The sequence below is a fragment of the Propithecus coquereli genome, unplaced genomic scaffold (assembly GCF_000956105.1).
Source record: "Propithecus coquereli isolate 6110/MARCELLA unplaced genomic scaffold, Pcoq_1.0 Scaffold224, whole genome shotgun sequence".
Classification (NCBI taxonomy): Eukaryota; Metazoa; Chordata; class Mammalia; order Primates; family Indriidae; genus Propithecus; species Propithecus coquereli.
Window position 1 is genome coordinate 4,922,733 of NW_012147634.1, and position 71,333 is coordinate 4,994,065.

General features: G+C 46.6%; 1 protein-coding gene across 17 annotated transcripts; it reads right to left on the bottom strand.

Moving 5' to 3' along the window:
* Nucleotides 1-8,401: 8,401 nt before the first annotated feature.
* TPM1 (tropomyosin 1 (alpha)) lies at nucleotides 8,402-36,621 on the bottom strand. Of its 17 annotated transcripts, none has more exons than XM_012645063.1 (10): nucleotides 36,317-36,512; nucleotides 35,435-35,560; nucleotides 35,115-35,240; nucleotides 23,112-23,245; nucleotides 20,622-20,739; nucleotides 19,334-19,404; nucleotides 18,471-18,546; nucleotides 17,962-18,024; nucleotides 17,585-17,654; nucleotides 8,402-9,192 (listed from the first exon to the last, which is right to left on the bottom strand). In XM_012645063.1, the coding sequence occupies exons 1-10, from the start codon at nucleotides 36,428-36,430 to the stop codon at nucleotides 9,110-9,112; spliced, it is 981 nt and encodes a 326-aa protein (XP_012500517.1). In that variant the 5' UTR covers nucleotides 36,431-36,512; the 3' UTR covers nucleotides 8,402-9,109. The 17 variants fall into 17 exon arrangements, with proteins under 17 accessions (XP_012500517.1, XP_012500505.1, XP_012500503.1 ...); XM_012645050.1 differs by lacking the exons at nucleotides 8,402-9,192; nucleotides 35,435-35,560 and adding exons at nucleotides 13,803-13,998; nucleotides 16,104-16,182 and having other exon boundaries at nucleotides 36,317-36,621; XM_012645053.1 differs by lacking the exons at nucleotides 8,402-9,192; nucleotides 35,115-35,240 and adding exons at nucleotides 13,803-13,998; nucleotides 16,104-16,182 and having other exon boundaries at nucleotides 36,317-36,615.
* Between the last annotated feature and the right edge of the window lie 34,712 nt (nucleotides 36,622-71,333).

Genomic DNA, 71,333 nt, shown 5'->3' on the forward strand with positions numbered 1-71,333 from the left:
TTGTCGATGCACTCAGTGCAAACCCCTGTGGGACACTCCAGCTCTGATGAGTGGTGAACTGACCTCCTGCCCCCTTTTAGTCCCAGATCTGAGGCCTAGGGATCTTGCCCAGCTAGTTAGAGGTGGCGGCGACCCCCCTACCTGGAAGAGCAGCAGTGCGCCCGTCGTTAGGGAGGCAGGCAGGCTGAACACTCATGTAATCACTTCTCTAAGGATTTCTGGAGTGCCCGCTATCCCCATTCCTGGGCTCTCGGTCAAGAATGTAATTGAAGCCTCAGGACAATAGAGTGTGAAAGGAAAGATGTTCCCTGGTGTCAGATACCCTGGCCAACCAGACCCAAAAGTATGGAGCAGATGCTTGGCTTTTATTCCTGGTGCTGGCTGGGTCCCTGTGTCCTGCCCTACACCCGAAATCCTCTCGAGGCAGAAGCCACAGCTGAGAACTTTGAGCTCCTGCTTCCTCCAGCGTATCCAAGACCTGCTCTGACTGAGAGCAGCCTGCTTCCTCCGGCAGACCCCCTGGGTTAAAGGCTAAAGATACCAAGGCGGCAGCCACCAGCCCAAGAGGGAAGCACAACGCAGCATCTTAGATGCCAAGGACTTCACCAGTGGAGGACTAGGACATTATTATTGTCTGAAGCGGACTTTCAAGTGCCGTAGGTAACCTTCTAGTGTCTGAGAGTAAGATCAACAAGCAGGTGACCTAGGCTTTCATAGTGTCATTGAGAAGTTCCAGGAAACCTAACCCCAGAGGCAAACCCTGATCATGCCCGGGGGAGACACAGGACTTGGGCACTTTCTTCTGGATGCTGCAGGGGGAGGCCTCCCTGGAGAGCTGGTGATAGTTGGTCCTTGGGGTCTACTCAGGCCCCTCCTCTCCAGCTCGGATAGGGGCTATTCTTCCTGTTTAGCCATGCGGGGTTTTAGTCCTGCAGGGTGATGAAGCCTGCTTCCATGGGATTTCAGGGGGAAAAGCCTGGGCTATCAGGCTAACTGGCCACAGGCTCAGAGCCATCCTAATGAATCATCCTGGTGCAGTGAACAGCAGACGCAGCCTTGAAGGAGAAAAAGACAGCACAACATGGCAGCCTAACAGGTGAGGAGGGAAAAGGCGAGGCGCTGCCTTGGCTTTGAGTCCTGGGGAGGGTGACTCTGAGGGCTGACTGCAGGGATCCAAGACTCAGTGTGTTTAAATAACACAGCAACAGAAGTTGTTCATTGCTGAGAGTCTGCTGCATCAGGCACTGTCCTAAAAACTTCACATGCAATACCTTAGGTATTCCTGTCCTGAGCTTTATGATGCAGGTACTAGTATTATCATCCCCGTTTTGCAGCTGGGGAAACAATCACAGAGAAGTTAACTAACTTACTTTAAGTCACATAACCAGTAAGTGACAGAGGTGGCTTTCAAATTCTGTCATTTCAAAGTCTGGGATCTCAGCCACTCTCTAGGCTGCCTTCCTAGCAGCACAGTGTAAGTTTCTTTCATGGCTGCTTCCTCCCCCATCATTATTCATCATCCAGTAATTAAGGGTCTTCCCCAAACCGAGGCCCTGGGCAGTGCCTCTAAGCCCACACACACATCATTCACTTTTATCAACTCTGGGTTTAGACGAGGGGTGCAGGAAAGAGTGGGTGGCTACAGTGAACGAATGTCTTAAAGTTTAATTTTGTGTGTTGTTGGGGAGTGGAGGAGACGAGGGAAGGGGTGAAAGAGATAACGTGTGTGGAGTCAGATTTCTCAAAGGCCCCTACCCCAACTAGTTTGCAAAAGTGTTTTGTGTTGTTTCTTTTTTAGGAACCAAAAGCCTGGAAATCAAATAAGAGCTGTTTAATCCAGGCCAGAGCAGGAAACACTACGTAGTTAAAAATCAGCTTAACACTATTTTTAGGGTATTTCTATACTTAGACAGTTTTTTTTTTTTAAATAAAGTGTGTGTTTTCATTTCCTAGAAGTCAGAAAATATCCACATTACAAAGAATCTCTTATCAATCCTGGTTATGAGAGCAAAAAATTAGAAAAACCCAAATGATCAAAAATAGAAGAAATCATGGCACATTAACCAGACAGAATATTACAAAATGATACCATGAAGATTGGGTTAGCAACACAGGAAGATGCTTATGCAAATTTTTTGAATAAAAAATAAAGTTTTGAATAAAAAGCCCTACATACACCCACAAGCAAAACGTATGGAAAATAAAAGTGTCTTTTTCTTTTAATGGTGGTGAGATTATGGGTGACCTTTTTTTCTTTATAGATTTTCTCTACTATTTTTATAATGCTTTGCGACAAATAAAAAACTCAAAATGTATGCAATTATATGGTGGCTTTTACCTTGTACATTTTGCTTATTTACCTTGCAACTCTGTATCCAAATGTGGCAAGTGGCTTTTCATTGGAACTTGCAAATTGCTGCATGAAATTTACATATTCCTTTAAATACACAACGCACACCTATTGCTGTTATACAAATTGGAATCCTTCATTCTTCAGTTCAAGTCTTTTCCATCTAGATGTAATTATCCATGTTTATCAGTATTATTTTACATTTCTTGGGTAGGTACCAAAACTAGCAAGGCAAAAGGAGAGCTCACAGCCTCCTGCAGTTCATACTAACACGGTGGTGAAACCCAGTTCTCTCTTGCACCCCATCCCACTATTCATCTTTCTTGAAAGGCTGGAAAATGGATTATCTGGAGATGCCCTGGGCTCCTAACCCTTCAGGGAGGCTCTGAAATTGGCTACATTTCCGAAGTCTGGCAACTCAAGCAGATCAGGTCACTGTCTGCTCTAATGACTACAAGAAACAGCACTGGGGAGTCTTCCCAAGCACAAAGTGAATGTTAGTGGCGATTCTCATCCATGTGCTTTTCCAGAAATCAAAAGCTTCTTTTAGACCTCCCTAGTGAAGCGGAAAGCTGATTTTATAGTCTCTAAGAGTTTATGTAATTATTTATTTATATTCTTTCTTCCAAAGATTAAGACATAAAAGCAAACATATGGTCAGACAAAAAATTAAAGAGAAAATTAAATGGCATAAAGCAAGGAATGGGTAGGAGGAGAGAATTTTTAATGAGAGTCTGGCAGAAAAAAGCTACAATAATGAACAAAAAAATGTGGTGGTCGAATAGTAAAATCAAAGCCTTTATAAACCAGCAGAGCTCTTGTTTCTAAGATTTGAGAGGTGAGGGTGAGTGGTGAACTACCTGTGGCTGGAGTACCCATGAGAAAGGCCTACGAGAGCCTTTTCTATTGGTTTTAAGTGGTTAAAAATCTTCCTGGGCGAGGTGGCTCACACCTGTAATCCCAGCATTTTCAGAGGCCAAGGTGGGAGGATCACTTGAGGCCAGGAGTTTGAGACTAGCCTGGACAATATAGCAAGACCCTGTCCCTAGAAAATAAAAGTTAGCCAGGTGTAGTGGTGCATGCCTATAGTCCTAGCTACTCTGGAAGATGAGGCAGGGGGATCTCTTGAGCCCAAGGGTTCAAGGTTGCAGTGAGCTATGATTGCACCACTACACTCTAGCCTGGGCAACAGAGTGAGACCCTGTGTCTAAAAAAAAAAAAATCTCCAAGGAAGGAGGCATGCTGTTTTCCATGTACTCTTGTATCATTTAGTCTCAATCTGAAACATAATCATATACTGTTATTATTTTTTAGTGTGTGTGCATATATTCAGTAGCTTTCTTTATAGACTCCTTGAGGGCAAGAAGTCTGTTTTATACTTTTTCTGTATTTTCCTACAAGCACGAACCTATATTCCCTAAAATAATGTAAACAACTCTTAAATGGAAATGGAATTTCTTTGTCCTTTAGGCCAAATTGTGAATCTTAATTTTCATATATTCTCTCGTCAGTGAAAGACAACACAGAAGCCGTTCCTGTGTCGGAGAGAAAGCGAACGAAAGCCAGAAACAGGAGGAATTCCAGGTGGGAGTTTTCAAGTAGAGGGTTAGCAATTGACGAGAGGTGAGCAGTTTTGCCAGGATTTGAGACTAGAAACAATTCACTGAGGCACATTTTCTTTACATTCCTATTCCTGGACAAATTATTCTGCCTTGTTCCTTTTTAGTTTCTTGGGCAGGTGCTAGGCAGACAGTCCTGGAGTGTTCTGGAAAGGAGTGCTTTGTGTAAATATAGCAGGAAAACACAACACGGGAATGTCAGGCTTCAAGCTGAATAAACCAGCAATTAATCACTTCCCGGCTGGCTGCGGTCCCGCGGTGCAGATATGCCAGCCGTCCCCATGAAGCCAGCATCCTCCTTAAAAACAAAGCCCCCATTGCCTGGGCGCGGGTTCCCGTTTCTAATATGCAGATCGCTGCACTTTTAGCAACAATACTTAATCCTTTTGGGAGTAGTGATGGGGCTCGCTTCAGATAATTGTGTCTTTGACCACAGCATGATTCATGTCGTTCCTTGGCAACTGTTTTATTGTGAGGTGCGGGTTTCACGGAGGAAGTGGGCTTTGGGATGGGTGGGGAGAGTGGGGTGCTGCTGCAGGATGGGCTCAGCCGTCAAAATCCAGCTCACTGAAAGGTTGAAGTGTTATGTTATTCCAGTGCAGGTACCGGGGAGTTTAATATTTGATTTATGAGCCCAAACAAGAGTTCCTCTGGAAAGGCGGAACTCCGAATCCTGAGTACCGCCTGAGTTGAAAACAGACCAGGACTCGCCATCACAAAGTGCTTTGGACCCTGTCCCCCAGCCCCACGCAGCGTCCACTAAGAGGAGCTGGCCCTTTGTTCCTGCAGCCTGCCCACCCGGCCCCTAGGGGGCACAGCGAGAACCGCTCCTCTGCCGCACGTACGAAGCACTTTTCACCTTTCCAGTCATCAGCCTTCCTCTGCAGACGGCGGATTCCACGGCGGTCCTGCCTAGCGGCTCCTCAGAAACACGTGAGGCCTGAGCTGCGTCCTTTGCATCCGCGGCCAGGCCTGCGCGCAGCGTTCCGACTGCATCCAAAGGCAGCTTCAGAACGGAGTAACGGGAGCTTACTTTTAAGGACCAGCGTTTTGCATAAGAGTGAGATTTGAATCGACTGCATTGACACGTTCTTCGCCTCCTGTGCACAGGTGATCAGCAACTTCCAGACTGTCACCTGTGCTTTGTTTCTGGGCCATTTGTCCCATCAACAAGTGTATTTTGTGTTCCATGTGTGGGTACTGTGGTCACGCAATCGATGCCCTCCAGGGCAGTAGTACCAGGGATTTTCATTCCAAAAGAAGAAAGTTACTTTCAGTTTCCCTAAGGACCCTATGCTGGGGGAAAATGTCTTGGGGCTTAGGAACAGAAAAGGCACTGGAGGGGTGGCCATCGACAGGCGTCAGCTCATCCAGTGCTCAGCCCGGAGGAAGGGCACGAGCATGGGAAGAGGCTAGATCAGCTCCTTTAGGGATGAGGACATCGCTGTCCACTCGGTGACATTAACTCAGGGTCACATTGTGAGCACGGAGCGGAATGCAGACCTGGCCTCTCTGGTTTCCAGGTCCCGCTCTGCGCTGCCTGCCCCGATGGGAGCTGAACTCAACTAGCTGAATGACCTTGAGCAAGCCACTTAATCTCTCTACATTTCATTTTCCTCCGACGTCGATCATCTTAAGGCTCCTTCCGGTTCTGAGTCAGCATTTAAGTCCAGGACGTCAGCCTTGGCAGGCCCTGATAAGCCTTGACTGACTCTTTGTTCTCCATGGCCTTGGTAACAAATGGAAATAAACTCTCACAGGCATCAGAAACCAGCCTTATCCTCTGGGTCCATGCCCATTTGTCAAAAACTTGGCAAAAGTTACATTCTTACTAGTGAACTCTCAACATAGCTTCATTCATTGTTTGACACACAAAATTTATGACATCTGTTGGAGGAATGTAGCTCTGAAAACGCTCAATGTCAAAAAGTATATATAATGGGAGGAACACTTCTTGCACTGCCTGACATTTCTAATTTCTTTCCAAACCCTTGTCTCCAATTCTAGGAATGATGGCTCCCTGAACACCCGCCTGCTTTTTCATTGGAGGATTTAGATTTTTTTCCTCTATGTATATCTGACCACATTTTTTTGAAAAATCACATCTACAAGTAGTGTTGACAAGTTGAAAAAGTGGTTAACACACAACTATTTGTTCAAGTAAAAGATATATATTTTTTTCCTGGAGAAAAAAATCAGGTCCCAAGTATTGAACTCCAGAGGAGACATAGCAGCATTTGCAAAAATTAGATGTTTCTGTTAACAACATCTCTAGGAGCAACAAGTAGGGGAATTGTTCTCTTCAATGCCAGTCTCAAAAAGTTCAGAATGTATCCACAAAGCGCTTTTTTTTTTTCTGTAAAGAGATTGTAGAAATCTCATCACAAATTTATATTTTTTGAAGATGCTTATATTCCTACCCTGTACCCTTTTTCTGTGGAGTTCCACAATGTTTAACTCTGAACAAGGCAACTGTTCCAGCTGTTCTTTCTGAAACCTGGGCCCGTGAAGTTTCAGCAACAGCATTTACAGAGTATGAATCTTGAATTCTCTCTCTCCAATTCATAATTCTGTAAACAGCGACCATATGGGCTTCCAGCCCTGGCCTCTCCATACTGAAGAGTCCCAACTAATCTCTTTGGCCTGACCTCACAGCGCACCATGTTCAGGGGTTATCACACTGGGTCAGACCGTAGGCATGTACCATATGGAAAGAGGTAATCATTCTTTGAATTGGCATGATGCTTCATAATTATCTCATCTGATTCCTGGAACCCAGAGAGAAATTAGGTGTTAATCTACTCACTCATGGTCCTATCAGCTTCTAAACGGTAGATTAAGGCTACATCTTTCTAGCCTCCTCCTAACTATACCTGCCGCTTCATGTTTTCACCTTTCTCTAGTAGCTGTTTTTCTTCTGCTGTAAAATGTCTGAAACAAGCAGAAGAATCTACTTCTTCCCTGTGTGACACGGCCTTGGGGTCACACAGGCCAGAGTTTGAAGCCTGACCCCGCTACTCAGGGGCTATGGGACTACGAGTCTGAGCCTGTTAGTAAAATGAACGCTGATGTGAAGCTGAAATGAAATAACCCCTGTACGGTGAGTGCAGGTTCTAGGATACCTGAATAGTATCTGAGAATACTACTGACCGTCTTCATCACTTGGGGTATAGTTCGCACAGATGGTTATTAAGCATCATTTGTGGTGGTCTCTGGAGCGCACGTGGCAAGTCGAGGATGGCGGCATTTAGCATTTATGGAGGGTGCCCAAGTGCCCAGCACTGTGCTGTGCATTTTGCTCAGCTGGACATTCAACTCCCACGGGAACAAGCCATGAGCGAGGTGCTAATCTCACCTCCATTTCACAGAGGGAGCAACTCAAATTTAGGGACTTGGCAGGTTAGGCGGCTAGTAAAGGTGGAGTCCTGGTGTGAAGCCAGACCTGGCTCCCAAAGTGAAAGAGGGCTGGCTCCGGGAAAGGCCTCCACGACTACAGTGAAGCACAGAGACTTTTTCTGCCCCCTTCTCCTCCCAGCTGAGGACTGGCAGGGGAGAGCCTTGGGGCGGCAAAACTGGGAAGGTTGAGACTCAGAGCATTCATTTGTCTTGAGCAGGGGGACAGGGTGGCTTTTTGGCAGCGAGATCTAGAAGCCAAGCCTCCAGACTCCTCTTTGGGTCCTTTGCCTTACAGCTTTTGCCTGTTTGCAGAGAGGAGACACCTGATTAAGGGGCACAAAGAACAGCCACAGAGATACTCAACACTTCCGAATGAAAATGTATCTGCATCCAAATGAGTCTTTATTTATTTTGTTCTACTGCATTTGCTTGTGGTGAGAACATCTTTTATTCTCCCTGCAGCACAACTTAAGCCAACTAATAATGTTTGTGATCTATTTTTGTTTGCTTGAAGTCTTCAAGAGCTAGAGAAATGACTGATATTTTCAGTTTCCAAGTCTGAGAAACTGAAGATGTACTGGAATTTAGAACTCACATGAGTTAGAGAGCAGAAAAGTGTGAAGACTCATTAAGGCAGTACTTTTAAGCAGAATCACACTGCTGGGGGACAACAGATTTGGAACATTAGCCCACTACCTGTTTATGTGTGGCTATGTCACTGCTGACCACTTAGCTAATATCTGAGGGGAAAAACCTCCAAACCAGTAAAACCGCTGCAAAAGGCCTAAACATAGGTGCAAACATACACCAATGACATGAAGAAGGACTTTTGGAAAGGGCCTTTCCTGCCTGGTTGTAACTGTAACAGACCGAAATGATGCTGCCTTTAGTGTTTCTGAGACGTAACACAGGAGACCCAGTTCTCTCCCTGGACCCTGGGATATCATTTTAGGAAAACCATTTGTGAGGAAGGCAGGTCAATCACACGATCTAAAGTTCACAAAGCAAAGACCATACAAATGACAGGACCACCAAATTTAGAAAATGTCCTACAATGTGCATTTTATTCCATATCATTATACAATGTTTACATATAGTTTTAACTCTTAAGAAAATGCTCTTTACCAATTCATGTAGTGCCTAAATCTTTCACTTTGACATGGAGACATGAAGAGTGGAAATCCACATCGACTGTTACCCTATGGAGCTGCAGTGAGCTGCAAGTGTGCCAATGAGAAGGGAATGGAAGTCTTAAAAGAGCAGCGTGGCTTACAGACCCTTGGCTTTAGTGAATTCAGGCATGCGGGATCCATAGTCTCATCGCAAAACTCAAGACAAAATAAATTAGTGTTGGACAGAGTTCTAAATTGTACAATATTGAGCAAAAGACCACAGGGGACCTTTTGTTTAAAGTAGCACCAATCCACACCTGATTGTGTTTCCAACATTAATCTTCCTGTTCCCTCCATTGTTGGCACTTCGCATGGAAATCTGTCTGCTTTAGTGAGGACTCCTACACTGACTAAGCATACTGTATTGCTAAACTCTCTACAAAGTGTGGCAACATCAACCTGGGAAATGGCACATTTAAACCATCATCACCCTGACATGGTACTTTGCAGATGTTTCTGTGACAGTGGTAAAAGTAAATAAAAATGCATTTAAGAGGTTTCATGGTAAGCAGGTTTTAAAAAACAAAACAAAACAACAAAACAAAAGAATGTGGTCGCAGCTAAGGAGGTTTTCACATGTTGTTTAACTCCAGTAAAGTCTGATCCAGCATCTGATGCATACTAAGGTTTTCTTCTTTGGCATGAGCCACTTTCTCTGCGGTGGGATTAGAAAATTAAGTCATGAATAGCCGCACTTTGGACACAACGGTGGTTTGTACATTTAAGCAGGCAAACATCAATCACAAACACAGGATGAGATGATTAGAACTAGGCATGCTTGTAAGACATCGCTTGTTTCCAGACAAAGACCTAAGAAGGGGGAAGATGTCTTCGACCCAAAGGAACCACAGGCACAGTCTCAGAGTGGTCAGATGCACCTTCACCAACAGTCTACTCGGAGAATAAAATGCAGGGGGGCTTTGGTGAAGGCTCACTGATCGTGTGCCGTGGGATTAGGGAGAGGTAAAAACCAAATACAGCTTGCAGCACTGCTACACAAACGGGAGAAGTTAATAACAACAGACATTTCTGAGTTACAGGCAGTTAAAAGGTCTGGGAATTGTGCCGTAACACAATCTCACAGAAAACAGATGCCAGGAATAGGTTTTCTGACAACTTTTAAAATGATTTATTTCTATTGCTCATAAAAAATTATCAATGTATTTCATGCACACTCCATTAGGATATTGCCTGAACATTTTTACAGTGTTCTATTTATCATTAGCACGACATTCTCACCAGATTCCAACAACACCATTAGGCTGAATAAAGCATACCTTGCAGACAACCGGGGACTTCTGACATGAGCTCCTGTTTTCAAAAGCTATTTTGCCCAAGCACAGGTACATTTAATCATATTTCAAACACTATATCAGATATTAAGAACTTAGGAATATGAGTATGTAAGTAAAGCAGGATGCACAGTCGTCTGCGGGAAATAGAAAACACTCCTTTCTTTTGGTCCTCATTATGTATCAGTTCAAACAAGAGGACCAGCTCTTACAAAGAGGAGTGCTAAAGTGATTGTTATACATATTTTACCATAAAAGCTGTTTTGGGATTAAAGAGAATTTAATTATTCCTACTATATAGAGAAAAATGCAGGCAAAGCCAGCCTTTCAGCAGATTCCTTTCATTTGCATTTTTGCAGAAAGCAACTGCTTTCAACCCTAGCTGAAGGGAGGACAGTCTTACACTTCCTGCACATGGGCTCCATGCCTAGAATTCAGCCCAAGTTTGTTCACACTTAACTTTAATCCTCATTCAGGGCCAGCTTTAGTTCATTAGTTAGGCGGCGGTTTTGCTCAAGTTGCTGGTAGAGTTGATCTGTACAGGTCAGCAAGCAGGTTAGCAGAAAAGAAGAGGCAGAAGGAAGAGAGGTTAGCCAGACCTGGTGAGAGGCAGTCAACAGAGAACACAGAGATACCTCAGGCAGGACAGCAACTGGTTCCTAGCTGAGCAGTTTACCCCCACCCCCATGGTCATCTGTCCTGTGCCCAGGAAGAGTGGGTGGTAAAGGGCTTGACAGACTTAGGAGGACCAGAATTTCTCCCTTGGTGGAGTGAGAAGAGGCAGGGAGACAAAGGGAAGGGAGGGGAAGGAGCAACAGGATAAGAGGAGGACGAAGTGGGAATGTTCCTTCACTAAACCACCTTGTGAACTGAGCCACAGTTTCTGGCAACAGATTTGGGAACTGAGGCCTGGCTGCAGGCGAGCCCAGAACATCATGCACCCCTGCTAGGAGGCTCAGTGGGGGGACTTAGAGAAACCTCGACCCGCCCATTTCTGCCCACCTCTTGCGGAAGCCCTTTCCTCTCTGCTCACAGGGAAGGCTTTCCCCTCAGGTAATAACCAGCAGGGGCTACTGCTTCTGCTGCATTAACACTTTCTGAAATGCAGAACTAAGTCCCTGTCCTTCCCCCAGTCACCATGATACAGGGTACAAATTCTCAACTCTTGTCCAACTTTGATAGTGTGTTGCCCTGTTCAAATAGCAAAGAACAAGCATTATCTCCACTCATCACCGATTAAGAATTTACCTGCTTACCATTTGCCATCAAGAGGATGGCATTCGTGTTTGGTGCTAATGGATGTGTATAAAATGAATAAAATCTGGAACACCTACATGATGGCCAATGTGATATACTCTTTACATATTGACAAGCAACCTGCTCACGTGGCTAGGGAGCAAACCCCAAGAGTTAGTATGTATCTGATGATCCAGGGGACACCCAAACAATGACAGGCAAGAGCCTGGCACCCACCAGGAAAACCTGGAAGATGCATGGTAGCTTTGAATGATGGTGACAACCTGGACCTAGAAACACTTTGTAATCTTGAAAAGCTAACAAACCTACTCCTGGGGAAAATGTGCCATCAGCCCCCAGGTCTACTGGGAAATTGAGCAATTCTCACATTGACAGTCTCTCATGAACAGTAGGAGATGGGAAGATGCTATGCTCATGTTTGCTAGCTTGGAATACCTGGTGCCTTGTCCTCTTTGCTAATCCAAATTTTCTGAATATTCAAAACCCGGGTCAAATGTGACCTCCCCCGTCAGAATTATTCTTTTCCTTGCTAGCTCTAAATGCACAATACCTATTGGTTCAGACTTGCTTCACTATTTATGTTCCCACAAGATGGCCAGCTGGTCGAGGGCAAAGAACATTTCCGGCTCATCTCTTTACCACACCCCCACTACCTCCCACAGTGCCTTGCCGGTGGCATATGATTGGGGGCTGCAAAACATAAACCCCCCTACTGCATCCACACAATTGACACAGGGCTCTGTCACCATGGGTAGGAAGTCTTGGTTTGCTGAGCCCAAATGTTTGGCCAAGCTGGAATGAAAGGACTTTGGAGAAACCCTAGAGAATCCAGATGGTCAACGTGAATCCAGCTAAAAGGACAGTGGTCCCTCCCACAGCCTCCTCTGGACCTTCTCCCCTTTAGCTGCCATGGAGCTGGGGTGCATGGGTGGCCCAAGGGCAGGGACCAGACACATTTGTACCCTTGGAAGTGTTTTCTCCTCCTTTTCTGTGGAGACTCTCAGATGTCTGAGGCCTCTGGTGCCCAGACTCAGTGATGCATTTGGTTTGGTCCTCTTGCAGCAGCTGCAGCTACAGCCTGGCCCTCTGAACTAGAAGCCTGGGCCCCAACAACTTTTCGATAAACTCAACTTGCTGTTTGTCCTCTTGTGTACACACACCTCCTTGGGCTACTCCAGACCTGCCTTGCCAAGCCATCAGTTCCCCACTTCCCCTGGTAGAGAGTGTACTTATAAAAAGCATGCAAGTCTCCAGAAGGGTTCCCAGAAACAGATGCACCTCCGGAATTAACTGAACATCTGCTCGGCAGAACTTGCAGACTTGTCATTTTGTCTCTGGCAGGAAGCAGGATTACTCAGAGAAGGGTATGCTTATGTTACCCTGAATTTAAAAAAGAACAAGGCAGGACTCATGGTCAGAAGCAGGCCCAAGGAGCCTTAGGAAAAGACATGACATTATAGAAGTCCTTATATCTCAAGGGAGAGACATCGTCCAGATTCTAAATTTTAAAGCCTACCATACTACTCTAAAACACTTTTAATTCACAGCTCTCTTTAAAAAGAGTATTTCCTCTCTTCTCTGAAGTCTTTGTAGAGTGACTGACACTATTTTCAGAGTTTGTTCAAATTTATTTGAGTATAGTAGTCATATCAGTCCTCTTGGGCTAACAAAACTATAAATAAAACATGAGGATCACCTACATTTAAAAACAGGAGAAATACAGCCAGATTGCTGAGGGAGGAAAAATATTGAGAATTAAGAAATACTGGGAATTAAGAAACTAAAGTCCATGTTATGTAAAGTTCTAATTTTGTGATGTATTAAAAAAATCACTTAATTGCTGTTTGTGAATTGAAATAGTGAAGCCCAAATAAAATAAAACAGTATTCTGAACAATTTCCACCAACTAGTTTTTTGGCTATATTTTTTAAATGTCCACAAATGAAAAAAAAAACAGCTATTAAACACAAAGATGATGTACAACCCCTCCTAAAGACTACACGATACACTTAAAAGCATAAAAATAAATTACAACTGAACTTAGCGATCGTATTTAGAAAACCCAATGTTATTTTCATGATCAAAATGAAGGTGGCTGAGTAACGAATATACTTTTAAAGAGCTTGAACTCTTCTTTGTGCTGTAAAGGATGATCAAAAATAACCACAACTTACGTTGTCTGGATTCAAGTTATTTTTCGCCTTTCCCAGTGTGTAAATTCCTAGCAATTGTGGAACAGCCATGGAGCCACTCATCATGAGCCTCGCGTGAGTTAGCCACATCTTCCCAAGCAGGGCTAAATACCAACACAGAGGGGTCGCCACATGCCAGACTAAGCCTCTGGCAGAGGAAGACACTGATCAAGCCACACGACCCGATTCCCAACAAGCAATGACCCCGTGCAGAGGTTCTCAACCCCCACCGCACTCCAGAACCGTCACAATTTCCAAAAAACCCCACGGATGCCCAGGCCTCCCTCTGGCCTTTGGAGACAAAAACTCAGAGGGATGCAGGCTTGGGTATTTTTCTAAAAGTTCCACAAGGAACTACTACTTTAGAAACTCCTGATATTAAAGTATAACGTTCAGAATAAAAAAGAAAAAAAAAAAAGCAGCAGCCAAAAACTAACTCTCGTACGTGTGAAGCAGATTTGTAGTTTTATTCAGTGTTGAAACTAAAATGTCAATAAATAAGTAAAAAGAATAGCAAACAGAAATAGCTTACACAGTGTTTATTTTACACTGAAACGAAGAGCTTCTGTACAATAGAAAGCAGTGTGTGCCTGGCTCTAAGGCAGGATGCTAAGAGAAAGAACCAGGCTCGGCTGGAGAACAGATAGATGCAGAGCTCAGAGAGGTGGGACATCCAGCTCGATGAAGGAGTCTTGGGAGAACCGAAGCAAAGAAACTTATCTGCGTGAAGATAAAAGGTGGGAGAAAAAGAAAAAGTGGCACAATGGAAAAAAGGAAAACCAAACTAACATGAGGACAGCACTTGCCACGCAGACAAGCAGACATGCAAACCCCTGCCTTGGGAGGGTCTCCATCCTTGCCCGCCAGGTCTGCACCTGAGGCCACTATGGGCCCCTCTGGGTAAGGGTCCATGTTAAGAAGACCCATAAACAGAATTTAAAAACAAATTTTAAGTTAAAACCACCTTTCAGAATATTTAATCATGCTTGACACTGAAAGTTTTTCCATAGAATCGCCATATTTTAGCACTGGAAAAGACCTTAGAGACAGATGATCTGATCCACCCCCTCATTTGCAAGTGAGGAAAGAGAAGATGGAATTCTCTCTCGTTTCCATGGTGACAGTCATGTCTCTAAGGGCCTTTTTGTTGAGTGGAGATTCTATAACCTCTAAGGCAGCAGGCACATGCCACACTCTTCACGCTATTGTTTTTCTGTATGGCTGAAGGAATGACAGGCAGGCCTGGAAAGTAACAGTTCCAGCTTCAGTGGAATCCAGTGTGATATTAGAATGAAGAACCCTTTGTGAAAGATTCCAGGTTAGAATTTAAAGAGGTAGAAAAAGCTTAACACTTTCAAGTTTGGTTAGTAATATGTAAATTAACTATGTAAGCTCGAGGTTCTTCTCATGAAAACACAACTCCCTACTCTAACATTGCCTCACAGTAAAATCTGGGCCATTAACTCCCAACTGACATTGTGCAATCTGTGTTTTATTTCCCATTTCTTTGACACAGGTGGTGGTAAATATTTATTGTGGGTTATTTAATTCTTTTTATATAAACAGAAAATTTGAGGGTTGATTCCTCAGCAGAGGATTCATTTTACTCTAGAATTCTATTTTTTTTTTTTTTTTTTTTTGAGACAGGGTCTCACTCTGTTGCCTGGGCAGAGTGCAGTGGCATCATCATAGCTCACTGCAACCGCAAACTCCTGGGCTCAAGTGATCCTCCTGCCTCAGCCTCCCGAGTACTGGGACTACAGGAGCATGCCACCGTGTCTGGCTAATTTTTCTATTTTTTGTAGAGATGGGGTCTCGCTCTTGCTCAGGCTGGTCTTGAACTCCTGGCCTCAAGCGATTCTCCCACCTCAGCCTCCCAGAGTGCTAGGATTACAGGCGTGAGCCACCACGCCTGGGCTACTCTAGAATTCTTTTTTTTTTTTTTTTTGAGACAGAGTCTCACTCTGTTGCCCTGGCTCGAATGAGTGCCGTGGCATTAGCCTAGCTCACAGCAACCTCAAACTTCCTGGGCTCAAGTGATCCTACTGCCTCAGCCTCCCGAGTAGCTGGGACTACAGGCATGCGCCACCATGCCCAGCTAATTTTTTCTATATATTTTTAGTTGTCCAGATAATTTCTTTCTATTTTTTAGTAGAGACGGGGTCTCGCTCTTGCTCAGGCTGGTCTTGAACTCCTGAGCTCCAACAATCCGCCCGCCTCGGCCTCCCAGAGTGCTAGGATTACAGGCGTGAGCCACTGCGCCCGGCCTCTACGCTAGAGTTCTTAAAAGTGAAGAAGAGATGATCTCTTATAGCACCATTCTTTAGTCTGTATTGGACTTGCCAATTTCCTTTTCTTTAGATCCTTAATAACCTGACACTTCAGAGTTTCCTTAAACTTATATTTCTTTTATGGAAATGATCATATTGTACTTAACTGAATCTCAGGAAACCAATTTTTGGTATTTCTTGAGAAGTTCCTTCACAATTGCATGGCCTTCTAGTTTTACTTGCGTCTAGTTTAATCCCTTAAAAGGATGGTGCTCGAGGTCATTCCTATTCTAGTTCATTGCTCAGTGGGCACAATCTAGTTCAGCGTTTACAAAATAAAAGGGTTTTGAAAGGAAAATGGTTTGTACAGACAAACTTCACCTACTTGGCTTTTGTATTAGTAGGAAATGAGAAAACAGTGACTATTCTAGTTATACGAAGGAGTGAACAGAGGGTGCAAAGACAGAGATCAAGCAGCAGAGAAGGGAGCGGTGGTGAGTTTGTCCCGTTAGCATGAGGGCATGGGTGTGAACAGGCAGGTGGATGGACATTTACATGGAAGTCATATCGTTGAGAGCGTGGTCCAGCTCCTCGCTGATGGCTTTGTACTTCAGTTTCTGAGCGTACAGCTCGTCTATGACCAGGAAGTGGAAGGCAGAGGTGCAAGGACATGGAGAGTGATCAAGAGATGGAGGGTGAGCGAGGGTGGCGCGGGCGCCATCCCGACACAGCAGCAAGGAAAGGCAATGCATGAAGGGGTTGGTGCCGCAGCAGGTGGCCAATGCAGGAGGCGTGCGTTTTGTTTTTAAATAAATTGAAACAAAAACAGAGAGAACAAAACCCATTAGAAAATAAAATGAGAAAGACTCAATATGAAAATCATAACAAATATGGTAGGTATATCAGTAAACCATGTTAAATGCTAAAAAAAAAACCCCACAGAAGGCTGTCTCCTGGGTGGGTAATGGAACATCTTTTTTTTTTTTTTTTTTTACAGAGCTATATTTTAACTACACTGGAGTAGTCAGCCACTTGCAGCTATAAACAGTGGAAAAAAACACCCAAGGGCAGTGTTTTGGAAGAACAATTTGCGACGATAGCTTGTAATATCTGGCTCCACCTTCAAACCACTGACTTCCTGACCAAACTAGACCACTGGGATATTGATTTCTCAGTGTCATTTAAACTACTCCTGTGGTCTTCCCACTCAGGCCGCCTGTTACTGGTCCAGGAGACTTGAAAAGCAAAGAGAGCCACGCTTCTTACGGTACTGTTGTGGCAAGTGTGCAATTTAGTTTTTGAAACGATGAAGGTTGCAGACTTTGCTGCACTTTGGCAGATTGTTGTGCAACCATTTGTCATTCTGTTTTCTCCACTATCTTGGTTATTATCTACACCACGCTCTAGTCCTTCCTCTAACCCTTCTGTGACGTATATGTATTTTTTCTTTTTCACAGCTGACCCTTCACAAGCCTCAGAGATGAACATTTAGGATTTCTGTGAGATAAAGTGGGTATTACTAAAATAAAACCTAATTGCCTTAGGGGAGAAATGCTTAAGTCTTCAGTATAATCTCCAAATGCCATGCTCTATTGATTTCCCCCTCTTTCAGGATATAGAATGTTTTACTAAGATAACAAATGGCTTAAAAAAAAACACCCCAAACCCATGCATTGAATTAACATGGAAGAAGATAGATTGTGTTCAAAAACAAAGATACCAAATATACTAGAGTATATAAGCACCTATAAGCACTTCACTCACAATGAAAAATGAACCTGTCGCACTTCTGATGAGCATGAAGTAGAGCTAGATGGCATTTGCCATTACAGCTGGTGGCTCAATGTCACCTCATGCGCAGAGGACTCAGGTCCAAGAGTTTAAGAACCACAGATGAAAACCCCAGAGGACAGACAGGAAGAATTTGCAAGAGCAAAGAAGTATATCAAGGTGGATGCCTTCGGAATGGAAAATCATTCTACCAGGTCAGTATTCAACCGTAAGGATTATATTAAAACTGACACTTAAGATCTTACCTTCTAAGTCGTCAATGCTTTTCTCCAATTTAGTTACTGACCTCTCCGCAAACTCAGCCCGAGTCTCAGCCTGTAATGATTTAATTTATTTGAGTCAAAGTTGGGAAGTTTTACGTTTCCAGTAGCTACAAATATAGGGAAGACTAGAGGACGAAAATGAAGCACATCACCCGGAAAATGGGCCTGAAACTACCTGTCCGTTTCAGTCACTACCATGAGAGATGGCAGCTAGCACAACAAATACGCTCCGAGACCACCCTTGCATATTCCTGACTTGGATCATTATTAACTTTAAAATGAAAAAGCCCTGACGAGCTCCATGAAAACAAACTCATTTAAAATCCAGTTGGCTTTATCCAAAACTCTCATAATATTACCTCCTTCAGTTTGTCAGAAAGGACCTTGATCTCTTCTTCATATTTGTCTTCCTTCTGTGAGTACTGTAATTAGAAAGAGCATTCCAGATGTCAGGCTGCAGCTCACTCTACTCATGCCTCCTAATGCAAAGAACGTGCCAGCCCAGCCAACAGATGTTAAAGATCTCTCAGGAGGTAACACAACCTCTGATATCCAATGGCATACTACAATACATTCTCTGCTTTCTTGCCTATTGTTTTACATGGGATAAGAACAAGATAACTTATCCATTTGGCACTTGGTTGAAATTAAATTGATGACTCACATACCTAACATAAATTCTCTATTTAAAAAAAAAAAAGAATCTGCTATCCAATAACCATCAGGACATAATCTCACAATGTCGCCACGTACTAAAATGCCTGCTGTACTGTCGCTTTCATCAGCAGGCCTCAGAAGAGAAAAAGTTCGCCTCTTTTGTGTAGCTCTTAAAAGATGCCTTTTCCCCCACACCATGCTCCTGGCCTACCTTCTCGGCCTGAGCCTCCAGTGACTTCAAGTTGTTCGTCACAGTTTTCAATTCTTCTTCAAGCTCGGCACATTTGCTAATGTTTTCGATCAGAGGCAGAAAGGGTGGGAGACAAGCCAAAGGAAGGAGGAGAGAAAAAGGAGAGGGATGGGAAAAAATGAAAACCGAGTCCTAGAGATGAAGGGCTGCCTTAAAGTAGCCAAGTCATCAGGTATTAAGATGGTCAATATTGAGATGTTGCCATGGACACTGCCTCCCCAACCTCGCAACAGCAGAAAGGCAAGGTGACAAACCCCAGCAACTTTGGAGTGTGATAATTTGGCTTCTTTTTTGGCTGCCCAAAGAAGCATTTATGAAGGGAAAAACAAAGGAGCATAAAGGACCAAGGGAAAGCACTTAAAGCAAGATATAAATAGCAGAGGGTGTAGTGAAGGTGCAGTCGTTATACCAAACCAACCAGTAGGCATTGGAAGCTGAAAGGCATCTGGGTTGCAGTTAAACCTAAAAACCACACATGAGCCATCAGTACCTTATCCTCTGCAGCCATTAATGCTTTCAAGGTCTGATCCATTATTCTTAATTGTTCTTCCAGCTGTCGAACTTGGCTGTTAGTGGACACAGGAAATGCACAAGGCCATTCACAAAATCAGTGTGCAGGTAAGGCATGCAGTGATACACGCATTCATACATAGACACCCCACAAGAGTCCTCCATGTTCCATACTCGTGGCTCATCCACATCAAATGAGCACAAAAGGAGCCCGGAGCTGAAACAGGTAAATGTGCAGCTGCCAGAAGGTCATGCTGTTTAGTCACCGCTCTGCAGCACCCCACACGTGGCCTCCTGGCGCCGGGCCCGCTTACCTTTCTGAGAGCTCAGCCCGCTCCTCTGCGCGTTCCAGGTCACTCTCAATGATGACTAGCTTGCGGGCCACCTGCAGCAGGAAAACACAGTACACACATACACCATGGGGCTTGCAAGCTTTGTGTAGGAGGGCGTGGGGGTGGGGAACAGATCCCATCAGCCCCTAAGGGCTCTTGTCTACAAACTCGAGGATCCTCTTTCCAGTAGACTGGAGAGCAGCAGCTCTCTGCTAGCAGTGCCAATAGGGAGGAGACCAGAGGCTTCTGCTCACAAAGGCCCAGAATGGTTAGTTACGATTGGGCAGTCTCAGCTGGAAGTCTGGGCCAGGTGTGTGTATAATTACACAGCGGCAAGACCAGAATGTAGAAGGAGGGAGAAATACAAATCCACAATCTCAAAAATAGCAGTAGCATGAGACGTGATGCATTTTATACTGAAAAGGTGGGGGGCTGCCAGGAAGACACTGAAAATCAACCTCAGAACGCCATCAATTTAGACCTCTGTACATCAACCTCCTTTTTGTGGAGGAAGAAGGCAAGAGGAGCTAACATGAGTAAGCTGGTGAAATGATTAACAAAGCCAAATCTGTATTCAGTGGAGAACCTGAGAAGAAAAAGGATACTCTGATGCAGTTCAAGATTAGCGAGCACAGTGTTATCTGAAGATAATAATAATAAAAAAGGAGGGTCAATGCTGTTTCATGGCCATGTGATACAATAAGGAAAAAACTAAAACATTAATAGCAATGTTGGCTCCATTACCACAGGAAATTGTTTTCATGAGGACATGAGCAGGAGCTGAAAACCTATGTTGATAAAGGGTTCCTACCACCCTGGAGGAGAGAGGCCTCCATGAATCTCCTTCAAGCCAGTGCATGGTCCGTGGTCGCTAAGCTGCTTGAACAGGACGTGCTAGGTAAATCACACTGGCAAGAACTGCTTACACCGTGACAGCCTGAGAGTCTCCTTTCACAAGACACAAGTGGTCCAACTCTCCCTTCTCCTGGCTGAAGAAAGATCTTTTGTCCTGGTCTTTGGGGGTGGGGGAGAGGAGTTGTGGTCCTTCTTCCCAGTGCTATGGACTGGCGTCATGATAAAGCCTAGGATCCCCTAGCAGGATCAAAACAAGAGCCGTTTTCTGGAGACAAAGGAACTTTGCTTCTCAAAACCACCCATTTCTGCCAAGGAAGCAGACTGCTTCGCTCAGGAATCAAGGCTGTACACTGCTCCCTGGCCTCCTGAAGGCCACTGCTGGGAGCCCACGAGGCTCTGGGCCTCAGGATCTGACCTCTTCATACTTGCGGTCGGCATCTTCAGCGATGTGCTTGGCCTCTTTCAGTTGGATCTCCTGAATTTCCATTTTTTCTTCATCCTTTTGGGCTCGACTCTCAATGACCTTCATTCCTCTGAAAAGAAAGAGAAGCAGGAAAACCCAAGAGTTAGAGCTGACCTCCCCAAATGCACACTGCACTGCTACGGTCTGTGAGGCTTAGCGTAAATGGCAGACCAAAATAGAACACAGAGCTACTTTTATATTCCAAACCATGACACGAGACTTTCCAGAGCTAAAGGCAGAAAAAAGACGCACATTTCTCTCTGTTCACTGTGAATGAAATCTCAGATTTTGGGTACTGGTGAAACTCTCCAGGCATCTAATGTTAAATGAAAAGTACTATGTCAGGATCCTGTTTGAATCTGGGAGGCATGGAAACAGAAAAAGCCAACATGCTTTACTTATTAAATATATAATGGGATTTCTTCCCTTTCCTGTGGGAAGCCTCGGCTTGCAAACAGACCATAGCTAGAACAAAAGCAAATTTATCTTCAAGTACCTCTTTCTGCACAGAACCTTCTTACCCTATCAACCACAGGTGAAAATATTAGGCTGGTCCACATGAAACTGCTGATATTGGACCATTTCAGACTAGGAAAAAATGGCAATTTCAGATGGTTCAACTGAATACTTTAGATAAGTTTTGCCTGTTATGAAATCCTTTCATGATAGGGGTATTGGGAGACAGGCCTGACACCATCTTCTATGCTGATGAGTATTATCAGGGACCTATAACATGGTGTTATGTTTCAGAAAAGGTTAATTGATCTATGATATTTTACAGATATGGAATAAAAAAAATCATGTTAAAATGGGATTCATTTACCCAAATTTAAGTAGGCAGTAAGCTAAGTAAACCACTATTTTTTGATGAAGCATTAGAATCTATTTGAGCAGGCTGGGTGTAATCTCGCCTCCCAGTGCTTTGGGAGGCCAATGCAGGAGATCACTTGAGGAAAGAATTTGAGACCAGCCTGGGCAACATAGTGAGATCCCATCTCTACAAAATATAAAAAAATTAGCGTGGTGGTACACTCCTCTGGTCCACGTACTCAGGAGGCTGAGGCGGGAGGATAGCTGAAGCCCTGGAGTTTGAGGATGCAGCAAGCTATGATGGTGCCGCTGCACTCCAGTCTGGGTGACAGAGAGAGACCCTGTCTCACAAAAAGAAAAAGAATCTATTTGAGGAGACTTGAGACCCAGTCTTGGCTTAGCTACAAATATGCTGTGAGCCTTGGGACAGGGTACATCAGTCTCTGAGCCCTAGTTTTCTCATATGTAAAACCAAAGGACTATAGTAAATGATCTCTAAGTCCCTTTTACTCCAAAGTCTAACATTAACAGATTGCCTTTAAGGTTCACTGACAAGTATATTTCAGAAAGAAGTAAGCCACAAAATCACTGTTAGGTGTACACTGTAAGAGATGACTAGTTGTCTTAAAGAATTCCAAAACTCTTGGTTAGTGAAGGGACACTAAGCAACAATGAATAACAAGCTTAAAACTTTAGCTAAAAAACTTCTTTAATTCTAAAGTGTGAAATCACTCTTTATACCTGGTGGCAGGGTCGTTCAAAGATGGAGAAATGGACAAGATGATTGATTTCATTCACCTGCCCAGGTCACGCAGAGATACATTTTCAGCGTTCTGAGCCCCATACTGCCACGCCATCCCTTAAGCAGCAGAATGCTCTCACCTCACGAAGTCTTTCTTGGAGTGCTTCTACGCAACGTGGCAAACACATTAACTTGAACAACTAACTGAGCATAACCAAAATGCTTTCTAGAACATCTGAGGTTGTGCTGGTCTATATGAACAATGTTTTCCCTTTACTACCAAAAGGCTGAATCTTGGAGTAATAAGTCAGGTAGAGCCAGGTTAGCATGGAGGTGGGCTCAGAACATGAGCACCTGCCTATCTGTTTGTGTGTACATGTCTTATCTGTATTAAGCCCAAAATAATTTCCTTTTGCAGATCACATTTCTGTTTTATCTGTGCTTTTCTTCCACCTATTTGTTAGGTTATTTGACACATGACATCCCACAGTTCCTTTATCTAGGCCTAAGCATCCTTGGTATATTTCAAAATAAAGTTACATTTTTTAAAAAAAATGCACAATTGCTCTGTGGTTAGTAGGAATGAAAGAACCAACACGTATCCGTTGAAATTTCTCATTTACTTGTCTGTCTCCCTCACTGGATGGGGAGCTCTGTGGGGGCAGGAACAAGATCTTTTTCTTCTTTGTAACTCTGGGGCTTAGAAGAGTACTTTGCACACAGTAGGTATTCCACTAAGGTTAAATGAACAAAACCAGCCAAGTTATACCTGGGATCAACGGAGGAGGGACTGTAAAACTCTTAAACCTCAGACACCAGAGAAGCCTTCCTGTTTATTCCACTGGGAGGAAGGGCTCATGCTAAAAGGTGGCTGGATGAGGCGTTCTCACCTCTCACTCTCATCTGCCGCCTTCTCGGCCTCCTCCAGCTTCTGCAAAGCTGTTGCCAGACGCTCCTGGGCCCGATCCAACTCTTCCTCAACCAGCTGGATGCGTCTGTTCAGAGAAGCTACATCGGCTTCCGCCTAGGCAGAGAGAGTGAGAAGCATTCCAGAGTTAGAGGGAAAGTGAGGGTGGTACCTTCAGGAAATGGCCGGGACTGAAATGCCGACTTCAGACAGGAAGCCTTTGTGGTGAGCTACCTTTGAGTGCATTACAAGCCCTGGTCAACTCTGGAGTTCTCAGATACATTTTTTACATTGATTTATACGATGAACATCCATGTTTGTGTATATACAAACCTATACACACAATTCTCACCGGACAGATGGACCATTAGCAAACACTCTCCCACGCGGTTCCTTTCTTCTGTAGATTGCCAAGCCCTGGCTTTCTTTCCCTATTAAAGGAGAGCTTCATTGCAGCCACCTCACTGGGGGCCTGAGGTGTATACAGAGACACCAAGACACCCAGGTTTGGCCACATAAGACAATAGCAGTATAGTCAGAAATGGGACCCAGGAGTTTCACTCAACTCTCCTTTCTCCTGGCTACTTTCTCAAAAGAACCTTATAAAGGAATATAAATATTCTATAAATATTTTAGAATATTTTAAAATTCACTGGTTCTAAAATACTCACCATATGAAGTCCCAACTCATTCCAGTAACTCACCCCACCCCCTCCCCTTTCAGCAAACCCCTTTAGAATAACTGCTCATGCTGGAACAGAGCCAAGAAAATTTTTGACATAAGCCTATGAAATTTCTTACAAGTCAAGAAAAGTATCAAACCCCTAAGGAAAAAAGCAACACAGACACTGTTTTCACTTGGTATCTATCTCTGAAATGTTTCTTTCTTTCTTGTGGAGCCAATGATCACCTCCTGTCATAAGAAATTGTTACAATTATGAACTTATAGTTCCCTGCGCAGAGTATGGGCTCAATAAAATGAGTAAAACCAACCTAATTTAAACAAAAGCAACTTTCTTAGCTCATGGATCTATGATACACAGATTTGGAAACGCACATATAGTTAGAGACTGTGGTCATGGCCTTGAATCAAAGGAATATGAGAATATTCAGCTCTTTGCTTGTCTAGATTCACAAGATTTTAAATTTTCTCTGGGAAGAGGTGAGTAGGGCCTCACCAATCATGGTGAGGGACTCTATAAAAACATTTCAATACACCTTCAACTGGACAAAAATGTAGTAACTGGTTGACAGAGACAGGGAGCAGAGCAAATGTGAAATGAATCCGAGGAGGAGGGTTTACAACAGTGTTTGCTAGAAAGTAAATCATTATCAGTGCACAGCTAGTAACTGGGCCCAGCTAGCAGTGACTGATCCATGACTATTGTTTCTGCTTTTGCTTTGAGGAAGGGTGAAGGTATAACAAATTTCTTTTAAAAATCATTATCCCTATTTTTTAAAAAATTGGGAGGATGTATATATTAGGGGTATACTTTTGGGTCTTCACTTTTCTGTATTTTCCATTTCCAGTAAAATTTTATGCCTTTTATGAGCAAAAGGGAAAATAAGCAAGGAACTGTGAAAGTTGAAGCAACAATAAGAGCAAAACAAAAACAAAACAGCAAAACCACACACACACACACACACACACAAACCCCCATACCACCACCAAAAAACTCTGTAGAGTATCTAGGTCATGTACTCAAAAGTACTGTATGTTTTCTTTTCTTTTCCCTTCTTTCTTATTACTATTATTTTTAATACGAAGGCAAATATCTCCATTACAGATGCTGTGGCCTATCAGTGAAACGTTACAAACATTTTTGTAGCCACCAAGCTCTAGGTTCTCTACTGCGCTTCAGATCTGGGCCCGAACCTCAAGGACTGTACTCACAGAAAGAAGACTGTTTATGCTTTGGGGAAACAGCCTTCTGTGTGATAGCTGGGTCTGTCCCCAGCTCCCCACACAGCTGGGTCACAGCTACTGTCACTGGAAGGAGACAGGACCTTGTATTTGTGCCAGCTTCTGCACACGAGATTTCCCTGAAAGGTTCCCACCAATCAATCCGTATCATCCCTTTTATTCTCCCCACCCCCAGCCATTCTTCCCCTTAGCTCTTGGCACTGTGTTCAGCAAAATGCTGTTGTATAAATGTCACTCATGCTTTCCCCCCAGGAACATTCTATAGAACCTTAGACTCCTTGACATTAGGGCATACGTCCTACAGGAATATCAGCTGACAGGGCCTCACACAGGGCATCAGGCTTGACTGAGAATGGACATCTGTTTCTAGGAGCCAGTTTGCTACACAAAGGCAAGACTGGTGCGCACACACAGAGCAGACCCGCAGGTGGCTGGCCCTTCCTAAGGAAGTCTGAAAAATGGAGCTGGAAGGGTTCTCAGGCACCATCCAAATCAGCAATTCCCACAACTGGTTGGGTGTCAGAATCAACGAGGAGATGAGTATAAAAAACACAAACTTCCAGGTCCCATCCCTAGAAATTCTGATTCAGGAGGTTGGTGTGGGGCGGGAAGCAGGAATCTGCACTATAAATAAGCAACCCCCTCCATTCCTCCTCCACCACCCAAACAAGCTGGAAAATTCTGCGGGAGCTGCTCATCTAGCTCTTCATTAAAAAGAGGGGGAGGGAGAGAACTTTGAGCCAGAGTGCTGAAGATGCTTGGGCCATACAGCCATCAGCAGGAGATACGCCTAAAATCCAAGTCCCTTGGCTCCCCATGTGCTGGCTCTCCACTTGTCACGTCTCTTCCTGGCCTCCTGAAACATCATGGGAACTTTGGAATTGGCAGTTCTCACCCCTGAAGTCTTTCTCTTTTCTGACATCAGATTGGGAAGTTCTCTGCCACCAACCCCCAACCCCAATTCCCTAAGAAAGGCCTTAAGGAACGGACCCCAACTAGGACTAGGGAATAGTTACTGTTATGAAAATCATCTACTGAACAAGTCATCTCAATCCTTTTTGAAATAAAGTAGGGTATAAAATAGAAAACTTCATAAAATAACACTAATAGGTAATAGACAGCTCACATATGGACATAGAGCATTTGCTCTGTAGCCCAGAAGTCAATGTCTACTGCCCCAGAGGTTGCAGAGGGGTAAAGGCAGAGGTGCTTTTAGGTTAAAGTCAGGACTCGGGAGTAGTGTCTGAAGCACATCTATTTTCATGGGGAAACCCTGGACTCTTGACAGGCTCTGCAGGTCCTGTTATACTGGGCTAATCAAAAATTTTGGTTCCTTAGAATTCAAGATATGTTTTATTTTATAATTTAAGTAGGGGCAATTCTTTCTCTTTCTTATTTTTACTTTTTTTTTTTCCCCCCCCAGATTTATTATGCTCTATACCCAAGAAGCCTCATACCTCTCACCTTCATTAGCTTTTATTTCTGGTATATTTTTCCTAAGTTTTGAGGCTTACTTAGATATTTTCTAAGGTTCTTTTCATCACAGCACCTGGGTAATCTTAAGGACCTGCTGTTGCTTCTGTTGGTACAAGCCCATAGCCACTCGACCATCTGTTATTTAAAAGCAGATACAAATAGCAAGGCATTCGGGGAGGGTCAAGACCCCAGACATAAATTATTTCCAGGCATGTAAATCACCCTTAGTGTACTGGCTTAGCTTTCTTCTAACAATGGCCCATGTGTTGACTGCCAGTGAAGTCAATCCCAACTTCAGTTTGGGATGCTGGTTTCTTTTATTTCAAAAGTGCTATTGTGTCCCAACATGTAATGAGCTGCTCAAAAAAGAGACTGCTATATTAATAAAGGCTACCAATGTGTTTGCAGATCTGTTGTTAAACAACCTCCTAGTGCTCTGCACTCGTGAGGTGCCTTAGAATTGCACATGGCCCTCCCCTGAAGTAATAGCTACCTATACAGAAAACAAGGGCATGCACACTATTCCCCGGCCCCCAATAAGATACTATATAGAAGTGAAGGTCATGCCCATTCCAACATAGCAAAATATTACTCCAAATCAGACTGGGGGGGGGCAGGGAACCACACATACAAACTTTTACAAGGCCTAGATTTTCATGAAATCTGGATGTTTTAGCCAATACAACAACAAAAATTAAAAATAGCAATGACTTTTACTTTTTTAAAAAAAAGTATTCCAGTTAAGGCTATTAAGAAGAAATACTGGGAGAGTATCACATCCTAAAAAAAAAAAAAAAAAAAGTCAATCTTCTGGAATATGTTTCCAAAGTCCTGCCTGAACCAGAGTGGAACATGGGATGATCAAAGGTCAGATCTTTTTATTTCATGCAAACTGTAGTTATACAGAGAAGATTTCACTCAACTTGCTGTGTAAGACCAAGTGACCACAGCCAAGCTAAACTTCTGCCCTTATATGGTAAGAAAGAGGAGGAAAAAAAAACTACTGATGACATTAAGGGGCACTCCCATGGATAATAGATAAACACAACCTCCTCTTTCTGTGCCAAGGCCCACAATTTATGAGGCTTATTTGTATAATGAGGGAGAACAGACATGAACAAGGCATTGTAGTGCCTTCGCCTTGCCTATATATGAAAGCAGAAATCGAGAGTATACATTCCAGTTACAGCCACCCTGGGAGTGCCAATGCAAGCACAAAATGAACTCTCCGTTTCCTTGTCCCAGAAATATTTACCAACTCTGAAGAGGAAACGGGCTGGGAATTTTTGTAAATTGGTTGTTTCCCATGATTCAATAAAGTTACTGATTAAGAACCTACTGGCTACAACTGTAAGTCTCCTCGTTTGCTGGGTACTACCCAGAAAGGAGGAAAGAGATCAGCTCCTTCTTGCTTTTTTTTTTAATAATGACGAAAAACAAACAAAACCCTGGTAAGTCACAAGACCTAGAGGCAATCATTAAATCAAGCAAAGTCCCCTCACTCCAACATTTTGAAGGGCCCACACACCTTGGAAAAACAAACTAGGAGGAAATAAGGGATGGCTGCTTTTACCAAGGTAAGTGTTGGATTAACAGGACCTATTAACTCCAGCCTGTCTGAACCTTTGAGTATTTGAATTTAGGCCAACTTTCCAGTCAAATATTTTTTGCAGTGGTTCATGGCTTAGTCACTAAACCTTTATCTTTACTTCCAGGAGAAACTGTTATTGCTAGTTTAACTTACAGCCCAAACTGTGTCTAACAACTACCTAAATTAGCTATGTTTGAGTTCCAGTTTCAGAAGTTAGTAATAATTTCCAACCTGAAAGTCTTCAATGGTTTGACCCAGTCCTCAAATTGTTGTCTTAGAAGGTTCTGTGTCCCATCACCCAGGTAGACTGTTTTCAAAAATTACTTAAAAAAAAAACTTGACACTATTTAAATCACTGTTGATATAAGGCCTTGAAAAGAATGAAAGCATCGTCTTTAGCCAACTGGCACATGAAGAGTTCTGTTATGAAAACAATGCACAAAATAGAAGGTAAATATAAAAGTAATACTGTGCCCTTCATAAAATTTAGCTTTTGTGTCTAACACTAATCACCAGGCCAGGAGTCAATACAAGGCCCTTCTGTATAGGATCACACATACCACTTCTTAGCAGAGTAAGGGGAGTTCTGATTTCCACCACGAATGCCACTTCAACCCACCAAACGTTCCTTCCAGTCTGCCCTCTTCCTCTCTCAAGTTCCAAAAAAAAAAAAAAAAAAAAAATTGTTGATTACAAGCATTAAATGGTGTGTTTTATGAAGTCATGTAATGAGCAGGCCATTTTTAAGACCCCTTGCTAGGTGGTGAACTGAAGGAGATGCCATGCTGTGCAGTTTAGTAACAGCTGACACACAGCACTTACTCTGTTGTGCCAAACACCACTGTGATGTCTTTCCATATAACTGCTCTAAGCAACAGGTAGGTGCTATTATTATCCACATTTTACACCTAGGCAAGCAAGGCACTGAACGATTAAGTAGCTTGCCCGCAGCTATTGAGCAGTGGAGCCAGGATTCAAATCCTAGCAATCTAGGTCCAGAGTTCTTATTCTTATCCATCATGTTCTATTAGTTCTAATGTTCAAGGATAGCAGCTAGCCAGTCAGAGGAAGTTGAAATTAATTTATCCCCCAGCCAAGTTCAGAGACACCCACAGGACTTTTGCTGACTTATTTTCTAAAGCCAATACTGAAAATTATCTTTTGCCTTTTGATTTCCTTATTCCTGTCTGTATTTTATCTGAAACTTCCTCTAGTTAGGCTTTCCTCTGAAGAGGAATTTCTTGGTATTTTATACAAAACTGGTTTTGAAGTTTCTGCAGCCGGCCATACAGGCATTACAAACCCTTAACCATAACCATTTACTCAACTCAGAATAGCCTCGTATATTAAGCACAGCTGGACATCATATTATGGCTTGTCATAAAATTCCCAAGGTGTTTGAGTATCTTGATTTAAAACACACACACTCAAAATCAACAACTATCAAATACCTAAACTACCTCTGAAATCCTCTTCCTGTTTGTTGGATACATTTGCCTTAGGAGAAAGGAAGGAAGCCAGGTATTGCATTCAACAGGGGGGACGGGAAGCCGGCAAGAGAATACACCCAATAATCGTTGACATTTAGCCAACTTTTCTCGAGACTCGGTAACAAAGGACTATCTATCTAAGAGAGCTTGGGAGGAGGAATGGTGAAGAAAGGGAAGGATAAAAGGCCTGCATACGACATAAGCTATCGCTGCTAAGCTGTCAGTGTCTCAATCAACAGAGGAACAGGCTTCCAGGAAACCACAGGGTCGACGGGGTCGGCACAGTTTAGCATCCCCAGGCCCCCAAATCCAGCAGTGCCTCACACCCTTGACCTGTCAACGTCCCTTCCCAAAGGAACGGATCTCCACAGGACGGACCTCCTCCCTCGCCACTCTCAGAGTAAATAATGTCAGCAGCGTAAAGTGCACATCCCGGGGACCTGCGGGACCGGACCGACGGCCACCATCTGAGAAATGAAGCCCCTTTCTGGGAAAGTGCTGCTTCCAGAACCTTCTCAAAACCACCCCTGCTTCCCCTCGGAGCTTTTACTATAGACCAGCAAGACGACAAGGAAAGGCAAAGGAGACGGGCAGGGCAGCTCCGGAGAGCCGGCGCCAGCTGGCCCAGGTGCGCCAGGTGCGCCCCGGAGGCGTGGGGGCGGGGGTTGGTGGGGTGATGGGTGGGCCCCTTACGGTTTCCCTCAGCTTCCTCTCGTAGTCCAGCTCGCGCTGCAGGCTGCCAGCGCGGTCCTCCGCGGCGTCCGCCTGCTCCTGCAGGCTCCGGATCTTCCTCCGCACCGCCTCCAGCGAGCTGCTCCCCGCCATCGCGCGGGGCGGCGGGCAGGCTGCGGTGGAGAGCCCGGCTGCTGCTCTGCTGCCGCCGAACGCCGGTCCGCCCCGCCCAGGTCGCTCCGCGCGACTGCGGCGCCCCCTGCGGCCCACTAGCAGCCCGGAAGTCGCGGCCTCAGGGGCAGCACAGACGAACCGCAGGCGGGTGCGCGAGCGCCGGGGGCAAGCACGCGCGGGCGGGGCGTGCGACGCCGATCCCGGGAATTTGTGACCCGCCGGAGGCACTGCGCATGCTCGCGGCGGCGGGCGTGGCGGGCGCGCGGGGTTCGCTGCGGGGATACCTGGCCGGCTGGGCCCTGCTGGCAGGGAGGCCACTGTGCAAGGTCTTTTATTTCAACGCTCAGCGCTCCTCCCCGGTGACCTGGGGTAACGGACTTGACTGCTAAGGGCGATAGCGGCTCCTGCTGGCCGCGGGAGCGCTCCGATCCAGAGTCCTGATTCCCACGCCCAGGAGGGCGAGAAGCTGAGAGAGGGGTTTGGAGCCTGAACGTGCCCGCAGGGGACTGTTTCCTCGTTGTAAAGAACCCCAGAACACAGGATCCTAACCACAACACCCTCCCTCTCCCCCCAAAAAACTTAACAAAGTGAAAACCACTAACATATAGAGCATAGTGCTTAGACCTTATGTTCTAAGAGCAGTTTTCCGGCCGGGCGCGGTGGCTCACGCCTGTAATCCTAGCACTCTGGGAGGCCGAGGCGGGTGAATCGCTCAAGGTCAGGAGTTCGAGGACCAGCCTGAGCAAGAGCGAGACCCCCGTCTCTACTAAAAATAGAAAGAAATGATCTGGACAACTAAAAAAATATATAGAGAAAAAATTAGCCGGGCATAGTGGCACATGCCTGTAGTCCCAGCTACTAGGAAGGCTGAGGCAGCAGGATCACTTGAGCCCAGGAGTGTGAGGTTGCTGTGAGCTAGGCTGAAGCCATGGCACTCTAGCCTAGGCAACAGAGTGAGACTCTGTCTAAAAAAAAAAAAAAAAAGCAGTTTTCCTGCGTTGAATCGGGTTCCTGGTTCCCTGCTGTGTGACTTTGGGTAAATAACTTGACTTCACTGGGCTTCATCTGTAAAAGTGGAGATAACAGAACTTTCCCCATAGGGCTGCTATGAGAATTATGAAATAAGAAAGCGCTTAGCACAATACATAGTTAAGAACTCAAATGTAGGTATAATTAATAAATACGCAGGCACCGTTTTAAGAGTCAGGCTGGGGCCCATAATCAGTCGTGTGATCTCAAGCCAGCTTCACCGAGGCTCACTTTCAGTAAAAACAATCCTCTCAAGGGTCGCTTCTCCTTACAACTTTCGCTGGTGTTAGACCAGCCTGTGAGATCTCAGAATCTGACCTATTCTAGCCTGGACTCGGATGCCTTTAAAAGGCACTCCAGGGAGGGCCACAGAACCTATGAGAGAGCCTCTGGCTATAGCTGGGTAAATCCACCATGAACACAATCTCTGGGAACTGGAGTCCCCCCTTGGGCTGCGTTTATAAATGCCTTCTAAGTCTCGGGGCTTTTTTCCCCTCACCTTTGTCACAGGGGGCTCTTAAAGTCAGTTCCTGATGTGTTTAAGAGTGAGAATAATGAAGAAAAAGAAAACATGCCTGACAACCCCCGCCTCCTCCAAGCCCTAACAAGGAACCTTTGCGCTTTCCCGACTCAATTTCTGGGGAGTTTCTCACAGCCACTGCAGAGACTCTCACAAACCCCAGCTCGGGCCCTCACATCCTGTAGGTGGAGCCTCTTGCTTTGTTTCCATCCCGTTCATCTGGTCAGGCGGGGAGGCTACAGCTCCTCCCCTAAGCACACAGGCCGCTGGCCTCCAACACTGAGGATCGTGGTAGCCAGCGTCTGGAAACCTTCAGAAACAGCCAGTTAAACTGCTGGACACTTACAAGTGCTCTAAGCAGCCAACTAGTGACTTAATGTCCTGGTTTTCAAACACCTGAGGAGGTTAGTTTCAGGTGAGTTCATTTTCATGCTGATATCATTATACAAGAGTTTAGGGCAGTTGTTCTCATCCTTGGCTTTGGGTGGAATCACTTGGGTGCCAATTGGGTTCCACACCCAGAGATTCTGATTTAATTGCCTGGGGTACAGCCTGACTTTGGGTTTTAAAACTTCCCTAGGTGGTTATGTTTAGAAAGGTTGAGAATTACTAATTTAGGAAGTAAAGACCTACAGGGAATAAAGACCCACATACTGCAAATAGATATATCACAATTATTGGAGAAAGGGTTGGCGCCAGAAAAAAATGGAGCCCTCGATCCCCTTCAGCCTCATTTTCCACTTAGGTGGAAAGACAACAAAAAATTCAAAGCAAAACCATCAGGGATGCTACCTCCTGAATGACGACCTTTTGAGCTAGGAAGAGCCCACTTCTGGAATAGGAAATTTGATTCTACCTATTCTATCTCCCACTTTCCTCTTTCTCTAGTGACATCTGTCTTTTCCTCCTCAAGTCTTGACTATTTCTGCTAGTTCAGAAATCACTCTACATACAGTCATGCAACACAATGTTTGGTCAACGATGGACAGTGTATATGACAGTCGTCCCACAAGATTATAACGGAGCTGAAAAATTCCTATCACCTAGTGATTTGCGTCACAATCGCTTACAGTATTCTGTACAGTAACACGCTGTACAGGCTTGTAGACTAGGGACAATGGGCTATACCACATAGCATAGGTGTACAGTAGGCTACACCATCTAGGTTCGTGTAAGTACTGTACACGCTGATGTTCGCACAATGATGAAATCACCTAATGACACAGCTCTCAGAATGTATCCTCTTTGATTAAGTTACTCATGACAGTATAGCATTTCTTCACAAACTTCTTCAACATCCCTACAGGTTCCAAACAACCTAAAATGTCTTAAAGGGGAAGAAGACCAATACACTATCAAAAACAGTATACCATATTTAGGGACAGTTTTCCAGTGGGAAAAAAGAACCAAAACACCACTCAAGAACCTCCCTCCCCTGCTGGCCCCGCCTCCCAGCTGACTTTAAATAGCTTCTTTTCCATTTCTGCCTCACCCCATTTTAAAGACTTTTCAATAAAGACATGATTAGCGCTACCTAGTTACAATAATTATTATCTTTTTTTCCTTAAGAATTGTGGTGACATTTTCTTTCTCTTGCTTTTAGTCTTACTGGGCTATTTTCAAATTCTCTGCATTCTTTTCCTTATAAGGAATATCTCTCCTTGATCTATCAGCGGCTCTTTTGAAAAAGCTAAGTAAACGTCCTGCTGGAGAATTTGGGGGAGAAAGGCATCTTCCATTTAGCCATATATGGAGCAAACATCTGATCTGCATTATACAAAGCAGGCTCAGAGTTATATATTTTTTGTTTCTTTTTCTAAAGCCAGGTAGTTTATAACTTAAAATGTTTTAGCTAAATCAGTGTTTCCCCCAAACCCCCTTTCCAGGAACCTTGATTTCCACTGAAAATTTCTTTTTGTCAGATTCTAAATGTCCTGTGTCTGGATTTCTCATTTACAAAGCACACCTGGAGATATGTTTCGAGCCTTTCATGCAACAAAAAGCCTTTACTGATTTCAAGAACTGAGACCTTTTAGTAATTTGCAATTTATCCTCATACAAAAAATCCTGCCATTGCACTTGACGGTTCAACTTCTGGCATAGCTTTCCCTGGTACGCACACATTCTTGGAATTGTTACCAACTTCCCAAGGAATTCTTTTCTAATTGGGCCTCTAGGCTTAATTAGCTTCCAGAATGAAACCCAATGGTGTGAAAAGAAGTCGGTCCTTTGGAAATCTAATGCTTGGCCTGACTTTCTGAGGCAGGAGAGGCAAGCTCTTCAATTAAAAAGATTCCAGAGGGCAGCGGACAAAGTGCTAGCAGAGCTTTAGCCTGTGTGCATCACCCCTGAAACTATGTGGTGGTTGTCAGAAGGCTGACAGGTGGGGGTGGGGTGAGCAGGAGGCGGCAGGGGGCAGCTAGTTCACTATACCATATAAAGCACGGAGCTATATATAACTCCCAGCTTACTTTCTGGATCTAGTGCCCTTAGACTGCAGACTCAAGCAAGTATCATCTTCCCAGGCAGATCTTAAGGGCTGGATTAAGGCTTTGCTAGTGTGAAAGGAAGCTTCAGTGTCTCTATGTCCCATCATGAAGCTCTGCCTTCTAAGTAAGAGTACCACTATGTCATTTCTTTGATTTAGAGGCCAGGCCTTCTGTACCCTGCCTAGACCCACTACACCAAAATCCAGAACTTCCCACCCACTGGAGATGGCAAAAGGAAAGAAAGTGAAGAAAACTAGGCATTCTCTGTTTGCACAAACCTTGGCGATGACACCTCAGGGGTTTTCTGCCACCAGGGAGGAAAAGTTCACCTCCAGAGTCCAATTTCAGCTGCTCTATTCTCCTAGCTTCTCACCCACCCACCTTTACCCTTAGGAGGGTAAAGAAAAGGAGAAAAAGAGAGAGAGAGGAATGGATGAAATATAAATGCAGGTGTGCAGTAGCAGTCAGAGGCCGCATCCGCTGCTCCAGGCCATGGCAGGGCTGTGCACAGGTGTTCAGCAGGAGGAGGTAACCCTCCTCCATTGCTCTCCAGCCCCTGTGGTGACCCCAGAGTGGCCACGTGGGCAAGAGGTGAGGGAAGCAGTGTGAGCGTGCACTTACATCGGTGGCCTTTTTCTCTGCCAGCTCCAGCTTCTCCTGGGCATCTTTGAGAGCCTCGGAGTATTTGTCCAGTTCATCTTCAGTGCCCTTGAGTTTCTTTTGCAGCGACACTAGCTCATCTTCCAGCTGGGAGTTGGCCGGAGGGTTTGGGGAGGGGGTGTGCAGCAGGCAGCGTGATCCCGCAGGGGAGGGGTGTGGGTGCACAGAACCAAAAGGACAGGGACAGCGGGAGAGAGAGAGGGAAAGACAGGGAGGGAGAGAGAAAGAAAAAGACAGAGTTAGCCATTCGTGCGCAGCGCCGCGCCGCACGCCCCGGGTACCTTGGCGGCGGCCTCGTCGGCGGCCAGGAGGCTGTCCTCCGCCTTGTGCAGCTCCTCCAGCACCCGGTCCCGCTCGTCCTCCGACACCCGCAGCAGCTTCTCCTTCGCCGCGATGTCCTCCTCAAGCTGGGGGCAGCGGCGGGCGGGGCGGGCGGCCGGCACGGACCGGGTGTTAGACACACACAACACAGGGCGCCGGGTTGGCAGGGGCCCCTTGGGCTTGGGGCGCTGCCGAGTTGGAGCTCAAGGGACCCTAGGTAACCTCCTCTCTCCCGGAGCTGGAACCGCTCCGTGGCTCGCCCCGCACCCCACCTCCCCGGGGATGAGACTCTGCTGAGGTCTCAGCGGGCTCAAGTCCACAACTTGGGGGCGCAGAAAAACGCCCGTTTGGCTAGCTTTGGGCTGTACCCTCCATTCTGCCCCATCTTTGTTCTTAGGAAGCAAATCCATGACTCCCCTCTCCTCCCTCAAAGTTTCCATCCCAGTTTAAGTTCCATTCTCCCCAGTGAAAAGTCCGAAGAACTTCTACATTTTCAGGACTTGACTCCCTTCCGCCTCCCTCGCCCTTCCTTCAAACTTCCCCAGGAGCGGTTGTCCTTCCCTCCTTCCCCCAGACTGATTCCCGGTCCCGAGAGTAAAGTGCCTCCAGGACTTGGAATTGACCTCGCGGGTATGGGAACCAGCGTCCTCAGACGGGACCGAGAAGTTAGAATAAGCCCGAGCCTTGCGCTCCCCCCCCCATTTCCAGACGCGCCCCTGGCCACCCTGGTGGGGGTGGTGGGGTGGCTCCCCAGTCCTCGGGGTGGGGGGGCAGGACGCGGTGCCAGGGCCGGGGGGCCCAGGGCGGGCGGAGTGCGGGCGCCGGGCCGGGGACGCGCAGACCTGCTTGCTCCTGTCTTCCGCCGCCTTCTTATCGGCCTCCGCCTGCTCGGCTCGATCCAAGGCGTTCTCCTTGTCGAGCTTGAGCATCTGCATCTTCTTCTTGATGGCGTCCATGGTGGCGGCGGCGAGGGGCCCTCGGGCTGCGGCGGGAGCGGCGGGGCGAGCGCGCGGTCGGGCGGCCGAGCGGGAGTGCGAGCGCGGAGCCGCCTGCTGCTCCCAGATATGTACTTTCCCAAGGGGGCGACCGCATTCCTCACGGCAGCCAATACTTTTTTGGAAAAGCTTTTTTCTCCTGCCCCCTCTCCCCCTCTCCTCCCTCCGCCCCGTGCCCCCTCCCGCGGGGGCCGCTCGCCCATTCGCTGCCGCCTGCCGGCCTCCCAGTAGACGGTGGATATGACTATATATGGGGACCCGAGCCGCCGAGGCGGCGGCCCGGCGAGGCCGCCCTGTTTCCAAACCTGCGCGCCAGGGAGAGGGCGCTGGGGCCTCGCGGGGGCCGAGCCGGGGCGAGGCGCTAACCTCTGCCCTCCGCGCCCCCTTCTCCCAGGCCCCGCTCCCGGCCAGTAGGGTCCCCAGCAGAGTCCGGCCTGAGCCACGGGAGGCGGGTGGAGCGGGGCAGGCGGTGGGTGCGTGTCGTCTCCCTGGGCCGTCAGACCCCAGCGTGCTCCGCCTAAGACCCGGGCTCCCCAGCAGCTCTCCACTCGGCACCTGCCAGCGCCTCCCCAGCAGCTCTCGGCCCGCCAGGTGTCATTGAGGGCGCTCACATTCTGGAAATTCAGCCGGGGCAGAGAAAGGGCGAGCTAGGAGGAAAGCCCGGGGGACCGCTCCTGGGACTTTTCCTGCGGGTGCGGGTCAGAAAGGCAGCATGCCGCAAAACGACAGCACACGGAGTCTGGCTTCCATGTGCCCTTCTCCCCCAGGGGAGAGACAGGCAAACACTTTAGGGACACAGGACCCAGGTGGCTTAGTGCTTTTGCAGAGAGAAAGAGAAAGAGAGAGAGAGAGAGAGAGAGAGAGAGAGAGAGAGAGAGAGAGAGAGAGAGAAGGAGTGTGTTGGTGTGTAGGTGGGTGGGTCGGAGTCGAAGGGGAAAGAACATTGAGTTTAGACTCAAGCAACTTGGTCTTTGGTCTGTCTTCTACCACGAGCAGCTGTGCGACCTTGACAAATAACTCTTGCTGCAGTCTCCTCATCTTTAAACGAGGGCTAGATGGTCCCTGAGGTCCTTCCAGATCTAGCATTTTTATCATTTTTCTTGCACTGATCTTAGCGAGTCAGCCTTTCTGTGTTAGGTGCTCAGGTGCCAGGTTGCCAAAAACACAGCATCAATGTCATTGCATCCACCGCTGCACCTCTGAGGAGGGCGTAGGCCCAGCCCTGCACTGTGAGCTCTTCTTGGAGGAAGCATTTCCCCTATGCCTCTTATTTTTAACTCCACTGCCCCCAGCCCCCAAGGGGGGAAAGGCTGCTCTGTTCAGAGCTTCAGTGGGAGGGGAGGAGAGGGGGCTGTCCTGAGGCTCTGCCCGAGACCAGCTGAAGCCAGGCTGGTCAGGGTCTTGTTAACAGTCCCCGCAGAATAATTCACAGCCTGTACTACATGGATACCGAATATTCCCTGGACGGTGTCTGAGCAGATTAGGCAGGCCAAACAACTTGCAAGTCCTTCAGAGAATGATCAAGTTCCCCTCCAGGATTTTATCGAGTTTCTTCCACTAACCCGACTACTGCCCAGGAGGGAAAAAATACTCTGACCTAACAGTCAGAACATTAGATCTGTGTGCATAGGGGCTGCGCGGCACAGAAATTCACCAGAGCCCTTTAATCATCGTATGTCAACTGAGCCACTGGCAAACTGACAAAGCTCCAGCCTGTGGGCAATATGCAGATGTGTGGACTCCAGGAAGCCGACCGGCTACCTTGGTGCTCAGCAGTGGCGGCAAGAATAGGGACTCTGGAGTTAGACCCTGAGACCCAAACCTGGTCTGGCCACTGCCTTGAAATGTGGCCTTAGCCATGTGACAAATTCTCTAAGCCTCAGTTTCCTCATTTATAAGATGAGGCAACTGAACTAGAGAAACTCCTTGGGGGACCATATATTACTATCTTGTCTTTTCTCACTGTGCCCAACATAGTTGAGGAATGCATTAAAGTTTCCTTACATGAATAAGTGCTACAGACAATCCATTCAACACACCATTATTGAGCACCTGCTATATACCAGCAAGTACTAGGAATCCAAAAATGAGTAACGCACATCCATGTCTCCCAGGTGTTCAGCGTGAACAGGGTATAAGAGTTCAGAGGAGGAAGAAATAGAAGTCACCAGGTTGGAGCAGAGAGAAAAAGCTTCTCTGAAAAGGTGGTGGCTTTTAAACTGATTCTAGGGGAAGGATAGCAATTATTATAGCTAGAGAGGAGGGCCATTGCATGAACCAAGGAAAGAAAAAGGAATGTTTGATGATGGTTGGATAGAAGGTTTTTTGTGGTCTAGAGAATGGAAGGTAGGTTGTGGCCATATGGTGAAGGAAGGGCCTTGCATTCCAGGATGAGGTGTTCAGATTTTATTGTGTGGTTAAAGCCATCGTTGTCCCTTTTTTCCACCTCTTCCTTTCCTTGCCCCTCTAACCTCGGGTTATATTCAGAGGCTGAAGCCTGTGATGTTCAAGTGTGGAAATGGACCTACACAGAGCTAACTTTTTAAATCCCTTGGCGTCACATCATTGATCCCCAGACTGATGGGTTAACATGGCAGGTGCCTGAATTCAGTCGTTTCTATTTCACCCCTGTTGAGATTTGCCCCATGCTAGGCCAATCCCAGCTCCATGGACTGCACCACTCATGATCTTTTTGACATTAAGGGCCAGGACAAGCAACACATTATGTATGACTTAACTCAAACAAGAAGTTCTTCTGTACTACACAGGTCTCCTGGGCCTCTGCAAGGGTGGGCTGGACAACCACTTGCTATAGTGTGTATTCCTATTCTCCAGTTGATTGGCCAGGACTCAAGGACCGATCCAAAGACTAAACAGGGGCCTAGTGATATGGCCTTTCAGGCAAAGACGGGCTGGGCCACTCAGCTTCTCTCTCACTGAAGTTTGAACTGAGGAATGTGGAAAACATGAATCATTAACTGTGGCTACTGAAACGAAAAGACATTTGCAGTGTTGGGCTGGAGATGCCATGTGTGAGCGTGATTAAGGTTATTCACAAATATCTGGGCTTCCTTCCCATTCCGGGTCTTGGTAGGATTGCACATCCCACCCAATTAGGTTAGGTATGGCCATTGGATTTATTCTGGCTAAGGAAAAATGTGAGAAGAAGTGATTCATGGGGGACACTTTAAGAGTTAGCGCATGCCTCACCATATGCATTTTTCAAGATTGTGGCTGCTCTGTCATTCTGGGTTCCCAAGTGGCTCCCTCCTTTGCCCCCACCTAACCCTTGGTGGACATATAGGGAGAGCAAGATATAAACCTTTGGTATTGTAGACCACTGAGATCTGGGGATTGTTTGTTACTAAAGCATAACTAGCTTCTTCTGACTAATGCACCACAATAGGTATGCATCACCTAAGTTGGGAGCAAGCAGAGAAATCTGCTTATAGAGAAAGGAGAATGGAGCAGACATATCAAGATAAGCCGAAGCCTCACTCAGAGAAAGATTGGGAGAATATGACCAAATTTCAGTTCCAGGGGTCCTTAGAATAACCCCCCTATATTTCTTGAGGTTACGTGAGAGAGTCAGTATTCCTTGAAAGTGGAAAAGCTGACCAGAATGTGGCGGTGTGGGGGCCTGCACAACATCCTTGGCCCAGAGGTTCTGTGTGAACACCAAGAACATGTTCCGAATTTCCAGATTTCTCTAATGCTTTGTATTCAGTCATTTCTCAATGAAGGTTTGTTAAATGATTTTTAAATGACTGTTATTTTTATATGACTATTAACCATACAAGTAAGTTGAAGAAGTAGTATCTGGGAAGGTAAGATGACAAAACTAGATTCAAAAGACCTTGTTTCCATTCAAAATATGGATTCTGTGTTGTATTTCTTGAAGAATTAATGTAAGTACTGTGATAAGGTAGGACAAATGTCTCACAAATATATGTTGAACACCTTTTGTGTGTAAGGCATTTAGGGTCTATGGGATCAAGAGAAGTGGATAAGAAACATGGATCTTTTCCTCTAGGAAGTGTCTGTGCATGATGCAGGGTAAAACCCTCTCTTTGAAGGTCATTTAATGTGTGTTTCCAGTGGCATTTCCATTGTCTCAAATGGTGGCCTGGATCCCTCTGTAGTTGTGAGGATCACATATCTCAGGTTTTCTAGTAAATTTTTTTTTTTTTTTTTTTTTTGAAACAGAATCTCACTCTATTGCCCGGGCTAGAGTGCCGTGGCATCAGCCTAGCTCACAGCAACCTCAAACTCCTGGGCTCAAGTGATCCTACTGCCTCAGCCTTCCCGAGTAGCTGGGACTACAGGCATGCGCCACCATGCCTGGCTAATTTTTTCTATATATTTTTAGTTGTCCAGATAATTTCTTTCTTTTTTTTTTTAGTAGAGACGGGGTCTCACTCTTGCTCAGGCTGGTCTCGAACTCCTGAGCTCAAACGATTCACCTGCCTCGGCCTCCCAGAGTGCTAGGATTACAGGCATGAGCCACTGTGCCTGGCCTCTAGGAAAGTTTTAATATTAAATATATTGTCCCTTTTCCTCTGTAAATCATCTGTGCTTGTCATGCCACATTTTCCAATATTTGATTCCAAAAGAGAGTCAACATGAGCCTAGTTTACTAATGTGACACCTTTAACAGGAATGTTCATTTGAATATGTATGTTAGGGTTGGTTTGTTTAAAAAACAAAACAAAAACCTCATTACCTGATAGTCACCCCTTGTTTAACAGCAATGGCAGTGCCTGTGTACTGTGACTCCCCTGGAGTCAACAGTGCTGACTCAAGCAATTAAGGGAAAGTGAAGAATCTATAATTAAACTGAGAGACAATTGCTTCTTCCACGGGGTTGTGGAATGCAGCGTGTTATGCTCAAGGCTCAGTGTCCCACGGAACAAGATACAGCATGCTGTCCTCATACACTGGCGAGTTTTGTTCCCAAGGGTCTGTGATGCTGCCATAAAGGACCCACAGAAATTATGCTCTGCTTCCCCGGGTGCTGGGGGGTGGGGTAGGGGCTGGCTTGGAGCTCTGAGAAAGGTCTTTAGGCCATTGTGGATGCCTGCCTTTATTGTTTTGTCACACACGGATGGGCCGGACTCTGCTGAGAGGCTCTTGAGTGCTTGCTACCTGGAGGGTTTGCATGGGCAAAGTGGTTCTTGCAGTGCAAAAAAAGGGATAGGAGTTTTCTTGCCTTACATCTTATCAGCTATCTCTCAATGACAGCAACTCTGTGTAGGTTTCATCAAGCTCTGTATGTGGGAAATTTAGATGTGTGAAGAATGGCGATATTCTCTTATGTATGTATATTTAATAGTTTAACAAGCACTTTCAAGTTCATTACCTCCTCCTCACAACCTTTTATGACAACATCAGATGAGTGTTCCTATGCCTATGCTGTACATTGGAAAACCAAGGGCAGTGACTGGTTCGAGACCTCCCAGCTGGGAGGTGGCAGTATAGGGACAAGAACACAGCTGTCCCAGCTTCCAGTAACAGTGCTTTTTTCATTCATTCATTCCCCAGCCTGTTTTTACATACAATTTGATTTCGTATTTAAAGGCAACACATTATAAGGTGAAGATAAGAGGAGAGGGAGCCACCAGAAGTCTTCCCTACATGTAGAACATGGTTAAAACATGACACCAATGAGGCTGAGACTCACGGGCCTGCCCGGGCCAGCTCAGTGCTGCAGCCTGGCTCCTAAACCCACCCACCTACTCTCGGCTGATGGGAGAACCTGGTGAGAAATGTGGTTAAGCCAACAAAACCTTTTCCCACTTTCATGTTCATGGCCCAAGACAGGATAATATGGACATCTTCATGAAGACAGAAAGGTGGGGAAATGTTAATTTTATTCCCAGTAGCTTTAAGGAAGAACTTGAGGTAGTCATTAGAAATCTACCCTGGCTTCCCTCAAAACTCTTGGGTTGGCAAAGGAATGAGCCACCAACTAATCTAGGCAGTTTGTTGGGGAAAATGAGGACAAAATCTGGGTCGGAACAGTGTCTAGCACCTCCTCAAGCCATGACCTGTGCAGAAAGGAACGTGCCTATACAGACTGTGCAGTCCAGAGCCGAGCCAGCCTCAGGGGCCACATCAAAGGTTGGAATGGTTTTAATCACTGCTTCCTGGCAAACTCAGCATTCTTTTCATATTGAGTGCCACCTGTTCATTTTTATACTTTTATACTTGGTTCTCAAGTTTCTGATGATGTCCTTAATAGGAACACGTACGGAAGTGACCTTTGCAGACTCTGAGTGGCAAGCAGAGCTCCATTCTTCCTGAGCAGACGGTGAAACCCGATGCAGAAAAGCCCATGGAAGTGGATGACCCCCGTGCCTCTTGCTCTAGTTGACGTCTCACCACAACTCATTCAGGCTCTAGGAGGCAGCCGTGTTAGGTAAATTCAAAATTAGGCCTTCTTAGATTTTGTTTCTGTGCCTATGCCATACCCACTGCCAACAGCTGAGTTTCCAGTGGAGATTATTTGGTTTGGAGGCCTATGGGTGGGCCTAGGTTACTGAAAGGAAGCAGCAGACCTTCTTTTGTTTTTGTAAAGACCCTTTCTTGGCTGATGAGCACAATTTTGTCCCCTAAGCACTTTCTACTGGGACCCTGGGTTCTCCTTAAGAAAGCCTGTTTTGTTGCTTTAATAGAAGTTGCTATTCCTTGGTAGAAATGCTTTCTTGAGTGTTCTCTCTCAAGGACATGTCCACCTCTGTGACTTCAATGGAGGAGGGAGTCGGGACTTTCTTACTGCTTGAGGCAGAGGAAACTCTCTGTTCTTTTTCTGAGGTCCTGCTGCTCAAGGAGGGAGCTCCGTCAGGGCTGTCGGAAGAGTTCCAGAAGAGGCCGGTATTTTTAGCATGGCCTTCTTCACTCCCCAGCACCTGCTGTGATCTGTAACCCAAGGGGCTACTTAAATGCCAGTGAGATGACTGAGGACAAGGCAGCCTGAGCTAATGTCCTAAAATACCACCCAAGGGAGGTATTTCTTGCCAGAGCCATTTCATTTCTGCCTCTTCTCGTTTTCTTGTTCCTTCCTAAACTATGGGGCTACTACAGATCCTGGCTGACATGTGTGACATCTGCCCTGGGAAGAGGTTAGGAAACAAAGCAAACCAAACCAAACAACCAAACAAAAAAACCACTGGATCTGTCTACCTTGATGCCAGCCAGCTATGGTTTTGAGGATTCTATCCTTGGCTCCCAATTTCAGTCTTTCCTTCTGTTGTTCATGCCAGATGGAAGCAACAAGAGAATGTCTACACATAATTTCCAAAGCAAAATCCTCTTTTGATATCCCTGAAAGTATGTGAAGATGAGAGACAAAGTCGAGGTAATGTGTTAGATCAGATCGTGGGGATGTAGACCCCTTTCTCACAGCAGATATAACTCGCTGAGCTCGTTATCCCCTAAGATGGGACAAGCTGGAAATAGAAATATGTTCTCAAGAAGCCCGATACGTTTGTGGAGGACAGATGCATCCTGGGTCACAAAGAATAGTGAGAGTGTCTTAGGATGGCTCTAATCCTGGAGCTTGACATCAGCCCATACCATCCACTGCATTCCTTGGTGTCACTGTCAGATGTACAATACTGGGCTGATACGTTCTAGGGCTGACCCCGTGTTTAAGTTCTTATGCGCCCCTGCTAATTTCTCTGGCTAGTCTAAATTTTCCCAAATGCCACGGAAGGCCTGGTACGAAGTCAAGAGCTTATTTTAAAACGAAGTAAACCAGAACTTAAATATTGAAATGGGTTTTGTCCCCTTTAAAGCGGTCATACATATGGTGATACAATTTAGTTGAAAATGATATGTATGACACACATGCAGTATATATCATATATATGTGTGATTTCATATATATGCATGCACACAAAGATTTGGGAAACTGCACATCAATCTGATAATTGAATTCGCTTCCTCTGGGGAAGTGAGAGGGGTGCTAGGATCAGATATGGCGGTCAAAAGGGAATACAACCATATCCCTTTTAAGTATATTCTACTTAAAAAATTAAGGCTTAATTTTTTAAGTAGAATATATTTATGAATTATATAATTAAAGTACTAATGATCTCTTACTTTCCCTTTATTGTTATTTAAAATATATTCTTGAGTGTATTACAGAAAGTTCTGGAGGGTTTATAATTGCCTGCGTCTCTTAAAGGAAGAAAAATCCGCTTTGGCATGCATATAAGACAAAGCCTCACAGCAAGTAAAAGTTAATTTAAAAATAAAGTGGTCAATTTCATGCAGGGCACTCAACTGTTTTTAAGTGCCAACTATTTGTTAGACACAACATTGGGCACCAGAGATTTAAAAGTGATCAACCCAGCATTCTGGCCTTCTGTGAGATCCTTTATTTCTAAGTCGCTGCTTGTGGCAAACTCACATTTCAAACTACCTACTGGAACTGTTGTTAGTGCTCTTTTACAAGCCACCCATTAAAATTAGTTTCATCACTTTACCATCTTTTGTTTGGAACAAAAGCAACGTGTCCCCAGCTTGATCACTTATCAAAGTTGTCACACCTGCCTCCTGACGACTTAGGGATGTTTTCACACCTGCCTCCTGACGACTTAGGGATGTTTTCAAAACTCCGACCCACCTTCAAAGGATAAAGATTTGCCTCATCAAGCAAAGTCAAAAGAACGTGCTGCAGAGTCTAGAGGAATAGAGGCTGCAAATATGGAGCTCAAAAATACTTTTGGGGAAAAAAACAAAAGAACATACAGCAAAATGTTGACTGAAGTTTTTTGGATGATGGGATTATAAGTAATTTTGGAAACACTTTCTGTTATGTTCCAAAGTTTCAAAAATGAGCATGTTTTACTTTTATAATCATAAAAATAAATGTTGCTTAAAAATTCCTTTTATTATCAAAAAAATGCATTATATGTAAATATGAGATCTCCCAAAGGAACAGTTTTGAAAGGGACGGTGCTCATAACTCTGAATTACCTGTGAGGTTAAATGTCATATTCTGCACGTTTCTGTTTTCACAATCACAGGCAATTTGTGTACTTGTCCTAATGCCTCTCCTTGAGCATCGTTCCTCTCTCCACCAGCACCACCTTAGAACTTCTGTACGATACTACAAGCAATAGCAGCAGCAGACTCTTACAGAGACAGCAGACTCCCATAGATGAGGCTCGAACGAGGCTAGGACTTGAACCCAATTCAGGCAGGCACCAGAGTTCACGTTCTTGACCGCTAGATTGCACCGTCCCTCCCAATGCCTGAGGGAACAGACCCACAACTCATGTTACACTGAGTGAACAATTGCTCCTAAGTGCATTAAAAAACTGAAGCTTAAAAAAGTGCAGCTGTGATGTCTTGTGGTTACACATCATTAACAGCAACAGGAAAGCCAGCAGCCAGGATCTCCTCAGCTAGAGAGGAGAGAGCAAAGGTCGCTGCAGCCTGTTTGCACCTCTGCTCCCTCTCGGCAGCTTTGCAGTCTAAGCAGGGACCGTGAGCTCATGGCCGGGAATGACAGGCTTCCCCCAGGTGTGTGGTCAGCGGGGCAGCCCTTATTCATGTTCTCCTCTTTCTGGGGAAGCTGGTTTGGCTTGTGACTTCTAAGTCATCAGGCAAATCCCTCCAAGGCTGGGGTGCCAGTGGTTGCTCTCAGGGTTCCTGGGTTCCTCCATTACAGGGAGCCCAATCTGGGTTTTCTCCTCTGAGCCATCATTTCTTGGTGCCTGCCCATCTGATGGGCCTGAGCACCCTGGTAGTGCCAGAGCCAAGCAGAAGCCCTGAGAAGTCACAGCCCAGTCACTGAGTGCACCTGGCCTAGTGCAAGGTCCGGTCACATACGAGCCCTCCTGTCCAACCACACGACCAACTGGAGCCAGTTCAGAGGTCAACACGAGGATGTAGACTGCCTTGTTTGGGGGTGAACATGCCTTCTTGGGCTTTGGAGCCACCCAGATAAGAGTCTGATGAAGACCCTTAGTCCCTTCCAGCCTCAGTTTCTCCTTCTATAAACTAGAGATTAGAACACATATCTCTTAAAATTGTTAGGAGGATTATGTGTGGTAACAGGATGGCCTTGTCCTCTGCTTGCCCTCCTAGAGTCACATATGAGAACATGACCTGCAAATTAATTATCTCCTATTTGCCCCTTGAAACAAGCTCACTTTTCTTGTTACCAGATGTGTCCGCAGTACAAGCCATTGATGAATGAAACGGGATGTATCCTGGAATGCATTTCACACAGAGGAGTCAAGGATACAAACCTCCGTGCTCCTTCCTTTTTGGGAAGTTGGAAAGTGTCATTTTAAAAGCATAGGCTTTGGAGTTAGACCAACCTGATTTTGTCATTTATGTGACATTAGCCAGGTCACTAAATGTCTCTGAGCCTCTGTTTCCTCATCTGAAAAATGGGGATAATAATAGTACTCACTTCATCAGGTTGTTATCAAAATTGAGCCATTTAGTGAGTGTAAACCACAGTGCCTGCTATGTAGAAAAGTTCAGTAAATATTACCTTTATGATTATTGTCAATTTATCAAAAGATCCAAGGCATGTGCACACACACATAAGTGTGGTTGTGGGTCTGTGTGTAAAACATCAGCTCAAACACATTCTTGTTATCACATCATTTGAGATTGTCCTCTTGACAATGAGCACTTCTCCACCCCCAAATTCTTCTGAGAACAACACTGCCCTTCTGTGACTTGGCTTCCTGGTTCCTATTTCCTTCCACGTAGCTTTGGTCATTTATTCTAACCAGATATCACGGTATGAAAATGCTGGGGAGATGGAACCTCGCGTCCTGTGTCAGCTGTGCCCTGGGGGCAAGTGTATATCATACACATATAGCTCAGTGAATCTTCACAAACTCAGCAGACTTGTGGAACCAGCATCCAGATGGGAATTAGAAAATTCCAGAAGCCCCTTGTGACCCCTTCCACATACTATCTCCCCTAAAAGTAACCGCTATCCCTATTTTTTTCCTGGTTTTGAACTTTATAAATCTGGCCCCTGATTTTAAGCAATTCAGTGGCTCTCTGTTTCTCCCCAAAGTCCACACTGTGATTAGGTCTCTCCCTGTTTTTGATTATTAATTCAAGTGTCAATGAACTTTTATTCAGCAGGAGCTATGTGTGCAAGGCACTGTGTTAACTACATAAGCAATGAAGCAAGAGAAGTTCAGTGTCTTCAGTGAGTATTTTTTGCAATGTTCCTCGTGTGGGGCTGCCTGCTTGAGCAGTTTCTCCTGGAACGAGGCTTGAGTTCCCCATACTCTTCTCTCTTATCTGGCTTCCAATCTGCACCCTATCCATGAAAATGAGTCTTCTTAGTTAAAGATCCCAGCAGAATCTGAACAGTGGATCCGATTTCTAATTTCAGAACTGCAGAAGAGAGCATATGAATAGCCTGGCTTGGTCCACTCTTGGTCACGTCAACTGTGGCCAGAGAGTTTAGGGACACACGATGCTAAAAGGCTGTGAGATGCACCCTGAAAAGAAGGAGTGGAGCTGAGAGAGGGGGGAGGGGCATGGCTTGGAGGATCCCAGCAAGGACGTTGGTCTGAACTGGCCCCTTCGAGCTCTGGTAGTCTATGATTTCCTTTTCTTCTCGGATGCAGATCCTTAACGCAATGTCTAAACTGATTTATTATTTCCCTTCTGCACCAAATTTGAACTAAGGCGACTAGATAAGATGGCTCGTGGAGGACTAGGCCTGATGCTCCCCAAACTGCCATTGTGGGGCATTTCTGGCTCCGATGCAGCGGCTGGCCACTCAGGAAGGCGGCTCTTTCATCTGACCGTGAGGATTAGCTGTGGCTTTATAGACACATGTGCTCCGCAGTCTCTGCCTCTGAGGGAGGGGCACGTTCCCTCGCAGCACACACTTGGCCCCTGAAAACTAATTTCCTGGCTGCAGGGACCACCAACTGTTTATGATCATTATTATTATTGCAGAGTGTTGGAATTCCTGCCCAGGTTCCAAAAAAGTCACCCCCGTGAAGGAGTGTTTGCAACAGCATCCTGAATCCTGCGCAACATCGTGGTTAGACTGCGTCTGCAATCCAAGCTCCGCTGTGACGTGTGCAGGGCCAGAGACGAGGCAGAGGACTGTGTGTTTGCCTTACACACGTGATCTCACCGAGTCCTCACTGCAAATCCAAGAGGGAGACATATTACTACTCCTGTTTTCCCGGATGTGCCAACTGAGGCAGAGCGAGGGTAAGTATGACGAGAGTAAAGCCCATTATCATTTATAAAGTGCTTTCTTCCTAATTTTATCACTCCATCCTCATGAAACCCTGTTTCACAGATGAGGTTTTTGTGGCTCAGTTTCCCAATCTTGCCCGGGTCATAAGTGCCAGAAGTTGGACACAGGACTCCGACTCCTGTGCTCTAAGGCCGATCTGCACATAACTGTAATAAGAAGCAGGTGGTGATGAACACCTTTAGCCAATCCAGGTGGGATGTGATGGTGTTCCAGAGAAAGCTGGGCTCATACACAGATGGAGAAAATTGGGAAAGGATGGAAAGAAGAGGTGATATTTAGATCTAGTTCCTGTAAAGTCTGGCAGTAATTGGACAAGAATTATTTGGGGGAAGGGCACTCCAGGAGAAGGAATGGACACGACCCAAAGCCTGGGGAGGGGATATGTTCAGGAAATAGTGGAAAGTCATTTGGTGTACTGGGGAGACAGAGACCGATGGGCAGAGGGGAGATGATTCTGGAAAACCAGCGAGCCTCTCACATGGGCCACAGTCATTGTCTCCTGGACAGGTTGAGGCAGATGGGATGATGGGCCGACCACCCACAGGTGGACATCGGTGACCTCTCAAGAATCCTCTGAGCTTCACTGGGTGCGTGTAGTTAGGGACAGGGTGGCGGTAGGGGTTGGAGTTGGAGTGCTGCGTTATTTACAAGTGCTAGGGAGATCCAGCCACTTTCTAAAAGGAGGAACAATAAAACTTTTATAGACCATTACAGAGTCAGATGCTCCAGTAAGGTAGGGTCGTGGTGTGTGTGTGTGTGTGTGTGTGCGCGCGCGTGTGTACATGTATGTTGTGAAGTTTGCGGGCCAGAGAGAGTAGGCAGCAAGCCAGGAAGAAACAGCTGGGCATAACCTCCTCTGGCCCCAGGTTAGTTTCCTATCTCCAAAGTCATGATTTATGCGGGGCTAGCATGTGCTTCAGTTTCCTCATCTATAAAATGGGAGGCCATAATGACTATCACCCAGGGTTGCTGCAAGAATCCATTCAGATGTGTCAGTGTGTCCTGTGACATTACTTTCATTGTTATTTTATGCTATTACTGGCCTTAAACCTTCTCATGGGTACATATCTTCCTAACTAGAAAATAAATACCTTTAAGAGTAGGGGCTATGTCATCTATTTCTTTTAATCTTTGATAGTGCCTAAGAAACACACAACAAATTGTTTCACCGAACAAAATAGACAAATTCTTAGTAAGGTGCATTTGTCCATGGCATGAGCCCCGTCCCTCAGCGTAGTGTTTGAAGACTCAACTTAATTCCTGAAATCATAATGAGGCAGATCTTAGCGAGCTGGAAGAGGCAAGGTGGGTTCTACCAATCCTTCCAACACTCGTAAAAGAATCCTGCACCGAGCCCCTGTTGTGTGCCCGGCTACACAAGTCTGGACTCGTGTAGCATGGTGGTTGTGGATATGTTTGTGGAGCAGCCCACCTTTCAGTGGACCCCACAAGCTTGGACCAGGGACCCCAGCAGTGACCATGATGGGCCACAACAAGAGGTCTTGTCCCCATTTTCTCATGGGTCATAAAAGCCCTGGGGAGAGGACAAGGGAGCCACAAAAAATGACCAACATGAGACTTGATAGTGAGCTTGGTTTGGGAGGATTCGGAGCTCAATTTGATTTACTTTAGAAACATTTCCAGTAGTGACAATTCTTATAGCTCAAGTGAAGTGCAAAGATTCATACCAGTTCTGTTCATAATGGTGAATATCGTGGAGAGGAATTGCTGTAGAAAAATTGTCCTCAGACCTGAACACTGGGGTGATGAGGGCGGGAGGCAGAGGGCAGAGGCTGACATGGAAGAGCTGAGCACTGATCTGCATGATCTTCGGGTGATGACCTTTTTTTGGAGACTTTACTTTTGGGATGAACGCCTGGAAAATTGGAGTCTTTGATATATTTGAAAAACTAGGAGATGCTGTAAAACCACAGGTAGTCTCTGTAGCGTTAGGAGGGAGTTTGGATTTGAGCCTGTCATTTCACATTGTGTTATATTTTTGTGGTGAAAGAGTATCTAGCTTTTGGAGAGGGCGAAGGTATTTATGGGGAGTGAGGGCCTTTTCTTGATTACTCTGGATTTTATTTCCATCTGGTTGGCCCCCAAACTCCTGTGTCATCTAAATCCTTCTGTTGTCAATAGTTTCCTGCCTTGACTCCACACTGGAGTCTCACAATCTGGTATCATCACTAGATTTTCCTTTGGAGACATTTTTCATTATCTCAGAAAGCCGGGAACTGCAGAAGGTAAACTGTGAAGGAGACTGTTGGGAGGGCTGCCTCCCCTGAGATTTTGGTATGGAAGGACTGTGTTACAGCCCCCATCCCAAATCAAGGTGAATGTAAGGACATCAGAGCTGATAACTTCATCTTTGAGATGAGTCTGGGGGCTCTCCGGCAGTGGGAGGGGCACCCAGCTAGGAGGGTCCAGGTGTCAGCTGAGCGGGGTGGGGTGTTACCTAGGGCAGCAGATCAAGGATGCTTTTCCAGAATCACGGGGGAGAAGAGGCCAGTGCTGAAACGAAGGGCATAGCAGCAGGCGTCAAATGCAAACAGTGGTGGAGGTAGAAGAGGAGAAGGAGCAGAAAGGTGAGGGGAGCGGGGGGAAGAGGGTGGGCTGGAGAGTCGGGTCTGTGGAAAGAGATCACATGCTAGGGCGCCCTTCACACCCAGAGGCTGGCTCACTGCCCAGAGGACAGTGCGGGCCCTGGGGCCTGCCAGCCCAGCTACTCACCCCAGAGGCCCGTGAGAATCTGTGCAGCTGACCCCGTGTCTGTCTGCTTTTCTCAACCAGCTCCCTGCTTAGCCTCTGGTCTCTGACCATCTGAACCCATTTGTCCCGACTCTCAACCCCAGAGTAGGTAGCTCAGAGAAACCACAAGTGTCCACCTGGCCACCAACCCATAGCAAAGACGGAACAGTTGCGAGGGAGATCAGACGAGGAAATAAGCAAGTCTGCCCTCCTCCTCGTGGTCTGGTTTCTGTCTCCTTGCCTCCTTCTACTCTGGGGAAGAGATCCAGCAGTGTGCACCAGCTGCAGCCCTCTTCCAGGTCGCAGATGGAGCTGATCTCTGTCCATCCCTCCCTCCACTTCACTGGACAGCTGCCTCTTAACTGCCTCCTTTGCACCCTGCACCCTGTTCTAGGCTCCTGGTCAAGCTGGATGGTGGACGGGGAAATGGCTGATGGCAGGGACAGGCAGCTGCCGTTCTGCAGGCTCCCACAGAGTCAGCCTGGCTGCTGGGCCTTCTGCAGCCTGCTGCATCCTCAGCTCCCCCTGGGCTGAGCTCCAGGTATGGGCTTCTGACCTGCTTACCATTTCTGCGTGGGTCCCCAAATCCTCTGAGACTGGGCTGCTCTATCCTGCCCCCCACGCCTCCCCTCACAGTCATCTCCTGGTCTGGAGTGTTGCCCTTAAGCCTCAGTACTTGTCTTTTGATGATAACCTTCTCTCCCTCCAATCCAGACTGACCAACGACCCGAATGTAGTGCTCTGATGAGCCACCAGGATGACTACGAGTTATCCCCGACCTGCCTTAGACCAGCCTGCCCGTCTAGACTCCTAGGATCACTGTTCCTGAGACCATCCTCGCCCACCTGCCCCACGCTGGTGGATCTCTCTCTGTCTTGGCCAACTTTTGTGTGGCCCAGCCCCTGTCCACTGAGCCATAGTTGTGTTTATCAGATCTAAAATCATTAATCCAACAGCCAGCAAATAAGCATTTATGGAGCACGGACTGTAAGATTGGACTGTGGGAGTTCCTGAACCAAATGCAGATCGTCAGGCAACAAATATCAGTTCATAGTGATGTGAGACCAAATGTGGAATTATCTTCATTTACCCTTTCAGAAGAATTATTTGATCAAATGTATTTGTTATATGTTGCTTCATAAAAAATTACCTCAAAATTTAGTGGTTTAGAAGGAGAATAAATGTTTATTATCTCTCACATTTCTATGGGTCAGGTATTACGAAGTGATTTAGCTGACAATGGTGGCTTCGGGTCTCTCATGCAATCAGATGTGAGCCAGACTGCAGTCATCTGAAGGCTCGAAGATTGACTTCCAAGGTAACGCACGCCTGGCATTTTGGTGCTGGGTGCTGGCAGAACACCACATTTCTCCCTGCAAACCTCTACATGGCTTCTTGAGTGTCCATATGACATGGTGGCTGGCTTCCTCCGGACTGAGTAATCCAGCGGACCAAAGACGAGGCAGCAACGTCTTTTATGACCTAGCCTGGGAAGTCACGACTGTCACTTCTATCATATTCTATTGGTTGCGTGGGTCAGCCCAATTCAATGTGGTAAGGACAGCAAAGGGCATAGCTAACGGGAGGTGAGGGCCACTGGGGCCATCTTGGAGACTGACTACGGTACCAAAGAGCTATTCAGCTTAAAGGCCAGGAGGAAAATACATTTTATCTATTAAAGAGATAGTCATATTTGTTTATTGCCCTGTCTCCAATGCTGGAACAGTGCCTAGCACATAGTAGGTGCTTAATAAATATTTAGCAGATACATGATTTAATGAACAATATGCATTACTTTCAAGAGGTGCTTTATAGTTTGTAAAGTAATTTTCCAGGTGTTCTACAATTTGATTCTCACCTCTGTGAGGTATAGAGGGTAGTATTATGAATATTACTTTATAGAAGAATCAACATATACTCAGATATGTGAACTTTGCCCAAAGTCACCCAGCCCCAAATCTGATGCTCTTTCCTTCAGGCTCTACTCATGTCACAAGATCATGTTGTGACCCTGGTGCACTGGGCTCTGTCCATGCTCATTGGCTATCAAAATGTTGGCCCCTGAGAGGCTGGGCCAACCTGCTTCTGTGGTTGCAGTGGTCCCCAACCTTGGCACCAGGGACCGGTTTCATGGAAGAAAATTTTTCCATGGACGGTGATTGTGGGGGAGGGGCGGAGCTCAGTGGTGATGCACGGCCTAGTTCTTAACAGGCCACAGACTGGTACCGGGGCCCTGTACCAGCCCGGGGGTTGGGGACTGCAGGTTACAGGGTAGATTTACTGTGAGGCCTGGGACATGTGAGCTTTAAGTCCCCTTACTTGCATGGGCCCTTCCAGGGCAAGTCCTGTTTGGCCAGGTGAAAACCATCCATGTGTGACTTCATTCAATAAACTGAAACAAGTTCTAGAAGACGGTAACCTGCTATTTAACAACAGCCACAGCCAGTCGTGACAGTGCAGCTGCAAGCTTTCTTTAAAAGCACCAATAGGTTCGCACAATAGATGTCGTGTACATACGTCTGGTTTCCTGACCTCACAGGAGAAATCTCTTCCATGACACCTGAAGTTATTGACATCTTCAGTATTTTCCAACATTTTTTCTTTCTAGGTTTGTCTCATAGATGGAATATTTTAAATAAGATACTAATTTGGATTTCTCTTTAGCTAAAGAACTGAGATAAATTCAGATAAAAAATTAGTAGATTATGAAATTGATGAAATCAACCTAAATTATTTCGATTTCAAGAAACAAATTATAACAAAAGAACGTTTAGTGCCAAAAGCAGTCATTCATGAAGAAGATGTACATTTTGAAGATAAGAAACAAACAGGGTCTTGGGCAGTTGGTAATCTCATCTCTAGCGGGGGTGGAGGCTCTGCCAGAAGGTGCCTCTCCTCCTCACCCAGGTGTTGTGGGGTGCAGCTCCTGACAGTCTTGGCCAGACAGGGAGCCCCTGTGAGCTGCAGGCTCAGGCCTGCCCAGCCCCCGCTATGACCCACGTGACCCAGCCTCTCTATGAGCCAGTTAGGAGTTCTCAGGCACGGGCAAATAAAAAGAAACCCAGAAGAAACATTCTGTGTTTATTTAAAATAAATGTTTGCTCCCCCAACTCCTCTGTCCTTTCTCAGTTTCAGAAGAACCTGTGTCTCTGGATTAGTCCAGCTGAAGTTATTTTTCTTACCATCTGCATGGGGAATTTTTCCATTTTTTCCAACCAGAAAATAACCCTTGGGCCAAAGGAACTGTGAAAATGTTTAGTCTCTAGAAAGGCACGCAGACTCTCAGGGTAGCGGAAGCTCTGCAACTCAACTTTGGAGAGTGCCATTGTGTCAGTTACGAAATAACTTCTCTTGCTTTTCCTTTGCACACCCAGCGTCCAGCTTCTGGCCCCCCAAATTCACAATGACTGCCCTTGGGGATGTCATGGGGAGATTTATTGGGGTGGGGTGGGGTGGGGGTGCTGCTGGAATGCCACACGATTGCCTGGATAGGCTGCGTGGCACCAGAGGATGTGGGCTTGGATCATGGAGCCCGGCTCTAGTCTCCGTTCTCTTGCTGAGTGATCATGAGAAAGTCGTTTCCTCTCCATGTGCCTCAGTTTCCCCAGTTGTGAAAAGAGGGCGTTGAACTGGATGATCTGCTTCAATGCTTCATGATTGATATGAATTACCCTGAATGGCAGAGGGTGAGGCTAGGATCAGAGCAGTTTATACAATGATTTACATGAAATGAGTGATGAAGAAGGAAGGCATTCTCTGTGTATCTTGGGAGATGGAGGGGGGAGGCCTGATTTTAAAAGTATATGTTCATGTTAGTAAACTGTATCATTCTGAGCCAATGGATATCAGAAATTCTCAGTAGGTAGGAAGCAAGGAATGCGATCACCAAAGCAACATTGACAAAGACCTGGCTTCTTGTCAGGACAGTGATGGAAGCCATCAATCAGAGCGGATCAGGAAGCCAGGTGAATAGTTAGGTACCAGGCAAATTGTTAGAAGGCCAAGATCAAAGCAAGACAGAGTGATGAACTGAGCAGTATACACAGCAGCAGCTAGAACAGCTTGCCACTGAGGCCCCTCCTGCCCCAGCTGGGGCCTTTTACGTGCTTCCTGCTGAGCTGGGTGCTGAGGATGAGGCTCTGCGTCTGGCTGACCCACTGTTTGCTGGCCCAGAAAGGGTTCTGGGGAGGTAAGTGAGCGTGGCTGGAGAGGTGAGTGAGCCCATCTGTGTTGATCAGTTTGGGTTGGTATAACAGAGTGCCGTAGACCGGTGGCTGATAAACAACAGAAATTGATTTCTCACGGTTCTGGAGGCTGGTAGTTTGAGATAAGGGGCCAGCATGGTCGGGTTCTGGTGAGGACTCTCCTCGAGGTGGCAGACTGGCTTCTGGTCGCATCTTCACGTGGTGGAGGGAGAGCTCACTAGCTCTCTGGGTTCTTCTTAGGAGAGCACTGATTTCATTCATGAGGGCTCCACCTTCATGACCTAATTACCTCCCAAAGGCCCCACCTCCAAATACCATCACATTGGGATTAGGGTTTCAACATTTGAATTTGGGCAGTGCATGCACCATCTAAAGTTTTTATATGACTGAATATTTACATGGCCAAAATATACAAAACAGTCTGTTGAAATTAAAAGACAAAATATAAATTATAACAACTTTATATCAACTTTAAAAATCAGCATTACTTAGAGAAAAATTATAAAATGTAATTAAATCTTTAAACATATTTTAATAAAATAAAAACTACTTACAAATCTAGCCTTTAAAATCTGCCTGTGGGGAAGGGGGGAGGAGGGGATGGGTATATGCATACACAAAGAGTGTGATGTGCACCATCTGAGGGATGGACACACTCGAAACTCGGACTTGGGGGGGGCAAGGGCAACATACGTAACCTAAACATCTGTACCCCCATAATATGCTAAAATAAAAAAAAAAAACAAATAAAACCTGCCTGTGGCTGACATAAAGAATTAGTATCATGCTTCCTGTTATGTTATGGATAGGCCTGCAAATACAGCAATTAGAAGTATTATGATTTGCCTAATATGCAAAATATTCCCTAGTCATCATGTGTAACTGTTATGAATACTGCATTAATTTTTGAGTGCCTCCAGAACCACAAACTGGAACATTAAGAGAAGCAAGAAACAGACACTCAGCACTAGCAGGGAAGGATACTTCACTTTGCATCCATTTGTTGCATTCATGCTACCTGCAAGGAAGAATATAAGCTCATTAATTTGCCTTTATTCTTACCTAATTGCATCTGCTGCTCAAATCCTGTCCACCCACCGAAGGGAGGAGTCCATCTCCGATGTTGGCAGCAGCACAACCCACAATGCTTTATGGCACTGGCACTTGGACAGTGATTCATAGACACGGGACATGAGATGTGGAGAAGCGTTTGGGGCCTGAAAGATGTTACTCACAGGAGTGGGGGTGTAGGGTTATTGGCTGTGCTGTGCTAACGCTGAGCTCTGAGTGTCAGAAGCCCTCTCATGTTCTTTAATGCATTAATTCGTTTTGTGGTATGTGAGGTCTACTAAAGCATGGGCTCACAGAAGGGGACCCTTTTACCTGGATCTTGCCCAGATGGTGGATGACTCACTCAGTAGATGCCAGTATGGATGGATGATGGCTAAAGATCACACACTCAAAATAGAAAAGAAGTTGAATCATAGGTAAAGTTTCAGTTTTTGAATGTTCCTCTGTGAAGCCATCCCTAATCTCTCTTCCTCCCTTATTGACAGAATTAATCACCCTCCTTTAATCCACTCTTACACATATTTTTTATTATTACAACTATCACACTATAATATAAAATTTAAAAATATGTTAATGTTTGTTTCCATGGCTATGTTGAAATCTTTGGAGACAAAGTAACATCGTAATTGTCGCTGTGTTTCCAGCGTGTAGCACAGCGGCTGCCTGATAGGTCTATGGGCAGAAGTAGACTGTGTATCAGTACATTAAGAGTCTGCGCTTTGAAGCCGAAAACTCCTGGGTTTGAATCCTGGTCTCACCACTTCCAAGCTGGGTAACTTTGGAAGTTTCTTAACACTTCTAAGCCTCAGTTTACTCATCTGAAAATGAGGATAGTAGTATCTCCCCCACCCCACGATCTGGTTGTTCCAAGGGTTACTTATCTGTAAAATGTTTAGTACATGTTAGCTGTTGTAGTCATTCCATTATTAATCGCTCAATGTATATCCGAACCGAACAATCTCCTTGTCCTGCCTCACGGTGTTGACGTGCAGGTAGACCGGGCAGTGTGAACCAGGGCACCTGCAAGGACATCGCAAGGAGGCATTATTGTTAGGTCAATTTCTAAACTTAAAAGGGACGTTGAGCGTGTGAAAGGTTTGCAGGTCTTCGAGCCGACGGGCAGGGAGGGAGGATTAAGCCGGAGTCCTGGAGCAACTGGAATACAGATCTTCAGTCGTCATTCTCCTCCTGGAGGGTGATGCTCTCTGGCAAATACTTCCTGCGCTAATGGGGTGGCGGTGACGGCCCTGTCCTAAAGCAGCTCCCAGCAAAAGTCGAGAAGCCTGAGCAGGGGTGTAACCTGAGACCTTGCTCCAGCAGGCCTGAAATCTCAGCCCAGTGGCCGGAGCATTCTGAGCAGTAGACTCGCGGGGGCTCTGCTCTGTGTCTGGGGTGGCTGTGTCCTACTTTTCCAACCTGGAAAAAACACACAGGCTGTTGCAGGCTGGTGTGTTCCTGTCTGTCAGCCGACTTTCTTAATCATCTGCTCTGGCCCTGGGAGGCACCTAGGATTTGCCTCGTGTATCACAGTGTTTGCTATTTTGGGCCCTGATAGGCAGGGTCTGCAGCCACTGGACAAGCATTTCATAAGCTCTGATTCATCTCCAGACACCGCGCCAGGTGCAGGGGACAGGAAAAGTGTAAGAGGGCTCTTTGCTCCAGACAGCTTACACTCTAGCTGGGGAAGGGTATGGGCTGCTACTCAGCCGCTAGTGTAACCAATGTATGGGATAAGTGGCAAATTAGTGCTTTGGAGGGAAAGGGAGAAGCCTGTTAACTGGGTTGTTCCAGAAGGGCGTCTTAGAACAAGGGAGGTTTCTTTCCAGGTTAGGATGATTCCCTGAACTTGCGGTTGCCCATTTCTCTGCAAGGCCCACATAACCAGCATAGGTGCCACCACCCAACTGCCAGGATTTGGGGTGGGGCTGGTGGTCAGACTCTTGTTTAGACTGGCATGAGAGCGTAATTCTTAGAGCAGCCTGGGATGGGGTTTGTGAATCACTTCTCATGGACACCCTAGGCCCTGGGGCAACCCTTAGAAAAGGTGAAACACCGTGGAACAGCTTCCATCAGCTCACAGGTGGGATGGGAGAAAACAGAGCTCTTGCTTTTAGCACAGTGTTTCAGAGTGTGGCTTTTCATCCAATATGTGTCTCTAGTAGCCATGAGGCTATTTCAGGCCGGATGGCCAGGCCAAGAGTCTGGCTGACCTGGGACCAGATTGCAAGGACCAGAGTGGGGCTTGCATGCCTGTCTTGGGTGCTCTAGGATCTCAGGGCACGTAACTCTTAATCATACTGTGGACTAGACTCCAGCAGACTTATTGCAAGTTCCTGATTGGAAGAGTTTATTCAACTCCATGAGTAAAATCAGCTCTGAGTGTTCTATAGAGCAATTATTATCGAGAGGCAAGACCATTCAAGGTAGTTCAAAAGACCTGTCATCAGATAGGAGTAACTTTGCCTCGGCAAGAAATTCTGAAAGGAGTTCATATAAGGAGGAACTGTAGCACATGTCCATCGTCATCATCATCATCACTGCCATCATCAGCTATATCATTTATTATAAAAGAGCAATCATTAAGCACTTACTATATGTCAGGCACAATGCTATGTGCTGATCCTCCTAGCAATCTTGCAAGCTAAATGTTACTTTTCTCATTCTGCAGATGAAGCAACTGAAGTTCAGAGATGTTAAATAACTTGTAAAAGTCACACTGTGTTGAAGTGGCAGGGCTGGGGCTCAAACCTATGTCTGTCTGACTCTGATATCTATGCTCTGCTTCAGCAGTTGTTTCCTCAGCAGCAAGAAAGATGTAGTGGCTTTGGCACTCAGTGAGAATTGCCTGAGTGTGAGTGCTGAGGACTCAGGATGAGCTAGGATTCTAGGTTGCAAGCAACAGAAATTGACCAGCTAATTTAAACAGCAAAGGGGTTTATTGGAAAGACATAGGGTAAATCAAATGCTGATGGAAAGACTGAAGAACCAGGCAAGGACCAGCCCCCACCAAGACTCACACAGTGGGAAGTTCCTCTAGGAAGGTGTGTGGATGCTGGAAAGCCGGAACAGAGTGACAAACACCTGCTGCAGACTCCTAGGACCGGCAGAGGAACAAGGGTGATGGGACTGGAACTCCAACAATGAAAACTTGTGGTCAAATGTAGCTAAAACCCACAGCCATTGGTACCTCCATGCCCTCAAGGCTGAGGGCCTGGAAAGACAAGTCACCTATATAGATCTGAGCAAACAGATGACAGAGGCCCTTCCATTTGCTCCTCCTCACACAACAACCAAACTTAAGTGGGTGAGCTTTTGTAGCGGTTACTCCCACGTGGCGCTAACTCAGGATCCACTCATTCCGCCAGCCTCCAAGATGGCCCCAGTGATCCTTGCCTGCTGGTGTTCATGTCCTCGTTTGGTCCCCTCTCACACTGAGTCAGGGCTGACCTCTGTGACCAATGTAATACAGTGGATGTGAGAGGTTCAGAACTAAGTCCCAGAGGCATTGCAGCTTCTTCCTTGGTCGTTGTGGGGGAAGCCAGTGGCCATCTGTGAGCACACTCAGGTAGCCTCATGGAGAGGTCTATGTGGAGAGAAATCAACTTGCCAGACACATGAGTAAGTTCTTGAGTTTTGGGGATAATTTGTTACCCAACAAAAACTGGGGGTGAGAAAGAAAGGAGGTGATGGGGTGAAAGCAATGACCACTGGAGTGGTGCCTGGACACTGTCCCTCCCAGGGCTGAAAGGGACCTTCCAGCAGGTGTGGACGGTTCCTCAGTAACATCTCTGGCAGGTGCCCAGACTCTCTGCCTGGAGCTCCCTTAGCTGTCTTTATGTGTGGTTGTCCTACACAAGAGATGCTAAATATCTCGCCTTCCTGGAGTGAAGGCAGGGCAACCGTGGAACCAAAGGTAAGGCAGGTCAGGAACAGCCTCCCCTCCGTGGGAAGCGTCCTCATGGCCCTCTAAGCCCGGCTAGCCACAGACCTTCAGGCATTACGTGTTTCCTTTGCGTAAACCAGGGATTAGCACAGTGTGGCCCTTGAATCAGCCACCTGTTTTTGTAAATAAAACATTATTAGAACTCAGCCATGCCCATGCGTTTATGTATTGTCTTACGCCGCTTCTGTGCTAGAGTGGTAGAGCTACAACGCCGAGTCATTGGAACAGATATTGTATGTGGACTGCGAAGCCTGAAATCCTTACTATCTGGCCTTCTAAGAAAACGTTTGCTGACTGTGGGTAGAAACAGGCAAAGTATTGTTGGCTGGCACAGTGGAGAGCCAGAGAGGCAGCGTCAGTTGTCCACTCTCTGTCCCCAGCTCTGCAGAGGACAGAAGGGCACTGTGGCTTCTCTCTTCCCCTCTCTCAAGATGAAGGACTTTCCAACAGGACAGAGAGTGGAAACATCAAGGGGAATCTCAGATCCTGACATGCGAACCAATAGATGTTTGCCCTCTTGTATTAGTTATCCACTGCTAGTGACTTAAAACAATAATCAATGCCATCACTCATTGTTTCTGCGGGGCAGGAATCTAGGAGTGGCTTAGCCTGTTGATTCTGCCTTGGGGTCTTTCATGAGGCTGACATCAAGATGTTGTCCTTTGGAGAGAAATAGAGATGGACACTCTGCTTCAGCTCCGTGTGGTGGGGTGGAGAGAACCATGGGTTGGCAGTCGGGAGGCCTGGGCATCGGTCCTTGCTCTGCGCCTGACCTCCTGAGTGTCCTTGATTGAGTCATGTCCCCTGTTGGAGCTGCAGCTTTCTTATCTTTGGTCGGTGTGGCCTAGGGGTCCAGTCCCCACCACTTAGCAAGTTCCTTGATCTCTGTGGTCTTCCGTTTCCTCATCCGTAAAAGTGAGGGCAAAAACATCTCCCTGTTAAGACTGGTGTGAGAAATAAATGAGCTAGGCCATGCAATGTGCTTAGCACATAGGTGTTCAATAAGTGTTAGCTGTCATTATTAGCAATATTAGAAATAGCAATATTAATATGTCTGATTCCAAATTTACTCTGAGCCCTGAGAACAAGGAGCCTCTACACCTTCCCTCCCCCCTCTCAGTTTGGATGCCTCCTGATTCCCTCCAAGGCTGGATTTAGGTGGCTACGTTTAGGCCTCTAGGGAGGCCAGGGGCATCTGCTTCCTTTCTCAGCACCTGGTGGTCGCGGCACTTGCACACTTGTTGACAACTAGCTGAAATGAGAAATCGAACAACCAGGACAGCCTTGAGCTGCACACCTCATGGTTGGGGCCTATCTGGGGACAACTGTGAGGTGTGTGATCACAGGGTGGCAGAGACGGAGAGGACTTCAGACCTCATCTAGTCCCGGATCTGATCACCCCTCCTGCCTGGGGCCACCGTCCATCCTCACGAGTCCTATTTGAGCAGCTGACTGCAGGCCACCACCATCAAGCCAGGTTCGTGCAAGCAGCCCTTAGGTGTCTGCTGGCCTGGAGCCTGCCAGAGAGTCATCATGCCCACCTGCCCAAACCCACTCTGGGGCCAAACCGTCGCATGAGGTCTTCAGCCCCAAGTCTTCTCCCCACTACTGGAGACCAGGGGATGAGATCCACTAGGCCTGTCCCCATTCTCCCCAGTCTCAGCCAGGATCCCCGGCCTTTCCTGCGCCATTGCTCCCAGACTCCACCCCCACACTGCTCTGCTCCTCTTCTCAGAGGCCCTGGCCCCCCAGCCCCATTCCCCACCCACTCTCGCTTCCCTGCAGTGCTCTCCTCTGTCCCCTCAGCCAGTCCTGGAACATTCCCTTCTCTCTGCCCTGTGTCCCCTCAGATAGGGTCTGCTTAATCTCCCATTCCCCCCTGAGGGTCAGGGGGTGAGTCTGCAATCCTCCTGGCTCCCCAGGGCACTCCTAAACCCCCTTCATCTTTGAAAGTCGTGTTCCTCTGGACACACACCATCCAGGACCACCCCCACCACTGGATCCCCTCTCCGGCCTTCTGGCCAACCCCTCACTCACTGGCCACCGCGGCTCCAGGGCTCCTGGGCATCCTTTCTGCCCAGCTCCCTCATCATTCCTGGGCCCTTCATCATGGGAATGGCTTTTCCAGGATCTCAACCTTGACCTCCTAATTGCCAAGAAGTTTCCTACCTCAGCTACCCACTCCCTTCCCAGCACCAAAATGGCATTACCTACCAAGTCCCAGACCCAAACATCCCACTCTTGTCCTTGAACTTGATCTCTTGTCCTTGCTGCTTTCTACCTCAAGGCCCCTTACAACAGTTTTTCAACCTCATCTTGAACCCAGACCTACTGGCCCCGTTCTTTCTCACTCTCCGTCAGTCTCCTCTGGCTTCACGTCCCTTTTTCTCCGTCTTCGATTCCGTGGTCCCTTATTAGAATCACTACCTTGCAGACACCTCCAATCCCCTTGCTTCTCTTCTGTCTCCTCATGCTCCACCCTGCTTGCAATAATGCCTGGCCTTAGAACCGGGCTCTTTAGTTTGTAGAGTTTTTGAAAATGTATGATTTTGTTCTGATGTGTTGATGGTCACGTACAACACAGGGCAGGTAGCAGAGCCGGTATGAATACTTCTTACAGATGAGGTATGAAGGCTCAAGAGGTTAAGCGGCTTTTCCGGGCTTGCCCAAAGCTGAGCCTCAAACCCATGTCTCCTGGCCTCAAGTCTGCCTTGCCTCTTGAAGGCAGCCCTTCTAGAACAGATTGGGCTTTGGATACTTGGTGATGAGGGTATGGGTGGGGACAAGGTACCCTAGCAGAGGGAGAGGTGTTCCCAAGTGATGACAGGGCAGGAATGGCGGTGTCCAGGGGGAGTGGGACTGTCATGCTCCTCCCAGGCCCCATAGAGGCTGAGAAATCCTTTCCAAGAGGCCGGCCTGCAGAGGCGCACTGGCCCCGAAATGCAAAACCAGATGCCGCTGGTAATGCATACTGTCTGGAACAGAATTCCTGCAGCTTCCCGGCCTTCTGCAAATCCCATTTTCTTTCCTCGTTGGGGCGCAGGGGGCTGAGGGCCCTGTATCACTCTGCACATCAAAGGCGTCACCAGGTTTCGCAGCACAGCTCTCAGAGGCTTTTAACCAGCCTTTGACAATAAAATTGCTTTTAAATAAAAACCAAGACTCGATATTCGGCAGGAAAGGGATTAACAGGATCAGCCGGGGGATGACATCATGCTATTTTTGTTGGCATTTCCCCAACTCAAGTGTGAGGAGTCTGGGTGTGGAAGGAGGATATGTATATTTTTTCTTTTCAACTACCTTGGCTGCTCTAAATCTAGGTTTAAAAAATCCAGGGAGCTGGAGGGAGCTGACACAGCTGGGGTGGCCCTCCCGCAAGGTCAGGGCATGCACCAGTCAGAGGGGGTGAGGACACTGGGCCTGCATGGGAAGAACAGGGACCGACGTAGCCTTTTTGCTGAGTCATTCTCCCAGGGCCTTGGGCAACAGGGAAGGAAAGGCCCTGTTTGCTGATCAGACCCTGAACTTGCAGAAAGGTGCCCTCCAAAGTGGGCAAATGGTACAGCCAGCTGAGACAGAGGGGCTTAGAGAACCTGGGCTTGGCCCGTTCACACACAGGCCTCTGGGTGATGGCCACTAGGCAATGTCCAGAATGATGGGACGGTGAGGTCTTAGAGGACACCCACTCAAGTGGCTTCCAAACATATTTTTTTTAGTTAAGGAACTCTTGGTTTAGATGAGATTGCAAACATACGCTGCATCAGAAGCCTGGAGGAAGTGGATCTGCAGTGCTTGGAGCCTCCTGGCCAGGCCTTTCCAGTGCCTGAGGCTGCCTTGGAATCTAATACCAAAGACACAGATTGAAAATCTGACTATTCATTAATTTAGTGAACACTTCCTAAGTGCCTGCTCCAGGCCTGGCACTTCTCCAGGTGAGCACAACCAGGCACGGGTCCCCCTGCCCTCCTCGGGCTTACGGTTGGAGGCAGGAGATGGACATCAATTCAATATGACACAAACGAAGGTAAACTCCCCCTCCTCGACTTACATATGTGGAGACTGAGTTGCGAAAGTGCCGAAATCTTAGCCGGGCACTCAAGGCTGTCATCTTCAGGCCTCGAGCTGTCTTTTCAGCTGTGTCTCACACTATTCTGCCACTTGACCCCCCTAGCACCGTCTGGAGCCTCAGTTGGTACATTTTCCCAGGTAGGACTGACACTTTCCTACTTCCAGTTTCCCCTGGGCTGCCCTACACCCTTCCCATCTTTCTCCCTTTCAGTCATCCCTGATCACCACTGAGAAGTCCACTGACAGCCCCACGTGTTCAGAAGTCTCCTCTGTTGGAATCGTCCTGCCACTGTCCCAAGTCTTCCTCAGCATTCCTGCCTGGTCCAGGGAGGAGGGGAGCAGCCGGCGTTGGTTAAGGAGCAAGAAACCTGGGAGAGTCCTCTTCCTGCTGCGGAGAACTTAGATGAGTCTCCAACCTCACAGGGGACCCATGAGCTCAGCCTTGGAATTGTTTGATCTCCCCAGGTACACGCGGTTCGACTCACGGAATTCTCTAAGCCGGATTGATTTTTCCCCTTCTCTGTCTTCTCCCAGTATCAAGTCCAGCAGCTCATTAGGAGCCAACAGTGGTGTTTGTTCACTGACTGGTGCATTTTGTTGGGTGCTCCTGGCCCAGGGTCTCTCATGTGTTCATGACGGCCTCAGGGCAGGGTCCAGTCCAGCTGCTCTGGGCTTTCTCCTCATGGGAAGACTGAAGGCACTCCTTCTGGGATCTCATTCACACCCCTAAACATTGATTGAGCATCCACTGTATACCAGGGCCTGTGCTAGAGATGACATCTTCCCTTCAAAGAGCCTAGGAGTCAGGCAAGGGAGGCAGACGAGTAAAGCAATGATGCTGGTGTTGTCTGCTGGGATGCCACCTAGACGTGGGGCTCCCTCCCTCCTCCTTTCAGAAGGCGTCGTCCTCTAAGCTACGGGAGCGAGCAGAAGCCTGGGTTATCAGCCTGTCCTCTCTGGGCCTCCCCTAGTATTAGGGGTCTACCTTCTGGAACCCTGTGTCACTGTACATTTGAGAGAGGCTCATGGTCCCTCTCCTCTGAGGCCAGTGAGTAGATGGGTAATCCTTTGCTATCCCTTCTTGCTGGGCTTCCTAAAAAGCTGCATGGGGCTGAATAGGCACAAGCTGAGTTTGCGCTGAAGGGTTGCAGCCATTTTGGAATTATACCATAAGGGGAGAAAAGTCACATTTCTTGTTAACTTGGACCCTCTTCTGACTCTTAAAAGATTCAGGGTTCCCCGATGACATTCTGTTACACCTGACTTGGTTTCCTAGGCCCTGAACTTCTCCCACACGCTAGCAAGGGTCCAAGTCTTCAAGCCTCTACCCACCTCCCTTGGGAAAGCCCTACCTCTCCTCACTAGAAGTTTCTAACTCTCTGGATGCATCCTTTCCTTCTCCTCCTTCCACACCCCCGCCCTGGGACACCCATTCTGGAGTACTGCCCACTCAGTCATTTGCTCAGTATCCTCTCCAATCCCTCAGGGCCACTCGGATCCCAGGGACCAAGGAGGGAGCAATTCCAAGTCCTGCGGTGCCTGGCCAGCAGTGGATGTGGCTCCTTCTCTTTGGATTTCTTCTCGACAGTCCCGTCAGTGGGAGCTGCATGCATGCACGTTCTGTGATCTAATAGTGCTATTAAATTATGAATATGCTCTTCTCTCCAAAACAGTAATTAATTTTGGGAGATAGTGCTGTGTAAGCCGCACAGGAGAAATTCGGTTGTTCGGTGTTGTGCTGGAGGTGGCCCGTGCTGGCTTACAAGAGATAACACATAAAAATGTTCAGGAATTTTGCAAGCCAGTTGTTAAACATTGCCATTATTAAATTATAAATTACATAAGCTTGTAATTAAATACATTATATTAAAAACTTTAATAAATACTAAAAATTCATCACTTCCTAATTATTTTACTATACTTTCCTATTATCTATTGTGTCTATAGTGGTGGAATATACTCTATGTGTGCTACTGCATGTCACTCCCCAACTCCATGTTCAGTGACATCACGTTGGTAGCTTGAGGTCAGGTATGGTGGAGTATTTACCATGGAAATTGGGGAACACTAACATCAGGGCTGCCCTCCCCTCACCCAGGTTGCTAAACCTTGACCAGAACTTGCTGGAGAAAGGCCACGTTTCCTTGGTGGGCTCTGCACCCCTCCATCTTCCTCAACCTGCCCCACCATCCTGCAGGGTAGCATCAGGTTTCTTGTCCACTCTGCCTGGGGCCTATTGGCCTAGAGCCTTTAATGGCAGCTGCCTTAATTACTCCAGGAAAGAGGAGTCACTATCTTCGGGGATGGGAAACTTGATTCGTGGAGAATCAGTGCTTGAACTAAGGCAGACTCACACTCCTGGAGAACGTGGGCTCGTGCGATGGGCAGTAAAGTCACGGGATCAGCCTGGTGCCTCTCTAGGGCATCGCTTTGCTCAGTGGTAAGTGATTAGAAACATTATTTTAAAAATAAAACAAACATGAAAATATTATGTAGAGGAATACAAAATTCAGGTGAATTTTTAAATTAAAACAAGAGATTATGAAGAAATTTCTCCCACATGACAGGCTCTTCCGGGCTACGGCTCCAGGCCCCACAGGTTCACTCTCCTCTTACCTTAAAGGTCCTGCAGCAGAAAATTTTGAGGATCCCTCGGCTAAAGGGTTTTGAGATAGCTACAGGAATTAATTGAACAGAGAGTGGGAAGGGAGTGGTTAGGGCATTCCAGAAAGTAGAATCCAGTAGAAAGGAGGAAGGGCTTGGATCAGATTCCTTGGGTTTGAATTCCTGCTCTGCCAATTATTAGCTGTATGATCTTGGGTAGGTTACATAACCGCTCTGTGCTTCTGTTCCCCACAGCTGTAAACTGAGTGTAGTAATAACACCTATCTAGTAGGTTGTTTGAAAGATTAAATTAGAAGTGTGTGCAGCACTTGGAGCGGTTACGTGCTTGTTCTTTCCGGTTATTTAAGCAGAGGGAACAGCAAGAGCAAAGCCCAGAGCCTGGGCGGGCGTGTCCAAGAAACAGCCAGCAGCTCTGCACAGTCAGGGCATGGACGGTGTGCATGGGAGGGAGGTGGCAGAGGGCTCTCCTGTCCCCTCTGCAAGGACACCCTCTGTGCATCACACCCCACTGCCCCTGGGCAAGTCATGTCCCCTCTCAGAGTCCTCCTGTGCAAGGGGGGTGGGGTGGGGGCTGGCCGACCTCCAAAATCCCTTTGGGTGCCCACAGCCTGTGCTTCATTTAATCTTAACTCCATCTCTTCTCTTTCTGAGGACTACATAGGACATTCAGATCCCCCCAGTTTAGTGATTAAACAAAGTTTTATTTGTTCATCAGGTACTTTGTGAATTTGTTTTTCTAGTCCCAAACAAAGTAAATTATTTACCGTTATCTGATTTTAAAAAAGAGGATGGAAGGGACCTCAATGCTTTAAGCTAAGGTGAATAGATAATTCAGTTTTATAAAAGTTTTTAAAAATTTGTTTTGCCAATTTCATAGCAAATTCATGGTGTAACACATGAGCACGGAAGGACTCTGTAGTCTGTGAAATCTGAGGGATGTGGGTTCAACTCCTGGCCACCGATTGCCAGAACTGGGCAACTTGTTTCTTCTTTTAACTCTAGTTTCCTCATCTTTAAAATGGGGCTGGTGATATTTGTACCTACCTCATTGGATTGTTGGGAAAATTCAGTGACACAAACCAGGTCAAATCATGAGAGGACAAGATAAGTTTTGTTAGCCCAGGTCCTGTCGAAAGGGAGGAGACTGAGCTTGGCCCCTCCCTGCTGGGGGCACTCTCAGCCCTCTACGTCCCTCCATCCCATGTCTCTGTCTCCCACCTCTTATCCCTTTGGCCCAGGGGCGCATAGCTGTCACCGTCCATCCTGGGGATGTGTGGTTTCCCCACACTCTGCCCACCCTTTATTCAACTCCCCTCCATTACCTGATTTGAGTGTTCAATTTGCTCGCTACTGGGGCCTGACTGGTAGACAGCACAGTACCTGGCCCATAGTAGGTGCTCAATAAGTGGAAGCAATCATGTACTTGTAGAATAGAAAACTCTGTGCCCTTTCAAAGGAATGCCTGAGCATATTTATTCAACAACATTCACTGACTCAACAGATATTGAGCTTGATGTTATCTTGAGTCAATTTCAAAATCATATGTTACACACCAGGTTTACGTTCATGCAGCACCTTCCACGTGGCAGTCAGCAATGTTTCTGGAGAGTCACTTCTTGCCTAGTGGCTTCAGCAGGGGAGGGAGCTCGCTGGCGTTTCGTCTCTCATGGCAACCAGCAAGCAGACTCACCGGCCGGAAGGTGACCAACCATTCAGAGCTCTCACGTAGGACTGAGCAGTACGTCACCATCAGGACAGGAGAGTTCTACCCAGCGTGCTCTCTGGGGAGGACACACCCTCAGACGGGCGAGCGGCCCTGTCAGAATGGGTCCTTTCTCTGGCTCTAACCTAGATATGCAGTCTTACTTGACATCGAAGAGTTGATGGACGGGGCTCGGGAGACGGGGTTCTAGCCCCTGTAGAGCTGGTAGCTTTCTGTGGGGGGACCGTGACTGGCCTCTTTAGGACTTGGTTTCTCCCTCTAAGAATTGGATGGTTGGTGTATTAGTTTCCTGTAGTTGCTGTAACATGCTGGGCGGCTTAAAATGACAGGAATTTATTCTCTCGCAATTCTGGGGGCCAGAAGTCAGACATCAAGGTGTCAGCAGGGCCACGCTCCCTCTGTGGTTTCCAGGAGAGAATCTTTCCTTGTTTCTTATAGCTTCTGGTGGCTGCTGGCATCCCTTGGCTTCTAGCAGCATAAATCCAATCTCTGCTTCCGTCTGCACGTGGCCTTCTTCCCTCCGTGCGTCTCTGCGTCCTCTCCTCCTTCTATAAGGCTACGCAAACCCACTGCGATCTCATCGCCATCCCTAACTAATTACGCCTTCAGAGACTCCACTACCAAATAAGGTCACACGAGTTTTGCGGGGGTCACTATCCACCTCACTGCAGTGGGATTATAGGTTCGCAATAGTTCTTCCAAGGCCCAGCCCTTTGGTGGGTGCGTGGCAGTCTCAATCGGGCCCCCCTCTTTGCTGGGACTATAATACTTTGAAAGAGGTTGGGTGAGGCAGGCTGTCCGCTGAGCTTTGTGGAGGAGAATTGAGAAATATCTGGGGGCTGGTTACCACTGGCAGCGACAGCTACTCGGCACTGTATCAGGTCCCCCCTTCTCCCCTCCCCCACTGTCACTACTGGACATTACTGCAGCTCTGCCCCACTTCCTGCCACTCCTGCTGCTGGCCTCTCTTGGAGCCTGTCTGTGTGCCAGGCACGGAATTAGGCACATCCACCCTTTCTCTTCCTCCCAGTGGTGCTGTAAAATCGGCACTATTACTACCCCATGAGAAGTTACGAAACTGAGGGTCGCACATCTATGATGGGGCAGAATGAAGATCTGAGCCCAGGCCTGGCCGAGCCAAAGCTCACGCTCCTGCCACACACATTTGGATGTTTTAAAAGCGGTGAAACGGGCCTGGCCTTTCTTTGACCATCCTTGATTTTCAAGGTACAACTGTGAAACTGGCAAAAGTAGTTGACTAAATTTCCCTCTGAATTGCTCGTTCTTGTCTTTCCTTTCTCCCCAAGCCCCAACCCCGGACGGCAGAGTCTAATACCCTAAGGTGTGCTCTGGGCCCTCTGCTCCCTTGGATGCCACATTCCCACCAAGCCAACAATGTCTGATGACAACACAGAACACTGCCCTCACCTCCCCTCAAGCCCCAAGGGCCTTGGCATTAGCATGTGGCCCCGCCTGCGTGGAAGCCAACTTTTTCCGCTCTCTTTTCCTTCCCCTGGTCCTGTGCTTTCTGAGGGCCCGGCGGGCTCTGCCCGATTGACCAGGACAGTTTCCTGCTCCAGTTTTACAGCTTTTATCACAACAGGGCACAGTGTGAATTCTTATTTACATAGTACTTTTAAAAAACTTAAACATATGCTTTAGCCAAGGCCTAAACAATAATATTTATGGAAACATGAATTTTGTGTTTCATAGTTTTTCAGATACACACTAGAAGTGTATTTATGCCCCAGTGTCATCTCCTGTTCCACAGCGGTGTGGGAGCCACATTTTGCAAAGCGATGGCTTAGTGGTGGAGCCCGCATTCTGGTCTATTTGAGGCAGCCTTCGAGGATGCTGGGATCTTTTTTTTTTTTTTGGTAGATGTCAGTAAAGATCGGGAGCAAAAATTTAGGAGCTTATACATTGATATAACTTTTTTGGAAATAAGTTTGTTGATATGTGTTGGGAGCCTTATAATTCCAGGAAATACTTCCTGATATAATAACCCCCAAAGCAGAAAAGGCTTGACTTGTTTCATACTGCCATTTACAATAGCGAATACTCTGGCAGCAATCTGAGGTTCCAGGGATGGTTGCATAAATCATGGTGTATCCTTTCTTATGGAATATTATGCAACTACTAAAATGATGCCTCCTCTATAAAATTAGGTGAAGGAAGCAGGACATAAAAGCAGGACACATGTAAATGAA

Excerpts from the sequence above, each read along its gene's own strand:
- TPM1 (XM_012645063.1), bottom strand. The coding sequence starts at position 36,430 with ATGGACGCCATCAAGAAGAAGATGCAGATGCTCAAGCTCGACAAGGAG. Across the intron at positions 23,246-35,114 it reads CAGAGAAAAAGGCCACCGAT|GCGGAAGCCGATGTAGCTTC; the intron begins GTAAGTGCACGC and ends CTCTCTGCCTAG. Across the intron at positions 19,405-20,621 it reads CCGACCGCAAGTATGAAGAG|GTGGCCCGCAAGCTAGTCAT; the intron begins GTCAGATCCTGA and ends TTCCTGCTGCAG.